Genomic DNA, 72,089 nt, shown 5'->3' on the forward strand with positions numbered 1-72,089 from the left:
AATCAAATCACAAGGAAAAATAAAACAAAAGAACACAACTTCGAAAAACATATTCGAAATACTAGAATCGTAAGCCTCTTGTATTTGGTATTATTTCCATAAATAACTAGCATGATGCGGAAAGAAAAATTACTAGTTATACCTTTTAGAAAGACCTCTTGATCTTCTACCGTATTCCTCTTCTAACCTCGGACGTTGTGTGGGCAACGATCTTCCGAGATGAGAACCACCAAGCACCTTCTTCTTCCTTGCAAGTTTCGGCCACCACAATTCTCCAAGAGAAGTAGAGGTCCGGCCACCACCACCAAGCTCCAAGGGATGCAAGAAACAAAACCACCTTTCTCTCCTTCTTCTCCTAGCTAGAACCGGCCACCATCAAGAGCTCCAAGAGAGGTTGCCACCGGCCATAAGAAGAAGAGAAGAGGAAGAAGCTAGGGCCGGCCACCAAGGAGGAAAAGAGAGGAGAAGAATAATAGAGTTGATCACACGTGAAGGCACCTCTACCCCCTCTTTTATAATCCTTGGTCTTGACAAATAAGGAAATTTTAATAAAAAATTCCTTAATTCTTTTGTCATAAAAAAGAATAATTATTTTAATTAAAAAACAATTTTCTTCTTTTAATAATAATGGCCGGCCACTTTCTCCCCAAAACAAGGAAAATTTAATTCACACAAGAATTAAAACTTCCTAATTTGTTTCTAGAAATTTATAAAAATTTCTCCAATAATTTTATCCCTTCATGATTGGTTAATAAAAGGAAATTTTATAAATTAAAATTCTTCTTCTAAACATGTGGATAATTTCCAAAAAGGAAAGTTATCTCTAAAAATTAAAATCTCTTTTCAATCTACAAATAAGGAAAGATATCAAATCTTTTCTTAATCTTTTGTAGAAACTAATAAAAGAGAATATTTAATTTTTAAACTTCTCTTTAAATTATTATCATGGTTCAAAAGGAAAGTTTTCTTAAAAATAAAATCTCCTTTCAATCTACAAATAAGGAAAGATTTCAAATCTTTTCTTAATCTTTTGTAGAAAGTTTTAAAAGGAAAGATTTAAATTTTAAACTCTCTTTTAAAACTATGATATCCACATAAGAAATAATTTTAATAAAAATCCTTTTAATATGGTCGGCCACCCAAACTTGGGCTCAAGCTTTGGGTCTTGGCCAACCCTAAGCTTGAGCTTCAAGCTTAGCTTGGCCGACCCCTATTGGTTGGGTAAGAAGGTGGGTATGTGGTGGGTATAAATCTCTATATACAAGAGGCTACGATAGGGACCGAGAGGAGGAATTGGTTTTGGTCTCCCGATGAAATTAAGCTTCCCGTGTTCGCCCCGAACACACAACTTAATTCCATCAATAATAATTCATTCCACTAAATAACTATTATTGAACTACCGCACCAATCCCAAATTACATTTTGGGCTCCTTCTTATTATGAGTGTGTTAGTCTCCCTGTGTTTAAGATGTCAAATGTCCACTAATTAAGCGAGTTACTGACAACTCATTTAATTAATATCTTAGTCCAAGAGTAGTACCACTCAACCTTATCGTCATGTCGGACTAAGTCCACCTGCAGGGTTTAACATGACAATCCTTATGAGCTCCTCTTGAGGACATTCTCAACCTAGATCACTAGGACACAGTTTCCTTCTATAATCAACAATACACGCTATAAGTGATATCATTTCCCAACTTATCGGGCTTATTGATTCATCGAACTAAATCTCACCCATTGATAAATTAAAGAAATAAATATCAAATATATGTGCTTGTTATTATATTAGGATTAAGAGCACACACTTCCATAATAACTGAGGTATTTGTTTCTTTATAAAGTCAGTATAAAAGAAACGACCTCTAATGGTCCTACTCAATACACTCTAAGTGTACTAGTGTAATTATATAGTTAAGATAAACTAATATCTAATTACACTACGACCTTCCAATGGTTTGTTCCTTTCCATTATGGTCGTGAGTTACTGTTTATAATTTATAAGGTACTGATAACATGATCCTCTGTGTGTGACACCACACACCATGTTACCTACAATATAAATTAATTGAACAACTACATTTATCATAAATGTAGACATTTGACCAATGTGATTCTTATTTCTAGATAAATGTTTATACCAAAAGCTAGGCTTTTAGTATACACTCTAACAGGTCTTCCCCATACTCAATCTATATCTCTTCAACCTAATTATTCAAGGGATGCATGATACATTTTGAATAATTTGGCTGATCCTAGCATCTCACCCCATTTCTAGCAAACAAAAATATTTTGTTAAACCTTATAGTTTGTGTGAGATGTTCCCAAGTTGCCCAAAATCATTCCCAATTTCTCTTGTCATTTTAATTTTTCCTTATTGATCATGATGAAGTCCTAAGGACCTAAGGAGCCAAACACATTCCCAACTCCCTCCTTAAATGACTAAATTCATTCTCCGGAAGGGGTTTGGTGAAAATATCAGCTATATTTGACTTTGACTCAACATATGTGAGTGCAATGTCTCCCCTAGCTACGTGATCTCTTATGAAGTGATGACGCACTTCAATGTGTTTGGTCCTCGAATGATGGACTGGATTTTTAGTTAGGTTGATCGTGCTAATGTTGTCACATAGCACTTGTACACCCTTATAAGAAAGTCCATAATCCTCTAGGGTGTGTATCATCCACAACAACTGTGATACACTCTCTCCCATGGCAATATATTCAGCCTCGGTCGTGGAGAGAGCAACACAATGTTGCTTCCGACTCGACCAACTAACTAAAGATGAACCTAAAAATTGGCAGCTCCCACTAGTACTTTTCCGATCCAATTTGCACCCAGCATAATCGGAGTCGGTATAACCTATCAAGTCAAAAGACTCAGTACGTGGGTACCAAAGACCTACTCTAATTGTGCCTTTAAGGTATCTCAGAATTCTCTTAACTGCAATCAAGTGAGATTCCTTGGCACAGACTTGATACCTAGCGCACATGCCCACAGCAAAGAGTATGTCCGGTCGACTAGCTGTGAGATATAGAAGACTACCAATCATGCTTCTATATTGCGTTAGATCAATTGGTTTTCCACTCTCATCATTGTCAAGGCGAGTGTTTGTCGCCATTGGAGTGGACACTTCCTTAGAGTCACTCATATTGAATTTTCTAAGCATCTCTTGAGTGTATTTTGTCTGATGGACATAAATTCCATCTCGAGTTTGTTTGATTTCAAGTCCGAGGAAGAATGTCAACTCTCCTACTAGACTCATCTCAAACTCACTTTCCATGTGAGAAATGAATTCATTCAAATAGCCCTTGTTATTTGAGTCACAAATTATGTCATCGACATATACTTGGGCTACAAAAATATTTTCACCATCTCTACGTAGAAATAGTGTTGGGTCTATTTGACCTCTTACAAAGCCCTTTTCTAATAGGTAAGTTGACAACCTTTCGTACCATGCTCGAGGTGCTTGTTTAAGCCCATAAAGAGCTTTCTTGAGCTTGTACACGTGGTTTGGAACTTCGGTATTCACAAACCCCGGTGGTTGTTCAACATAGACCTCTTCTTTGATGAATCCGTTTAAGAAGGCTGATTTAACGTCCATTTGATAGAGCTTGAAACCTCTATGTGCAGCAAAAGCTAGCATCAAACGAATGGACTCTAATCGGGCCACGGGAGCATAAGTCTCATCATAATCGAGACCTTCGACTTGACTATAGCCCTTGGCTACAAGTCTTGCCTTGTTTCTTACAACTTCTCCCTTTTGATTTAACTTATTTTTGAAGACCCATTTAGTTCCAATAATGGTGGTCTTCTTAGGTCTAGGAACTAAGTCCCACACTTGGCTCCTTTCAAATTGACCTAACTCATCTTGTATAGCTAAGATTCAATCAGGATCGTGCAATGCCTCATCAACTATTTTTGGTTCAATCTCTGAAATCAATGCGATTTCATTAGACTCATTTCTAAAGAATGACCTAGTCCTAACCCCTTGTTGGATGTCTCCCACAATTTGGTCTTGGAGATGACTAGTGGCTAACCTAGACTGCCTTGGTGTTGGCGGTGCCTCATGAGTGGTCTCACTCGGCACAGGCAAGGACTCAATATCAGGCAAAGGATCAGATTGAGTTCTTTGTTGCCTTTGCTCATCAACATCAGAGTCAACTTCGACTCGTTCTTCATTTTGATCATTCAAACTTAGATTTCTAAGTTCAAATTGAATTTCTCCTACATCCCTTGGTTGATCATTTAAGTTAGGGATTTCTTCAAAAGCTACATCAGAGGACTCTTCAATCAATTTAGTCCTATTGTTGTAGACTCGATAGGCTTTGCTGGTAAGAGAGTACCCGACCAGTATCCCTTGATCAGCCTTAGCCGTGAACTTCCCAAGATGATCCTTGGTGTTCAAGATAAACACCTTACAACCAAACACCCTAAGATGTTTAATTGTAGGCGGTTTCCCAAACCAAAGTTCATGGGGAGTCTTTCCTAAAAACCTATGTATTAAAACTCGATTTTGCACATAGCAAGCTGTATTCACAGCTTCAGCCCATAAGTAGCTCGGTAGTACTCATTGAGCATGCTTCATGCAACCTCTTGTAGGACTCGGTTCTTTCTCTCCACAACCCCATTTTTTTGTGGGGTCCTTGGAGTAGAGAACTCATGCCTATATCCCTTTTCTTGACAAAACTTTAAAAACCTATGATTTTGAAATTCCCCACCATGATCACTTCTAATGGTTTTAATTGTTGTCGATTTTTCATTTTCAGTTCTTCTACAAAAAGAAATAAAAATATCTATAGTTTGGTCCTTATGTTTCAAGAAGAAAGTCCATGTGTATCTAGTAAAATCATCAACGATTACCAAGCAATATCTACTTCCATTCAATGATATTACACTACTGCAATCAAATAGGTCCATGTGCAATAAATCTAAAGCAGTAGATGTACTTACAGTGCTTTTACCTTTATGAACACCTTTTGTTTGCTTACCCTTTTGACATGCATCACATAGTTTGGTCTTGTGGTACTTGATGCTGGGTAAGTCTCGCACTAATCCTTGGTTGGCCAACTTCCGGATGTTCTTCATGTTTACATGTGCCAACCTTCTATGCCATAGCCAAGACTCTTCTTCTTTCGACATGAAACACTTAATCAAAGCATTAGTAGCGTGTCAAGTGTGTCAATGTGTTTAACCAAACATTGACTTGAATGAAATTCAATTGTGTAACCCGTATCACACAATTGACTGACACTTAGGAGATTAAAAGTCATCCCCTTGACTAGAAGGACATTCTTGATATGGAAACATTCGGATATATGAATGTCTCCAACTCCTACAACCTTAAGGCTACCATTATTACCAAAAGACACATTACCTCTACTTTTGTTTTGAATGGTTGTAAACAGTGATTTGTCCCCGGTCATGTGCTTGGAGCATCCACTATCAACAAACCAAGTTGATAGATGCTCCCCCTCGACCAATGCCTACAAGACACGAAAGATAGAGGTTTTAGGTACCCAAATCTTGGGACCTAATGCTTCTACAACGAAAGACCTAGGAACCCATGCCTTGGTCATACCTTTCCTAGTTCCATGAGCCCTAGAAACATGTGATCTACTATTTTGAGTTCTAGACATTAGAGAAATGAAACTCGACTCCTTGGGTTGATACCCTAGCCCGGCCTTGTTGTAGACTGCCCTTTGGGCATTTAGAATCATGTCTAGAGTCTTAGAGCTAGTTGAGAACTTCTCAAGCATTTTCTTGAGTTTCTCAACCTCACCCTTTAAAGCCTTGTTCTCATCCTCAAGGACTTCTAGATGTAGGTCATCGACCTCATCTTCCCTAAGGGTCCTTAAGGTTTTTACTTCTTCTTTTAACAATTTATTTTCTGTTTTTGACCTTTTAAGCAATGTAGATAAGTGAGTGATAGTCTTATAACACTTTTCTATATGAGAAGAGGTTACCTCTTCATCATCCGACGATGATGAAGCCGCGGTTGAAGCGTCGCTCGAATCTCCCTCACTTCCGGAGTCCGAAACCTCCCTTGCCATGAGTGCTAATTGTCGTGTGCTCTTTTCCATCTTCTCTTCTTCCTCCGATGAGCTTGATGAGGACTCATCCCAAGTGGCCTTGAGAGCCTTCTTCTTCTTGACTCTTTCCTCCTTCTTTTTGGCTCATTCCTCCTTCCTCTTTAATTTCGGACACTCGCTCCGAATGTGTCCTTTCTTGCTACACTCATAACATATAACATTAGATTTATCAAAATTTTGATCATTAGTTTTACCTTTTCCTTTGTATCTTCGGCTTCTTCTCATAATCCTTCTTACGAAATTCGCCATCTCACTTGATGATGATCCACTTTCATCATCGGATTCGGAGGAAGAGGTGGATGAGGAAATCTCCTTTTCCTTCTTCTTTTCCTTCTTCCTTCTTCCTTCTTCCATCCTTGCTCTTTGGTCCTGCAAATAAAGCAATACCCTTCTCTTTTTGACCTTTGTTAGCAAGCTCATGAAGTTCCATCTCACAGAAAAATTCATCTAGTTTAACAATGGAAAGATCCTTGGATACCTTGTAGGCATCTACCATAGATGACCACAAGGCATTCCTAGGAAAAGATTTAAGAGCGTACCTTACTAGATCGCCATTCTCCACTCGTTCGTCCACAGAGTGTAGACCGTTGATGATCTCCTTGAATCTCCCATGAAGTTCACTTACCGTTTCATTGTCCTTCATGGTTAGATTTTGGAGCTGATTCAAGAATAGGTCCCTCTTGGCAATCCGAGAATCTCGAGTTCCCTCTTGGAGCTCGATGAGTTTGTTCCATAGGTCTCTTGCACTCGAGAACGGACCTACCTTGACGAGTTGGTCTTTGGCGATTCCACATTGCAAGGTGACCATAGCCTTGGCATCGGCTTGTGCTTTGCGGAGTTGTTCGGTAGACCACCTTGACGAATCGAGTTCCTTACCTTCTTCATCCTTTGGTGGTGTGAAACCTTCCTTGACTGAGAACCACATGGCAATGTCGGTCTTGAGGTAATACTCCATGCGGCCCTTCCAATATTGAAAATCTGCTCCTTCGAAGTAGGGTGGTCGATTTGTGCTAAAGCCTTCCTTCATAGCCATCCTTGTTTGCTCTTTTGGGTGTTAATCCGAATCAAAGAGCCCCTCGCTCTGATACCACTTGTTGGGATCTTAGATGGCTAGAGGGGGGGTGAATAGCCCTTTAAAAACTTAAACAAAACTTCTACACAGATAATTGTTAGCACAGCGGAATTAGACAACTAAAGGAAAGAAAAACACAAGCACACTAACACTAGGATATACGAGGTTCGGGGATAACTTGCCCCTACTCCTCGGCGTGTCCGTAAGGTGGACGACTCCTTGATCTTCAGTAGATCGCACCCCGGATAACTTCCGGCTACAAATCCTCCTTCTCGGTGGAGTAACCTCCCCACAACGTCTCAAGAAATATCTAAGTTAAAGCACGAGACTTACAGAAGCTCGGTGGCAAAGGAGAATAAAAATGCTTACAACCACGCGAGGATCAGTAGCAGAACAGAGATCGCAGTTCACCCGAGAGCGCAAGACCTTCGCACAACAGCACAGACTTTTCTTTCAAGCTTTCTTGTTATTTTTCTGTTCTCTCCTCTCGCTGTTTTTATTGCTTCTCAAACCTGATCTCTGCTGTCACCGATCTGGTCCAAAACTGCGCAAATCAGCGCTGCAGCCAATCCCTCTTCCTCCTTACCTGGTTCTCTGAACTCACACCAATGATATCACAGTCATCATGGCGTCTTCGAGCTCGAACCAATCCCGTGAGTCAAGCGGATCGCGGCGGATCACAGCAGATCCGTTGATGCGAAATGCACCATGCGCTGAAACCAACAGAAAGACCATTTGTCGCATTCCTCTTATGAACTTAATTTGAAATTAGGCTTGGAATGATACGTTACTGCAAACTCAAAAGCTAACAGACAGAGGATTATATCACATAAATGAATGAGGTATATCAAAAGCGGTGAAGGAATCGTTAATAACAAATAGTGTGTGGATCGGTCACCGGACCGATCACATAGCCCACAGAAATACTCTGTGTTCTGATCGGTCGCATGACCGATCCGATTGAGTGTGGATCGGTCCACCGACCGATCCACCCTTTCTCTCTTCTACAGCTCTCTGATCGGTCTCACGACCGATTACTCGATGTGCTCGAGTGTTTTCGATCGATCCGCGGACCAACCGATTTCACTCGATGTGCTCGAGTGTCATCCGATCGGTCATCGACCGATCCATGGAACTCGATTTCCGGATCGGTCTGCCGACCGATCCACTGATTCATGTGTCATTGGATCGGTCTACCGACCGATCCAATGTGCCATGGAATGTCCACTTAGGACTCTCTCTGACCTAATCCAGAGAACGAGCTACCGTGCCCTCTCCGAGTCCATCAGGTCCAGAGAACGAGCTACCGAGCCCTCTCTGACTTCGCATGCCAAGTTCCCTTCTTGGACTTTTCAACACCAGATGTCCGATTACCCTTGATCCATCTGGATTTTCCCTTGCCTGGCTTCACTCACCAGGACTTGCACCTAGCTTCACTCACTAAGGTTTTCACCTGGCTTCACTCACCAGGATTTCCAATCTGCCTGGCTTCATTCACCAGGACTTTCCAACTGCCTAACATCCCAGTTAGGACTTTTTCAATCAGGTCAACCAAGTCAACCTAGATTAGTAATCAATTTGAGTTAAATATCTGATACAAACTTAAATCAGTGTTAACAGCAAAACAACATCCAAGTCAGACTGTATCAACAGTGATAACTCTAGTTGAGTGTAGTTGTCTAATGGTATTATGTCTACGACGTATATGTCTAGACTTACCATTATACAGATGGCTCTGTGCTCGACCGATTGCTGATTGACTATCGCAATGTATGCAAATTATCGGCACAGGTTTCGACTATCGTGGAATATCTTCTAAGAATTATCATAGTCATTCAGCCTCTTCACCACATTTATCAAGAGCTACAAATTCAGATTCCATCATGGATCTGGTTATTATGGTTTGCTTAAAAGATTTCCAGAAAATGACTGCACCTGGTAGAGTGAAGGCATACCCACTCATAGACTTAGAGTCTTTTATATCAGATATCCAACTTGCATCATTGTATCCTTCGATCACAGCAGAATATCTTGTATAGTGCAGTTCATATTCACAAGTATACCTCAACTACCTCAGTACTCTTGTTATCCCTTTTCATTACTCAACATCGGGATTACTCATGTATCTACTTAGTTTGCTTACTGGGTAGGCCAAGTCTGATCGTGTACAACTCATCAAGTACATCAAACTTCCAATTACTCGAGAGTATTCTATCTGCGAGATACTTTCACCTCGATTTTTCGATAGATGTTGACTCGTATCTATCGGTGTTCGTGACAACGCAGTATCACCCTTTGTGAATTTCTCAAGAATCTTGTCCACGTAATGGGACTGACTTAAAACAAGTCCTTCTGCCGTTCTAAAAATTTTAATTCCTAGAATCACATCAGCTAGGCTCATGTCTTTCAAGTCAAATCTTGAGTTTAACATATCTTTAGTGGATTTGATTATCTTATCATTACTCCCAATGATAAGTATGTCATCTACATAGAGGCACAAGATGACATAGTCACTCTCTGTGGCTCTCATGTAGACACATTTATCACATTCATTAATCTTGAATCCACATTCCTTCATGGCATTATCAAATTTCTCATGTCACTGCTTTGGTACTTGTTTCAAGTTATATAATGACTTCACCAATCTACAGATCTTATTTTTCTATCCTGGCACAGAAAACCCCTCAGGCTGATCCATGTAGATTTCCTCTTCTAAATCCCCGTTTAGAAAGGCTGTCTTTACATTTATTTGATGTATTTCGAGATTCCATAAAGCACCAATCACTAGAAATACTCTAATGGAAGTTATTCTCGACACCAGAGAGTATGTATGGAAGTAATCAAGACATTCTCGTTGTCGGTATCCTTTGATTACCAATCTGGCCTTGTATTTATCGATTGTGTCATCTAATTCCATTTTCTTCTTGAAGATCCACTTGCAACCTAGTGGTTTACTTCCCGGAGGAAGATCCACGAGTTCCCATGTGTGATTTTGCAAGATAGATTCTATCTCAGATGCAATTGCCTCTCTCCAGTGAGGTCCATCAGAGAAGCTTACTGCATCTGAGTAACTCCGAGACTCACTTTCCAGCATCAAAGTGATAAAATCTGATCCGTAGGATTTTTCTACCCGAGCTCTTCTACTTCGTCTAAGCTCAACCTCAACTGGTTCAACATCCTCTTTTTCGCCTTGTGTTTCATATGCCCGTTTTGAGGAGCTAGCATCCTCTCGAGTCTTATACGGAAACACATGCTCGAAGAACGAGGCATTTCTCGATTCGATTATCGAGTTCTTGTGTATCTCCGGTATGTGTGACTCATACACACAAAATCGATAAGCACTGCTGTTATGTGCATATCCGATAAATATGCAATCAACAGTCTTTGGTCCTATCTTAATCCTTTTCGGATCAGGCACCAACACTTTGACAAGACACCCCCACATTCGTAAATATTTGTAGGACGGTTGTCTTCCATTTCACAACTCATAAGGGCTCTTATCTATTTTCTTCCGGGACACCTTATTTAAAAGGTAATTAGCTGTTAACACAGCTTCCCCCACATGGAATCTGGCAATCCAGAGCTCAATAGAAGAGTATTCATTATCTCCTTTAGAGTTCGATTCTTTCGCTCAGCAACTTCATTTTGCTAAGGAGTATAAGGAGCTGTTGTTTCATGTTTGATCCCATGTTCAACACACAACTCAGCGAACAGTGACACATATTCACCACCTCGGTCACTTTGAATCACCTTAATCTTTCTATTAAGCTGGTTTTCAACCTCATTCTTATAGAGAGCAAATTTCATTATAGCTTCATCCTTACTTTTGAGAAGATACACATAATAGTATTCTGTGTTATCATCAACAAAAGTGATGAAGTATTTATTACCACCACGTGTTGGCGTACCTTTTAGGTCGCACACATCAGTGTGGATTAGGTCAAATGGTTCGTTACTTCCTTCAATATGTTGAAAGGATGACCTTGTCATTTTCGCTTGAACACAAATCTCACACTTGTGTTTTGGGTCAAGGTGGAATGTAAGTATGCTTTGCATGTTTATTAATCTACGCAACACATCGTAATTAACATGTCATAGTCTACCATGCCACAAACACGAAGACTCAAGCATATAAGTAGAAGAGCTTTCATTTTTATTTATCTTGGCCCTAATGGCCATTACATTGAGCTTGAATAGCCCATCAGATACATAACTCCTTCCTACAAATATTCCATTCTTTGACAATACAACTCTGTCCAACTCAAAAATAATGCGAAAGTCATGCTTGCTTAACAGTGATCCGGATACTAGATTCTTTCGAATCTCCGGAACATACAGCACATTGTTCAGAGTGAGATCCTTGCCCGAGGTCATCTTCAGCACCACCTTTCCTTGGCCCATGATGTCCGAGGTTGTCGAGTTCCCCATGAACAGTTTGTCTCCAGTGACTTCTTCGAAGTTGTGGAGCAGCTCCTTGTTGCAGCACACATGTCTGGTGGCTCCAGTATCGATCCACCATTGTCGTGAGTTTGAACCGATCAGGTTCAACTCAGATACCACAACACAAAAGTAGTCCATTTCTAGTCCCTTGTTCAGGTTGGCCTCTTGCTTTTTCTACAATTTTCTGCACTCCGAAGATTTGTGCTCCACTTTGTCACAGTTGAAGCACTTCCCAGAGAACTTCCTCTTGTTGATGCCTCCTTTGGGTCCCATCTTGGAAGATTTGGGGTTCTTTCGTTTCTAGCTTTGACCATGCTCGACGACATTGGCTTTCACAGTAGCCTGAGAGAACAGCTTTCTCTCCGAACTCTTGTTGTCTTCCTCGATGTGAAGACGAACAATGAGTTCTTCCACATTCATCTCCTTCCGCTTGTGCTTCAGGTGGTTCTTGAAGTCTTTCCAGCCGGGAGGCAGCTTTTCAATGATAGCAGTCACCTGAAAGGTTTCACTCAGAACCATCCCTTCTGAGTGGATCTCGTACAAGATCACCTAAAGCTCCTGGACTTGACTGATCACCATCTTGGAGTCAACCATCTTGTAGTCCAGGAATCGACCCATGATGAACTTCTTTGCCCCTGCATCCTCCGTCTTGTATTTCTTATCCAGGGACTCTCACAGCTCCTTAACCGTTCTCTTCATGCTATACACAGCGTACAGCGAGTCGGCAAGGCAGCTGAGGATATAGTTTCAGCAAAGAAACTCAGAATGAGTCCATGCCTCCACTGTACTGATGGTTTGCGCATCAGCATCCTCAGCACGCTTGGGAGGGTCCTCGGTCAAGAACCGAGCCAGATTGAGCGTGGTCAGGTAGAAGAGCATCTTCTGCTGTCACCTCTTGAAGTTCAGTCCACTGAACTTCTCGGGCTTTTCCCCATGACTGATTGGCATAGTTCTAATCGGAGCGGAGGGAGTCTGCACGTGTTGAGTCTGTTGCACCTCAACATTTCGTTCCGTGGCCATCTCAACAGAAGCGACTCTGTTTTAAATTCAAATTCAGCTCAACATTTTTTGTTACTATGATAGAAAGGATGGGATAACTTTGAGTCTTTTACAATCACCATTATAAAATATCAAATTCAGCTCGCTATCTATTCACTAAAATCTAAAGAAGTCATAAAGTAATCCTAAGGTTCTATCTGGATCCTCGTGATGTTTCATCCGTTCTATTAATAAAAGTTATATTTTTGTAAGTTCTAAATTATTAGTAATGCTATTATTATGTATTTCAAATACATTTCTTTTAATCTATATTTTAAAGTATCATAACATATATTTAACATTTCACGTAAAACATCGAATTTAAGTCTGGGATTTAAAATAAATATTAGAAATATGATAAAAAAAAAAAAAAAAACCCATTTTTCCTTCATTCCCAACATTGTGGGAAGATAAAAATTCATTTATAATATATTTATTTAAAATTAAAACTATGTTACAAAAATTATTACAGCTAAATGAAAAGTAAGATAATAAACACGATATAATTATTTAGTTGCATCATACATACTTTTAAATTTTCATAAATACTACTACATATAGTCTATTAATATAAAAATAAATATACATTGATAATATTAATATTTTATGTAAAAAAATAAATATAATAACGTTGTATATTGAAATAAATTTTCTAATAATTTATATGTTGAATTTCAGCATATTGGTGAAAATTGTTTATGTCTCCTGTTAATTTTATAAAATTTATCCTATTGTTTCAATATATTAGATGTAATAAAAAAAATTAATTAATTTAATTTGATTTTATAAAAGTTTTAATTCGTATCAATATGACATACAGATCAATAATAAAATATGATGAGAGTGATGAAATATCATTTGTAACTCGATGAGAAATTTGAAATGATAATAATGATGTTGATAGTAATACAACTACTAGTGGAGGTGATGACAATAGCAATACATCTAATGGTTGTAAAACTTATATTTCCTCTACTCTAGCCCAAAATCTTGAACATGCGAGCAAAGTGGCACACATGCAACTCAAGGTGATTATGATGCTTATATTAAGAATTAATATCAAACAAAAGTAACTCATAATTATCGAAATATGTGAAAGAGTTTAGTTAAAAATAATTCTAATCAAAATTTATCATGACCTTCTTATCATAGCTCTGATGTATTATATGATGATTTATCATATTAGATCTTAGGGACATATGTTTATTTATCTTGTGTTTATACCAATTCTAATTCTAATCGTGTTAGTCCAAGTTTAACTCTAGTGGTAAATCCAGATATATTGATGAACATATGAAAAACTCAATATCATATATTTTGGGATATATCTTGGGATAATTATTTAATTTGGATGTTGAAAATTAACTATAGTAGTTGATCTTACAAGGATGTTGTAAGAGTTAATGTTTCCCTCCATAAAGGTGGCATGCAATGTACTAAATTTATAATAATTACTTGTACAAATTTTAATTTAAATAAATGATGTATTAATTTTTTTTTAAAGAGAAATATATTTATTTACATTTATATAACAATCTAAGTTGGAAACTTGTAGATAACCAATATAAAATCAAGTATACTAAAGAAATTATTTTTAAAAAATATATAGAATAAACACATTCATCTAAGAATTTATATATATATACATACATAACATACACATTATATCAATAAGTTAAAACTATCATAATATAATCCTTTACTTATACAAAACTCTACATTCTTTAATTAGATTGGCACTTTCAAATATTTTAAAAAATATAAAAATTATATTAAATTAAAAAAATTTATGGGAATTTAAATTTACTATACATCTATACAAATGTAACATAAATAATATCGATAATTATCAAACAAACATGTGATAGATTAGTTGGATAATCTTGTCAAAGATAGAAGAGTAGTCCGAATTAAAATTATAAATTAAGTCAGACCTATTTATTTAGTTCACCTAAGCATATAATTTTAAGCTGTCAAGTAGGGAAGGAAGAGCAAACTGAGCTACCTTCTATGTCAAAGTCCTCTCGATCGGAGAATCCTAACTTTAGACTCCCGAGTGCAAAAAAGAAAATGCTTAGATCACTTGTTCATATCATCAATACATGTATAATAATAAAAATTAACTATAGTACCTTGAAACTCATACTCAAGGAGTCTCCTTCCCCACCCTTTTTCATTCACATTTCTAATCAGGTTGAAGCAAAGACCAATTTTCATGGCATATAGACACAATAGCTCTATTATAAAACTTATTAAGACTATTTTATTATTTTCAATAACAATAAAAAAATATAATTTTTGAAATTATATTTTTGTTATAGTTGCTATAAAATTGAATAGACATCAAATATGTATTTTACAAGAACGTAACTGAAATATAAAATCAATAATAAACATTTATATCAATTAAACAATAACAAAAATAATTTTTTTAATTAATATACAGTAGATATATTATTTACAAAAAAAATACCCAAATAGTATTGTCCTGGTTCGAAATCAACATTTTTTTTTCTGGTTGCAAAACATGAACTATAACTGTTTAGAAGAACATCTACTTGAATTTTTATTATTTGGGAAGATCATCGACTTCAATTTTGTTATCCAATCCTGCAAGAAAATAACCTTGACTGGGCTTGGTTTTTCTATTTTTTTTTATAATAATCTAGATGTTCAGTTCTGAAAATAGACGGTTTCTTTCTTGATTCAATATCTATAGAATAATTTATTGACACTTGGAGGCCATCTTACTCTGCTCCTATTTTACCCACAATTAGATTTCAAATACATTTTTGTCTTACTTTGCTCTTCCACAACAGGACCCCACTAAAGAGGTCCTTTCTCCACAAGCTTCTCTTCATTCTCATGGAGGTTAGAAAGCTCATCTTTCCCTTGCAATGGAGGCAGCATTTTACAGCTACAACAATGAAGTAGAAGCAAAGCAATCAAGCACATCATCATCATTATCATCGTCATTCTTGTAAGAACCTTCTTGTATATCTACCTCATTCGTGCACTGCCTTTCCTACAACTGTCTTCATTCCTTGGCAGACACAATGGAAGTCCATGGCCATGCATCCTCTCTTCCAAAGGTGCAAGGAGAGGTGGAGACCGTTCGCCCCTTCCGATCAGTTAAGGAGGCCGTTGCCGTCTTCGGCGAACAACAACAACAACACTTTCTCACCGGCAGTGCTTCTTCTCAGAAGGCCAACAACACTAGGCCCAAAGTGAACTCCATTCTCAGGCCAATTCAATCAAAGCCAATCCACTCCAGTGTTTCCTCCTCCCCGAATTCCTGCCCTTCTTCTTCGGAGACGACTGCCTTCGGCTTTCTGCGAAAATTGGAGGCCGAAGTCGAGGAGATAAAGCGGGAGCTGATTCATATGAAGGAGAGGGAGTCTGAAACAAGCAAAGCAATTGCCACTCTCAGTTGCCAACTACAAAACAGAAGCTCCAAATTAGAAGCAACAGAGAGTTCTCTGTCAGTAGACCAGTGGCAAGAGATCAGAGCAGCAAATTTAGAAGAAAGGTTCGAGTATCTACCGAGTTTGCGCGAAGCATTAAGCATCGCCGAGATGGAAGACCAATTTGGCAGGAGGAGACGGATTAAGGTGCAGAAGAAGAAGAAGAAGAAGCCCATTGTGCCACTGGTAAGTGAAATCTTCCACAGGAAGAAAAGAGACGCCAATGGAGATCTCACCAGCTCTTTCTACAGTACTCGTTCCTCCATTTACAGCTTCACTTAGTGTTTGCTCTACATCGATTTTGTTGGTTTATGCAAACTTCTGGTTTGGATCATCTCTTGTTCTTTCTATTTGATGAATAAATTTTTCTTCTTCTTTTTTTTTTTTACAAGATTGGGAAGATACAAATCCCTGTAAAAATACTTTGGACTGTTATATTCAGGTTTGTTTTTGGTGATGTCAATGGGCCTTGTGTAATTCTTAATTAATCAAAAAGTTTAGGGAAAAGATTAATAGTTAATTATATAATTAATCATGGAATTAAGGGACGAAGTAGGAACAACTGAATCTAAATCATTTCATTCTCTTCTTTGAAGTGGAAATTGACCCTCTTATGTAGAGCGGCGCAAAGATGGCATGGACAACAAAGAGATTATTGGTTTCTCATTGTACTTAGTGATAATCAAGATGTTTTGATATTTAATTAACTAGTTTAAAGTAGTAATAATGATTAGGTGAGAATTAAAAGGGTGCCCCTTTATATAAAATCATCAAAGGGGTATACTTCACTCCCAAACCACTTGACGATCGGTTATAAATTGATCACGTGATTTACTTCCCTTCACACAATTTAGGGACGAACTGTGATGGACATAATAAATATAATCATTTTTTACTACAATCAAAAGGTATATATACTTTTCAATGGGACACCCCAAGTAATTTTCTTTCCTTCCCTAAATGCTCTTTTAAACTTGTCCAAAAAATAGTCGACCTAAAGCCAAATCAACTGATCAATTTTGGACCCTAATCACATTTTGAAAATTAATTCCACTTACAGTAATGTATTTCTATTGCCCCGTTAAGATTTTTATTCTTTAAGGGATCATGTATTCTTGACAGGTGTAAATACAGGTTATCTCATGTCTCTTATCTAGGAAGATCACTCGGTTAAAATCGAATAGACTTTTATGATTTATTCCCTTTCAAAATATATGGGGTCGTCTTGGAAGGACCGTTAAATTGACAACATCTCCTATTGCAATAGATTTTGGATCATTTAATATATTTTGTCAAAACTACTACATAGAACAACACTTCTCTTGATTCACAGAGAAGCACTTCTATGCATTTCATATACCCTCTAGATTAATAGCATGCCTTTATGTTCAATACTAGATCACTTCGAGTTCTTCGTAGTTAACTACGAATAATCTGTTTGCTTATAGCAGAAGCATTGCTCTTATACTTTTTCTTTTTAATTCAAGTAGCTAGCTCTTGCAATCCAATTAATCTTAAAGATAGATGACTCGGCCATATAAACTAACTACCAAGTAAATCCGATAAACATAGGTGAGCTGGAGAGAGGGTCTATCGGATAAATCCGAAAGTACAAGTGACTTCTCGCCCAACAGCCAACCTCCTAAATTTTTCATTCCACTAAAGAAAAATATTTTATAATATGCTGTAATTAAGATTTGAATCATAGATGTTTGATTAATCTATTGAACATCTTATCATTGTATTCAATTTTTTAATTGACATCAAATATAATTATACAAAGAGAATGTAATTGAAAAGTAATCTCTTTCAATTTAGGTCATTTATCACAAGTGTTAGACTCATCAAAGTCACATCAAACTTAATTTTCATGCCGTTTCAACGTCTTAGAGAATCCTAATGTTAGAGACCTTGTTTGACTAGTTTTGACTAGTTTTACCAGAAAAGACGTTGCATTCTAGGATTACTAAACAATGGATCGTAATTCCTGTGCATGTAAATGCTGCTTTCAATTAAATATTCCAGTAACATTTTGAAGATAGGTCATCTTTAAAGAAGGAAGCTAAGGCAATTAAGCAACAAAACACACGAGGAAGATGCTATAATTGGGAGGATTATGGTATCCAACATACAAATCATTATACAAGTTCTGTTCCTAAATTACTAACATTATCACTCATAGATGTGTAGAGGAGTTTGATAATTGAAGTAGATATAATTGGGAGGAGACTTTGTTCGACTTGATGACACCTAGGTGGTGTTTGGTTTTCTCCTAAGAATCGGAATGAGAATGAGTATCATAGTATTACAGAATAAGAATAGGTATGAGCTTGTGTATCATTCTTAAAAATAATGTTTGGTTAGTTGAATATTTTCAACCGGAATGAATCTAAATTTTCTTTTTTACCCTTAGAGGAAAATAAGAGAAAAAATTAGATGGAAAAGAAAGTTGAATGTGAGAGAAACATATGATGAGAGAGAATGATGAAAGAGAAAGTGTGATGGGAAAAAATGAAGAGAGGGAAAGTGTGATGAAAGAAAATGAGGAGAGAGTGTGTGATAGGAGAGATTGAGAAGAGAAAAAGGATGATGAGAGAGAAAGTGTGTTGAGAGAGAAAGAGTGATGGGAAAAAATGAAGAGAGAGAAACTATGATGAGAGAAAATAAGAGATTGAGGAGAGAAAGTATGATGAGAAAATGTGATGAGAGAGAAAGTGTGATGGGAAAAAATGAAGAGAGGGAAAGTATGATGAGAGAAAATGAGGAGAGAGAATGTGATGGAAGAGAATGAAGAGAAAGAAAGTGTGATGAGAGAAAATATGTAGAGAGAGTATGGTAAAGAGATTGAGGAGAGAGAAAGTATGATGAAAAAATGAGGAGAGAATGAAGAAAGAGAAAAATAATAAGAGAGAGTGTGTGATGAGAGAGAATACAGAGAGAAAATGGTAGAGAATGTGTGATGAGAGAGTATGATGGAAGAGAATGAAGAGAGAAAGTATGATGAGATAAAATATGGAGAGAGAGAGTATGGTAAGAGAGATTGATTGAGGAGAAAGAAAGAATGATGAGAAAGAAAGTATTATGAAAAAATGAGGAGAGAATAAAGAGAGAAAATAATGAAAGAGAGTGTATGATGAGAGAGAATATAGAGAGAAAATGATAGAAAATGTATGATGAGAGAGAATGAGAAGAGAGAAAGTATGTTGAGAGAGAAAATGCGATGATAAAATGAAGAGAGAGAAAGTATGACGAGAGAGAACAAGGAGAGAGTGAAATGAAAGAAAAATTGAACAAATATAAGGGTATTTTCGTCGAAAACTTAATTCTTATTCTCATTCCATCAAAACTCAAGGGAGAGGGTGAGTTTCATCCATATCCAAGTTTTTGGGTTTTATTCCAAAATCTTGATTCCATTCCCATCAACCAAACACAAGGTTTGGAAATGAATCCATTCCCTCATTCTCAAACCTTTAAACTAAACGCCACCCTAATTTAATGGAGGCAATTGGTGTTATTCTTATAAGAAAACCTAAGCCAGAGGGCCATGATGCAACACAGAAGCCAACACATGTGATACAAGGTTAACAACCAACACTTTTGCTTGTAGAAATCTAGAGATTAACTTTTAGAACTTGACCAATAGTATGATTAAGTATAAGCTTGACTTACGGGTGTCCCTGAGTCATGTTTATGTTGACGGCTAAGGTCCTAAACTTTAGGTCGACTCACGAGGCTCATTAGTTAACTAAGGGGGGCCTTCTAAACATTTTCGTTAACTGGATATGAGTTAGTCACCTGAACAAAGCGAGTTGACTTGTCTAGGCATACAAAGGTTTTGTTCAAGTTCAATTATCCTAGACTGCATGTAGTAAAAAAAAAAAATTGCTCACTCCAACGTCTCTACCAATTCCTAAGACTAACACATAAGAATTTAATCACGAACTACTAATTATTAGTGTAGGTGAACAATACATGAAAAGAAGGTATGCTCCAACATTCTAAATTTCGATTTCAAAATCTCATATAGTAAAATTTCATATCTCAACCACCAACCACCACACTGTCATGAGGAAATCCAATTATCCTAAATTGCATGAGTTAATCAACCTTTGTTCAATCAATTAAATGAAATAATTCAATCAATTGAAAGATCCTATTTTAATCGACTGATCTTAAATCATTGAGCAATGTCCGATTTTTGTACGGTCAATTGATTGAAGCCTACTTTGGTCAACTAAAGATGTCATTTTCTGCGAATGAAGTTCATGTTGGACCATGACATTTAAGCTCCTTTGGGTGGTTCTTGAGTACCAATACACTTGAAAATTTTGGTCCTTTGTGCTCTCATGAGCCCAAATATCTTCAAGAGTTTGGCATCATCAAGGTTTCAGAATCTCTCAAGTTTCCAGGATTTGTAGCAATTCTAGTTTCTCCCTTGTGCCTACCATATCCTTTAGTAAGATGCGTAAATTGTTTTGCCCTCTACTATCGTCGTTCTTATATTTAGAGAGTTTGTTCCTAGGGTTCTGAGAAGGATTTCTTAAATAATAAAGAATCAAATTTGCTCGTCCTCTCTTGAAAAAAATCCCTCACCGCAGTACCAAGAAGCTTAGGTTTGATCACCTTAAAGCTTGCGCTAGCATTATATTTATGCTATCTCACTTAATATATGGGCATAGATACCCAAACTAGTTATTGATCTATTTACCTTCCCCTCTTGCCATTCCAATCCAACATAGGACAAGCAAGGCGCAACATTGGGTTGCCATCCCCATTATTTGAGCTCTTATGCAAGGCAATAGACATACAACATGGGCTCCTATATAATTTGCATACTATACTTCTCAAAAATGCACAATCCCAGCTTCTAAGCCCCCTTGTACAAGTGAATTAAATCAAATATCGAAAGCCAAACACACCAGTTTACCTTCTCGCTTCCCTATTCTTCCATCTGCCTGCCTCCAACCTTTCCAAACAAGTGAAGAGACCTAAAAATGAGCATATAATCGGAAGTAAATTGCAATGTATAAATGAAAGCAACAGATCTGCCAACATGAAAGGGAAAACTCCACAATGATGTTAACCATTGATCCTACGAGTAGCGAAACTCAATTCTTCCAGCTGATGCCTGAAAGCATAAATTGTTCAGCACTTTTGATTTGTTTAAGCAAACCAAAAGAAGGATTGAAGGGAAAATTAATTAGAAGCAAATTTGCTTGTAAAAGAATAAGAGATACACAGAAGCGCTTCAACTGCTGCTTCTATCTTTTTCTTCTTTACTGTTTTTTTCCTCTCTTTTACTGTTCTCAATTAAATGAGGTCATCAATTATGCCTAGCTGTCGACGAACATTTAGAGATAACATTGCCATTTCTTACACTTGGAGCACAGGAATCACCAACAATGTCCCTCAGATTTTCCTACGCCTACACTTTCATCTGCCTTTTTGAGCCTTGGAGTTCACACAATCTTCCTGAGGGAAGGGAGGCCAGTATTTCCTCTCATCCCTGAAGGTCTTGCCACTATCTCTACATCTTGAATTACTAGCAAGTCCAGAAGCATTGCCTTCTTGTGACCAGGGAGCGCACCGCCGAAATTTTTGGTTGTTCCTTCTCTCCGGCTGAAAGAACCTCCTGCCACGGCCATTGTTAGTCCAATTCATTCTTTCCCGTATCTGAGGGTTCCTTGGCCAAGCTTTCGATTTATCTGCTGCCATTCCTGCTGATACAGATTGAACAGGAGCATCTGCTGAATGATAATCCTGGACACCTGGTTTGCATAAGTGTGTTGCACTTGAGGCATGGACTGAGCTGATACACAAAGATCCCGTTCCAAGATTTTGGTGATTTGGTTGTCCTCGAGGATATGAAGGAAGGGGAGGAAATGGGTGGAAAGGAATGCTTGGTGCAATTTTCCAAGGATTGTGGTCCTCAGAGTCTACTTCACAACCAGGAGTTCCCAGTTTCTGAACGAGGGTCACCGGAATTCCATATGACACAGTCATGTGGGAGAGATACCTATCCTGACGATGACCTACAACCACTTCACCTCTAGGATTAATTAGCTCATGAGAAACATGATTCTTCAGTGCTGAACCAAACCCAGGAGGTACCTCATCTGTGCTACGCCGGACCAAAGTTTTCCCACTTGAAGCTCCACAATCCTCCTTAGTCTGGCTCTCATAACTGTGTCTCAGAACTTCAGCTGTAGAACTAAACTCAACATTTGAAAAAGCAGTTTTCTTAAGTTTCAAACATGGTTCTGTTGTTTGCTCTTCTCTTGACCAGATGTTTTGTTGAATTGAAACTTTGTCATCAGATGGCTGATCCCATCTACTCTTCCGTTTGCGAGTCCTTGTCCCAGAATTTGAATTATTATCAGTCAAATTTGCAAATGTTTCCCCATGTTGATCGAGTAAAGTCGGAATAATTGGTTGCTCCATCGGTTCACTAACACACACAATGGCATCACTGTCTCTTGAGCCTAGATCAAGGTGGCATTGAAAGAGTGGTAAATGAGACCGAGCACTGTAGGATCGCTGTGAATCTGGTACCACATCTCGGTCTGATGGTTCAATTCGTTTAATTGTACGAGGAATCCACTTGTCTCTAAAGTTACGAGCAATTTGTTGAACCTACATACAGACATTAGGCTAATCAATAATCAATGGAACAAAAGTCCATAAAGAGAGTACAAAAGTCCATAAACAGGACGTCGATCTTTTCACCCATCTCTTGGGTACAAATATGTCAATGTAAAGCAACAACTAGCAAGCACCAGCATCAAAAATAAAAATGAAATGGCTATCACTTGGAGAACTGTACGGATGGTTATAGAAATTGAATTGAACTCGAAAGAGATCCAACATACACAATCATTAACAATATAATCTGAAAAGGCTACTCATTAACAGTACTATATTTTAACAGAAAAGAAATCAAAAGCATTAAAATTGAAGTGAAATAAATAACAACATAATTTTCATAGAAAATCTCACTATGATCCAACATACACAACATTGTAGAAGGCCATGGAAAGATTATTAGGCTTTATTATTCATTAATATAAAATTACACTTTCAAACGTTGTATTACATGATATATATAATTAGGTTCCTAAGATTTCCACTTAAGTTGGCTCAAGTTACTAAGAAAATTCAATTGGTTTGTTATAGATATATGCAATCTCGAGATCTACTAAGGACTTGGTTAGTAAATTTGCAAATTGATCATTGGAGCTAGCAAAATATGTTAGAGCTTAATAGATTACACCGTCTCACTGGAGAAGTGACCATAAATCTCTATGTATATCTCTCTATAGAACACTAAAGGTGCATTTGGTTGGGGGTTATCCTTGATAACCTTGGTTATCCATCCAAGGTTATCATCGAAAACTCAATTTGGTTTAGGTAATCGATGATTCCCGAGTAATATTTCATGCCCGACACGTCCGCAAAAGGGGCATGCAACCCGGAATCGGAAAACTGAGATTTTTCTTGATTCTGGGGTTAACAAAAAAATTTTACCCAAAATACCCTCGAATAAGAGAAAAATATAAAAAAAAACATTAAAAATTTTAAAAAATAGAAAAAAAATGTAAAAAAATAATAATAAATAAATAAATGGGGAAAAATAAAAAAAAAACATAAAAATAAAAAAACATAAAAAAAATTTTAAAAAACATAAAAAATAATTAAAAACGTAAATATATTAAAAAATAAAAAATAGAAAAAAAAACTTAAAAAACGTATAAAAAAAACTTTAAAAAAATTAAAAAAATTAAAAAACTTTAAAAAAAAATTTAAAAATAAAAAACTGAACAGAAATAAAAAATAAAAAACACAAAAATAAAGAAAAACGTGAAAAAAAAAATAAAAAAATGTATTAAATTAGATTATTCATTAAAACCTTCAAACAAATAAGTTTTTGTTGCATTACCTAGATTGAATCAAACAACATTTGGTTATGTTTTATTCCCCATAACCTTGGTTATGTGATTACTTGGTAATCACATAACCAAGGTTATACATGATAACTTGAACAAAACACACCCAGATGAAATGCATGATAGCTTGGTTCCATAGTACAACTTCATGAATGTTCAAGTCCGAGTTCTGATTCATTCATGGGCTGTTTAACTTAAAATAAGCTGCCACGTAGCTAGTGTTATAGCACTATACTTTGCCTATACACTCAATCTAGTTATGGAAAACTACCTCTTGCTCTTCCAAAAAATCAGATTGTCTACCAGGAGGCACTTATAGCTCGATATAGATCTTCTATTTCACTATCTGGGGACAAACATACACAACCAACATCAGTGGAGCCCATGATTTAAAGAAGATATTCATCTTGAAATAGAAAACCTTTCCTTGGCGCATTTTCAAAGTCTAAAATTTTTGACACCGCCATGCATTTTCCAAATCTATAGAATTGTTGATGCCACTTGCCACCTTCGATGATCATAATATAAAACTTGAAAAAACTAGCTGATCACACTCACTAAAAACAATATCTGATCTTGTAATTATAAAGTAGTTTAGTATCCTAACCAGTATTCTACTTTCTCAAATTTATTAATGGTTCCTCTCCTCCGGTATCAATTCAACATTCGAATCTGCATACGCTTTAATTGGCTACATTCTGAGTGTACTGATTTCCTATAGCATATCAAGCAGATATTTCTATTCAAAGATATACATCTGTCCCCTATGTGAACACCTCTATATTAAATATCTTATTTCACACAAATCTAAAAGTGCGAATAAAGGTTGATGGAGATTAATTTTCAACCCTGTGATCTTTACAGTATTTCATCAATTATGATGATATCTTCCATAGAGATAATAAAGAGAATATATGAAAAATAAAATGTCGAGTGATTTGAGACACTTCTAATGGAAGGAAATGTGAAGGAAGCAAGAACATGAAGGGTATCTCATGCGAGTAGCATAGTGTAGGAAGCAACAGAAAATGTCACACAGATGAAGAATGTTGTTCGTGGAGGATGGGTCTCATAATAGATCTTACATACCACAAGAATGTCACATAAAGATTCCCACATTGTGAAAGGAGCAAGCAGCATCGAATTTTATCTGATTACTTCAGTTTGGTTTGAATCAAATGATTTAGCAACCACGTCATAATTTTTTATACTTTCTCATATCAAATTGTGTATTTCTAACATAAAACTTTATGAATGTTGAATTACTTAAAATACATATCAATGACAAATATTTTCTAATATCCAGAAAAAAAAATTGTGGTTTGGTTTCTTTTATGGTTAATCAAACCAAAATGTTGTCATGTTTTGATTAACCCAAATTAAACGAAGCCAATAGTAAAAAAGAAAAGAATTTTTTTATTCATTTTGGTTTAGGTTTTCAAATTTGAACAAAATAATGGACAGCCTCTAATCTTAATGGATTCCCCTCATTTTAATTTCTCAATCTTAAGTACTCTTAAGTCTGCAACCTGAATTTATTCAACTTACCAAAATATAGAATCTAAGGTCACCATTAATAATACTACCTTATTCTATATTCTCTTTTTTTATGAAGCAGTATTACACTTTTCTACTTCTCTCCTAGTCAAACATCAATCTTAATATTTTATTGCGAATGCATAATTTTTATATGCATTGGTTATTATTTTATTGTGCAACACTCAAAACCCAAAGCTCGGCAGATTGTACAAGGGACCAGAGTCCTTTGAATTTTATTTTTACTAACAAGTACCAGAAGATAACACATGCCTTTAGAAGCTCCTCTCCAATTTTCCACTTAATCTCCATTCATATAAAATTCACCAATATTTTCTGTTGAGTAACCAAACAATAACTCAAGGATTTCCTTTCCATCCATTTTATTATTGCTAAAACTTCTATTTCAACCTAAAACCATTAATTTCTAGAGCTCAACTTGATTGCAAGTTTTAATTTATTTAAAGTACGTTATTAACAATTACCAAAATATAATGACTTGTGGCTGATTAAATACACTATTTAGGTACCAAACCTAATAATTTGTCAAATACAGTTTAAATAAGAAAGAATGATACAAACCTACAACTACAAGAACATATCATTATTTGTGGCAGTTTCAATGGTTATAAGATTAGTACAAACATTAAAGTACACTATCCTATTGATATATGATTGCCAAATACTTCTTATGCTTCCACCACAATTATTTAAAAGCTTTATTATATACTTTTCTGCCCTTTCGCCTAAAGATTTTAGGAAAGACAGTTAGCAAAGATATTTACAAAGCTCCAAATGATGGGACTAACATGGATTCATGATAATGCGATGATGGTTTTGAAATGCAATCAGAAGAAATTAGGATGCAGTTATAGTTCAATAGATGAATGGGGGCAAAAGCAACAAGAACAACTCAACTTTGGTAGACAAATTTGGTCAATGTGATCAGAACAAAACATGATGGTCGAAAGAACAAATCATGAGAAAAAATATTAGTCAATCTAGATCAGAAACACTAGTACGACAGAAAAAATATAATCAATCTAGATCAGAAATACTACAAGGTTTACCTGGTTGTCATTATGCCTGGTTAAACTCAGCATTGATTCTTTGAAGCTGTACAGAGAAATGTCATTAATCCCCTTGATATACAAGGACAATGTTGAAATACAATATGAGGAAAGATTAAATAAAGATTGGATTGGAAATGTTGATCAGCACATCATTAAAAACCTGATACAAATGAGTAACGCAAACTAAGGAAACACATCCAAAATTCATTTACCGAAAATGGTACATATATGAAACCGTAGTGCACAACAATGACAAGTTATTGTTTGGTTGTGTATGTTTGCCTCATCCATCTGTAAGCCGGTCAAAATCTGCCTTGGTAAGAGACAAAGAAATTTACAAAAGAAACTATAAACTTTTAAGTTCTTATCAATGATAAACTTGATTACTTTAATATGGAGCATGCACAATCAAATGTATTGACAAGAAACACATCAGTCATTCTAAAACCAACCAATATCCAAGTCCTATCCACAGACACACAGACACACAAGAGGTTGACAGGATAATAGCAGGCTGTGTAAGTTTAGAACCCAAACAAAAACAATTGGACCAATGAAAAGGCAACTATTATACTCTAATATTCACCATCCTAAGACTAGTTGACGTCCTATACTTATAAAGTGTCACTTGTAAATGGCATATTGAATTATTACCGACTAAATTCAAATCATACTTGAATGGTTTGCTCAGTCCCATTGGATATTTTGGTAATATTTCGTAATATATCAAATATACATAAAATGCAAATCAAACACATGGAAGATTAAAATCAAGGTTAACTAATGTGGTAAAAGGCAATTCGCTAGCCCCCCGCCAACCCATCCATGGTCCAACACGAAGAAAGTAAATCACGGATGGCTACTAGCCATTAGTGCAGATGGCCATGGCATGAGGGAAAGCATGCTCGGACGCACCAAGTTTCACCCCCAAGACCTCATGTGGCAACACCCTATGTCTTAACCACCGCACCACCCCGAGGGGACAAGGTTAACTAAGCATCATATACAAGTTTCATTATTTGAACTAAATAAACACAAATGCAATGCAATTGTATGATGCATACAGCTAATAATACAACAAAAAATATTCTAATAAACTTGCTTCTAACCTCTCCATTCCGCTACATGGAGGACCTTTATTAATGTGCTCTGGGGTAAGAATTTCTTTTAATGCAAGAAACTCCAGCACCTGCATGAATATAGTTATTTAACGAAGGCAACTATATGTTATTTTAGCATAAAATAATAACTCAATTGCACAACAAATATATGTTCCTATATATTAAAGACATCATAAGTTCCACGAGTGAAGGGTGCAAACAAAAGTGTACTACAGATTGGGTTGACTTTAAACCCAGGCAATATCTAAAAAGAACATGATACTAAAATGAATAAATTTGCTAACCTTGAGAAGCTTTCGAATTATAGGAATTCTACTAAATATACTTCGGTTCTGCTTCATTATATTGTGCAACATCTGCAAACCTAAAAAAGAGAAAGCAAAAAGAAGAAAAAAGCTTATTATGTTTCAAACATTAAGTTTCATTTGCACTGTAAAAATGTTAGACGATGCAAAGCATTAGAATATAACATACCATTCTTGTTGGTTATATCCATCAATACTGTCCGAGATTTTGTTTTGAGGAGTGCATCAAGAATCAAGGAAAGGTCCCGTATACTAAATACCATGGAAAGTTAGATACTCACCACATAATAACCAACTGTATAAACAGCATAAAAGCTAACTTTTAAAATTGTTAGATATTTATCCAATAAACAATAGACCAATCACATAAGGGGCATAACAACTACCTTTGAGAAGCGCCTCCAACATTATCTCCTGCTGCTGCAGTCAAAACCAGAAGCTTTAAATAGCCTCTAGTAGCATCCTGTTCACAAATAAAGAAATAAAACATTGAGGATAAAACATGATAATAATGGTCAAATGAAAACGTTAGCATAGATAAGATTGTAATTAAGCAAATAAAATTTAGAAAACAATTCATATAACTTCAAGACATTATAGTGAATGGCAAGATAAAGCAGGTCTAAACAACATATACTCAGGCTAGCAAGTAACCACACAATGCTTATCAACTAGTAGCTTCATGGGGTTTTAGAGTATCCCACAAAACACTACACCATTATTTTGCAAATCATCCACATAAACTGTTTATGTTACTACTGTATTCTGATTTTTTTCTCATTTTCATCTTCTATTTCTTTTTCTCTAATGTTGGGAACCATATAGTAGGGGAAAGAGCCCAATGGCGTAGAAAGATCCACATAGCCAACCCCACCTAGTGGGATAAGGCTTGGTTGTTGTTGTTGTTATTGTAGGGAACCATGTTTAGGGATTGAACCTATGTTGGTTGGATTCATTTGAGCATCACTTTAGGGATTATATTGGGGTCTTGAGTTGGAGTGAAGTTGGAGCTAATTTTATCATGTTAGGGTGTACCTAAAGTTAATGTTGGGATTAAATTGGGTCTCTGATTAGGTGAATTGAGGAGTTAGTGGTAGTGAGATTTGATGAGTGATTTAGCTTGGGCTCGTGATGGGTTTAATTTAAACTTCAAACGCTTGCTTAATGGTTGATCCAAATATTGAAGTGGACCAGTTCTCCAGAGAATTCTAGTTTAGTCATTAGTGGTTTATCTAGGGTTTCTTTCCTAGAATATATTCATTACCCCTACCTCTTTACCTTGCACGTTCCAACTCCCCCCACCCACCACCACTTATCTTGTGTCCCAAAAATCCCTCAGGAGCAAAAACCCCAAACCAAGGTCTATCATGCCTGTCAGTGATGCCAACAAACTCCTATAAGCCCTGTTGTGTTTTCATCTACCGAGAGACAAACGGCCTTGACTCTTTCTTTTGAGTGGTCACGGATAAGCACAGATGGAGTTTTCCCTTCCCTCTCCTCTGTGGTGCTTCAACTAGAGTTAGACAGCATTGATGTTTCCTCGATTGTTTTTTTACAGCTTGAGCAGTCAAAGCCAGTATTGTCCCTCGATCACAAACTGATTGTTGAAGCACCTTCTTTGTTGGTGAGATTTCCCTTCATCTGTGTTTTCTTTTTTGATTTATTGCTGTGACATTTTGATCACTATGAATCGGGTGGCACCTCTTAATCCATCTTTTACCAATTCCTTGTTGAAATATCCATGGTGTTGAAATCTCTATGATCAGCAGTTGGATTAATAGTCAGTACATGCTCCTGCAATTGTGTTCCAATTCAATTCCTTTGGTTATGAGTGAGCATCCTTCTTCCATTTCTGTTCCTTAATCACAGGTTATTAGATGGCATGGTTGTGATTCCAACCTTTGATCTCTTCACCAAGATAATTTCATAGGTTTGTAGCCTCTGACAAGTAAGTGGAGGATTTATTTTTCTTTCTTTTCGTTGGTCAATTTCTTGAGATCTAATGTTCGGATTCTGTGATGGTTTGGAGCTGACCTATGACAAAGTTATCTTTCTTTTGTGAAAAGTGCATTGGTTGTTAAGGAATCCTTTTATCAAGGTTGGATCTCACTGTTAATCCCTTTGGTAAATTTTGAATTATTCATCATAATTATTTTGATTTTAGAGGCAGAAGTTGTGGAAAATTTCTTGTAGCTCACTTCCAGACATGGATACCTTACCCTTGCTTGGTTAGTATCATTATTAGTGTCATTATTCAACTGTGCTGCCCGACACGACACGACACCATATTTTAACCACTTTAGCCGAATATACATCTAGACAAATAAGAAGCATACATTAAGTATTACGTATAAATTTTCTTTTATATGAATTATGTTAATTAACTCTGCCCATGACTAACTACCTCATCATGGCCGGTCCAAAGTCCGGATAAAGGAGGGTTGCGTTAGATTGTCAACCAGCATCAAACTATGGCAAATGTTCAATGAATAGCCCACCCCACTTAGTGGGATAAGACTTTGTTGTTATCGATGAATTATGTTAATTGGTTTAACTTGCATTATACATTACACATTATTATAATTTACATTTTCTTTATTTTATACACCTTTTATTCATATTCACTTGTACAAAATAATAAATTGCTTAGAATAATTAATTTAATTATCAAATGTTAAATGCAAATTTGTTTATCTTGGTTGTTTAGGTTGATTAATTTGTTGTATCATTTAATAGACAACCCAAACTTTTAAGTAATAGATAACTCATATTTTTTAATCATATGAAGCTATACATCATTGTCACAATAATTAATGCTCTTATTTTAAAAAAAAAAATGCCATCCATGCCTTCACATACCACAAATGTGTTATGTGATTACTCAACCCACATTTCCTGCATATGCATTTTAAATATTGTCTTTACTAAGAAATTTATATTAGCCTATACAAAATATTGCTCAGTAACCTACACCAAATGTTTGACCTCATAACTAGTAGAACCACTACCTTACAATGAATCAAGAACAAGATCGAATAGCATCAATATAATCTACCTTCCATTTAAAAAACAGATGATGAGTGAAGCATATCAAAATAGTCCAAAAAGAAAGTAAAACTAATGTTTATCTATGTTACAGAATAACATAATGAATATAATCCTAAAGAAGCACAATATTAAATGGAGTAGAACTAACCTTCCGCTTGCTAATGCCCCCATTTGCATCCAACAACTCATTCAGTTCTTTTTCAACTGCAGAATTAGGGAGGCCAATTAAAATTTTGGTGTTCATGACATAAAACAACCAATACCATGAGTATTAAGGCCGTTACCTCTCTCAAACCCAGCATTGCTAGATTGTACTGATGATCTTTTAGATTTTGGTGGCACTACAGCTTTTACACATGGCTTGATTTTTTTTACCATTTGACTTGACTGAGATGACTTTGGAATGTTAGTTTTTACCATATTTAGTTGCTCATTACTAGTATCAGATGTTGAGGCAATGTTTACAGAATCAGTAATGACGTCAGCAATCAATGGAGAAGCTTTAGAAGGAGAATTAATTTGCTGAACATCTATCAAGGGAGAGCAAAGGATCTCTTCCTTTTGATTATCCAATGTGTTTGATCTGTCTTCAGGTAATTTGACCTCATTCATGCGTCTAGAAACAGAATTCCGGACCTTTAAATTGCCAAGACCAGTGAATACGGTGTCATTATGGCTAGATGCACATAAGGTATCTTTCAATTGTTGACAATTATCTGTCACTGAGACTGGAGAACACTCATCTAATAATTTCTTTTTTTCAATAGAAACGTATGTATCTTTCACAAGGAAATCATGCGCATCAGAGTTTGACATATCAATATATGATGCCTTTGCACTAGCTTTGTGGACCATAATGGGTTCAGGATATTCATCATCAGTATCGTCTTGAACAATTACCTCGGTGCTCAATGGATCAGCACCAATATAACCTCGACAAACAGAAGAACCACAAACACATTTTTTGGCAGCAGCACCAAATATTCGTACATAGTTGTAATCAAAGGTGAGTTCTTCGCCCTGGGAAAGACCATGCATAAACAAGAAATAGCAGAAGAATCCTAGATACTAGATATCATAAGCAAGATATGTCAAAATCTATTCTCAAAAAAAGAGAATGCAAATACAAGTGCAACTAAAGTAGGAAACCATTGATGATATTTAAATGAATTAAATCACTTATTATTATATTAACTAGACTTTCATCATTCTCCCTCTATCCCTTATAGCTTCAATTCTAACAAATTCCTACTTAATCAAGCATTTAAGATTGAAATTCTATAGTTCCATTACAGACACTGAAGGAATTTGAATTGACAAGGAACAAGCATGCATGATCTTGACATTCCAGTAGTTTCACCAATTATTGACGGTTTATACTTCCCAATACTTAGGATCTTCATTATAATCGACATCGCATTGCTACTATAAGTTGTTTCATGGTACTTTAACTTGGTGACCCCATGAATTTGATATTCTAAGGGTGTTAATTTTCATATAACCTTTTTGGCCTGCTTAGGGAATTGTTAGTCAAATTTATTATAAAAGAACCACATACCAATGTTCTGCACCTAAGCAATTTTCTGACACTTTAATGATAAACTGTGCATATGATTGTGAAATTCCCTATTAGAAGAGTTTTAAAGACTTCACGTAGCATTCTGCTCCAAGATGTGCTTTTCTTCCACATGAGCAAAAGTGATATCAAACAGATGTACTACAGTCACTATTCAATCTGCCAACATAACTATGTAGGAAAGCAAAAGGAACTATATAAGACAAGGTTACTTTGTGCTGGTTTTCAACATCTGCTGCTAAGCAAAATTTTAAAAGGACAGATTTTGTAGCACCTTAATGGCTAAAATGAAATTTTGATGGTTAGCATATTTTCCTCAGTGGCATCAAGCACCTAAGTAATACACAGACTTGATGTGTTGAAGCAGTCCAACAATGGTCCATGTAATGAATTTGTTAAGGTTGACTCAGCAGTTATCTCAAAAGCTTGCCTTGACTTGTTAGGCGAGGACCAAGACCACCACACTTGTCCATGCGGAATAATGAACATGGAGCATCCTTTCTTCAACATGCTCCCTCATGCTCATTATGACCTAGAGGTACGAGCCTTTTTTTTATTTTGACATGCACAGGATTCGAACTTTAATGCTCTTATTCCCATGTCATATTGTTAACCACTTATCTCAAACACTTGAGCTGTGACAAGAATAATTTTATATAATTGAACACTAGTCTATGTGGGCAGGGAACATCAACAAGATTGATTGAAGAAACCCACCATATGAATGGTAGAAGAAAAAAGCTTTAGTTCCTGAAGAACTTGGACATTCTCTTTGGTTAGCCAAGAAAGTATGGTGTAACTAAGCTACTGCTCTTCCAGCTATTCCTGGAGAAATCCACATGATCTACTGCTTCAGACTCTGAACTGTGTTATATAAAGTTTTTTCCACGATATTTCTGAAGAAATAAGATGGTTGGAGTCGTCTTGTTAAGCAATAAGTTAGAAGATGAGCCCAGGATCCTGGCTGCTGAATGATCCTTGTCGTTTACCTAATGATGGTTCTGGTCATTGGGAGCTATGATTGACTCAGGAGTGGGTGACTACTCATGATCTCATTAAGGAGTGGCATTGACGGAAGTTAACCCAGCAAAGAACTCCGATTGTCCATCCCATCTCTCTGATTGAAATGGTACTTACTGATTATTTTTAGATGAAGGGTCGATATAGTTCTCTTATGTATCAGAAAGTTTGTCCCTTGTTTGGTAATGTTTGAGGAGACATATATGTGAGGATTCTAAAAAGTGGATTTCTTCATTTGGAAAAAAAGTGGTGGGATGATTGGGTTCATGCTCTTAATGTGTCACTTAAATTCTACTTAAAGTCTGCTCAAACTCCAGAAATTGGCCTTTGTGTGACTGAATTGTTTCTTCAATGTTTAATTTTTATAATCTAAATACAATTCAAATAACAGTGTTGCTTTTTTTTTGTTCCATTCATTCAGTGCAATTCCTCAAAACATAAAAAAGACTGTCTTCTTACATTTTTCCCTTAAAAATGCTTTTCTATGTCAATTATATGTTCACACTAGAGTAATATATATTAGTATTTGCCACACAAAAAATGGGAAATTGCATGCCTATTATGAAAGCTACATCTGTTGCTATTAACAGATAAAAATTTGAAGAATAAGGTAGGCAATCCTAAAACATCAAACATATAACTTCAGTTCAACTGATATAAAGAAAAGAATTTAAAATAAAGAAATGTTACCTTTTTTATATCCCTTATTGCAAATAGTCCAATGCAAACTTCTCCATTTACCATCCACTGCTTGTCAAGAAAATATATAACCAAATTATATAAATATATTAACAAGTTATATACTAAGGAAAATGAAGATAAACAAAGGATATTTGTTTTTAAATTAAAACATATTCAACAATTTATCCAGATAACAAAAGAAATTGGATGTAAAAAGAAATAGAACATGACAGCCAGTGTAGTAACCAAGCAGATCTCTCCTCTATACATGTCCTCTCTCACCCCATACCACACATTCCCAGCCTCTTCTCTTCCTAACTCAAGATATCTTCCCCTCTCCAGTGCTTTCTCTGCCTATCTCTGTCACCACTTTATTTCTCTTCTTACAGGCTTGATTTGCAGAAGTTATCAATGTGAAATTTTCTTTGCTTATTTTACTCTAGTTCACCTCTTTATGTTTGCTTTCATTCTAAAATAATTAAGCTTCACCCATGCCAATCGAAGATTTAAACATCGATACGCATTCATTAATGCAAACACAGGCAGCATGACCTAACAGTATGCTCTTACAAACTGATATCAGTAGAGAGGATCCTACTCTACCTTAAATTATTTTTGATATATTAGTCATATTATTGACGTCCAATATACATTAAACATGAAATAAAATATAAAAATAAAAAATTTGTTTTCTTATAGGTAATTAGAACATATGGGATTAAGCTGAATAGTTTCTCTACTCCCAGATGAAGTCAAGACAGACCAGCCTGCAACAACCATATGGTCGACATAGGTTGGCAACAGCCATATATTGACATTAGACAGCATAGAGAAATTGAAACTAGCAAAGACTGACTGGTGTCAGTAGAGAGTCTCACATTGAATAGGAGGATATATAAAATAAATTGTTGTTGATGTGTTAGTTATATTAATCTGTGTTTCATCGAAGTGTCACATACATTAATAAAAATAATATGTTACAGTAAATAGAGCTTACACAACTCCATAAGACAGTATTGCTTTAAAAAAATAAAACAAGAAGTTAACAATGTGCATCAGCTTATTTTACAGTAAAATTACTTGCAGAATCTTAACTAACAACACAGTTGTTTTCTTGGTTATTATGCTCCTGATAAAAAATAAAAGACACAGCTTCTTTGAACATAAAGTCCCTTCGCAAATCTTAAAATGAAGTGATCCAAGTTAAGCATTACAGTTGAAAATTCCATTTTTAGTTAAAATAGTGAATGCTCTATGAAACAAATTACACCTTCCTGGATAAACACTTGAACACTGAAGGTTCTCCGAAATATGCATTACATGCTTAATAACATGTAGTAAAAGCTGAAATAGAGTAAAAAAAATAACCTTCTCAGTCCGACAATTAGGCTCACAACTATGATTGATAAAACGTCCCAAATTTCCTTTTGCACATGCATCTATTACCTGAATCAAGTAGAAAAAGAAGCCTAGTTATCTGAAGAAAATTAACAAACTAACATGCATAAGATCCACTTGATTGACTATTATGTAGTTAATATTTTCTGTTAATTTTCTCCTACTTGATAGAAGATAGTGATACATCAATAATTGGGAAATGTAAAAAATTTGCAATCATGATTTTGAAAAAGCAATCTGTGAATCTTTCCATTACAGATATTATTTGTCTGTAAACACAAAATATTTAACAAAAAAAACCCCTCAACCATCTAACATTTTCTGTAACATATAACAGTAACAGTGTTGTAAAGACATCCACATTGAAAATTATTGGCAAGCATCAATCGATGCAAGGGTGACAAACCACAACTTGCACTCATGATTTTAGAAAAGAAATCATCAATGATTCCTGCCCCCACTATGACTCAGATCTTTATTCGTCTTTAAGCACGATGTGGAAAAAAAAGAACAACTCAATCATCTAATGTTTTCCGTAAAGTATAGTGAAGAAAATCCAAAAGTCTTTTTTACATATTGCAAGCCAAGATATGTTGCAACTAGCATTGAAATGCTATGACAAACTAAAAGAGCAGTGGTGTTTAAAAGATAGGGTAAGATGAATAGGCCAAACCTCACCACCATTCAAGGTCATGAAGTAGAAATGCCTCTGACCTCGGGAACCGTAATCTCTTTGACGGGCTTCATATGTAGCAAAATCAAGAACCTAGAAAATTAGCTGAGAACTCAGTGAAGTTAATTATTAAAAAGAAAGATCAAGATGATCATTCAACTTTGTCGGTATGTTGAATTGTCATTATTGTCAATTGATGAGGCAGGCAAATAAATTAATGAAAAATTGAAACTTTTGTTAGAAGAACAATAAATCACATTCATGCACCATATACACACATCTATCCCATTGTAAAAAGAATAAGTAAGAAGACCAGAAAAGGAATTTTAATTCTACCTCTCCTACATACTCAATGAGAAACTGTCCACGGGATACATTATGAAGCGACTGGAGCCCGAATCCTTTTTTCCCACAAGGAATAGACTTGAGTCTGGAATATTTGCGTTTCTGGAACTGCTTCCAAAAAATTTACTATGAAACACAGTCCATATGTTCAACCAATAAGTAGTAGATGCAGACCTGTTGATTTGAGCAAAGCTCCCCACATGGGCAGGTTCCTTTGACACACTCTATGTTGAGCATCCGGTTCAAACATTGATCTCTACAACCCAAACTGCCATCTGAAGGAGGCTTACAGTGACAAACCATGATCTGCTTTTTATAAAAACAAACAAAGGGAAAATGTTGATGATGATGAGGACAAAAAACAATGAGAACCTGCATATTCATCTAAAAAAGGAAGAATTAATTGAAAAAACAGTTCTTTTAAAAGAGAAAGCAAGATAAACCTAAGAGGTATGCCACCCACTAAATTAACACACAGGAAGAATAGCTATGCTGATGACTAGCGCTATTTTTCAAAGCATCGAATTTAGATGAAAGTCAAAAGCATTTCTACACACGGACAGTAGTATGGTAACTGGTCAGTGAATGACTTTCAAGCTTGATGGGATAGCATCTCAGAGAGAGACTTCAAGCACAAACAATAATAAAATTACATTGACCCCAATACTCACATATTATAAACAATGAAGGTGCATTTTGCAGACAAAGGCGAATGAGTATTTTGACAATAATGAAATTCAAGGCAATTTGCTGAAGAGGTAAAACCAAATGTTTTGGAAGCTAAAACTAAAGGGTGAATCGTTTGCCCTACTGATTAGGTTTTCCAGTTCACTGAATGTTTTCTATTAGGACAAATTTTGCTTTCCACTCCTGGTTGAACTGATTTAACTGGTCAGTCTGAGTTTCTTAATAAAAATAGAGGCAAAATGAAATACTCTCACTAGTTACAGTTCCTTTGCTCAACACGCTTCTTTGGAAAAAAGGGTGGAAAATCACACAGCAACATACCTGTAGAGCATTCATTAGATTAAATTTAAATCATAATTTGTATGACATTTATCACCAGCATATATATCTTTTTTCCTTTAAGATACCCAACTTTATTAAAGTTTCCTTTGTAATTACCCTGACAATTTGAGTACACTTCCTGCCCATTTTTATCCTAATATTCATGTTGGTCAAATGTCCTATTCGTCTTTCATCTCTCACAGTGTGCTGAACTACTACTTACCTCTATTTACTGTATCTTTCCTAAGTGGAACAAAAGGAAAGAATCAAAACTAGAATTGTTTTAATCTACAAAATCTACTCCAGATCCCAACATCCTTACCCTACATGAAACCAACTTCAGCCTTAATATTGGTTTGTTAGTATAAGCAGCAAAAACATATGTAAGCTACACTTCAGTAGTATTCCCATTTTCTTAATAGATGCATAAAATAAAGATACCATGACAACGGCAATCACATCAATTCTAGGGAAGATACATGGTGGGATAGCTCCCACACAATGCAGGATGAAAAGTAAAGGTAAAGAAATTTTCTCAATTAACTCCAAATCCTTGCCAACATTGACAACTGCTGTACATCTGTTGTTCCACAAAGAAAGTTCACGATAATTACAAAATGAAGATATGCATAAAAGATTTTCTTGATGAAAACAGAATTCACTCTGAAAATCAAAGACTAATTACACTACTGCATAAAAGAGTTTTAAGTGATGACATTGCTCCAAACCTCATCAATTGTCTGACTTTTCCGACTACGATGAAGATACACATTGGATTTGACATGTACCCAAGGAGCTGGCTGGTTAGCTGAAAATGACAGAAAGAATATGGATCAAAAGGATAACTGTTAAAATGCTCAAGTACATGTTAGTTATATGACTGCTATATTTGCTTTATCAAATAGCTCATGATTCTACCAACCTAATTTTGACTTTACAGGTAAAACAAAATTTTTCTTAGGAGCATCTTCATCGCAGGAAGCATCAGTAATCTCCAATTCAGCATTTATCTCTGAATTTGTCTTCTCTTGTGGTATAGAACAATCAGCAAATGCCTTGTCTGTGTTATCCTTGCAAGTCCTGGAAACATTATAACACGTGTAAGTCTAGTGCATAGCTAAAGGGATCTGTAAGACACATATCAGTTCCAAACCAATAAAACATGCCATTACATCACCAAAAAACCTTTTTAAAAAGCATTTCTCACCAAAAAGCAGTCATATAGAGAACACAAAAGACAGTTATCTACTCAAATACATGAAAGAATCTAGTAAATTGATACAAAGGTAGAAAACTAAAACAATTTTTCATCAAACAAATTATTCTGTCTGTTATGGGCAGCGATGTTTTGCTCTTCGCATGTGAACTGGTGCCTAAGCTAAAGTTCATTCTTCTTAAGCTCAAGCATGTACAAAATTACTCAAGGTATAAAGTATCTGAGATTAGGAGGGTAGTAAAAAGCTGAACAACATTAAACAATTGCAGTTAGCAAAAACTACAAAAGGTAAAAAAAAATGTTGTTACAGTGTAGCATTACTTGTAACCCTATCTGTGCATTGTAGTCTAGAAATTTTTGAAAATTTACATTTCAGTCCAGAAATATATTGTTACTGCAGCAACAATAACTGTAAAAAAACAAAAAAAAAAAACTACATCAACAGAAGGGAATACAAGGGTTTTTTGAAAAAGGATATCATCTCATCAATTAGAGCTGACATAAATCTACTAACATCGACAAATCTTGCATTATCTAAGTATTATCGCATTGTCTCTTTGAAAATCCCTTTTCATATTTAATCAGTTTTCCTCAAAATTTGTGTATATCATCAAATATTATTTATATAAAAAACATACAAAACTTATCATATTGTTCTCTATTAAAAAAATACAATCATTGACATTGTTTTACTTGCAGTTAATTTGTTTATTATTATATTTTTTGCACTATGTTTATTGCATTGCTTCATTTTATATTTATCATTATTTGTCAATATTTAGATCGCCACAATGGAATGAGATATCATAACAACCACCAAACATATGCGACATGTAGATTTTTAGAGTGAGAGATATTAGACGCATTATACTCATGCAAGCAAAATGAAAACTAGAACAAAGATACCTCTAAATTCATACAAATTCATAGAGAAAAGAGGTGAGAAAATAGAGAAGAAAATGAAATACAATGCCCGAAATGCATGTCATCATAAATAGCAGAGTATGTGATCATTTCAATTATTGAAATCACCAAAGTATTCTTGTTAGGTTAAAATTGGATCAATCAGAGCAGAAAGAAGGTGCGATGGGATGAGCAAGTCATGTTCTTCTCCAACAGATTGTTGTTATGCAACACAAGCAAGTGGGAAAAAAGCAACAGGAAAATCATCTTAATTAAAATTGGAGAGTTTTCCAAGGTCATATGTATGACCTATTTGCTAATTCCATGGGTCATTGATAGGATATTTTAGATATTATTCTATCAAAGTGCATGTGTATCCTGGTCATTTCACTATGGTTTTATTCAATTGCTGTGGCAAACCTTTTGTATAAACAAGTCAAGCACAGGAATTTTCCAATAAAAGCTAATGGTGATTGGAGATTCAGTATAGAGGCTGTCACTGTGTTATGATGCCCACTTTGGTTCAGAATTTTATTACAAAAAAAAATCTAAAATCTTTTCTCGTTTCTTAGGAAATAGAATAGTAAAGTTGAAAAAAAAAATATTTAGAATTGACTTTTTTACATATTTAAATTCATTAGAGGTGAATGATGTGATAATTCTTTCTTTAATTCTCAATGACTTTATTAGAATTTCGTTTCTTAGAAAATAGTCTTAAAGTTAAAAAAAATAAATAAAATAAATACTTAGAATTGACTTTTTACACATTTAAATTTATTGAGGTGAATGATGTGATAAATATTTTTTCTTTTTATTTTAAATGATTTTATTTTAGTTTCCAAAAAATGCAAACTAAAAATAGAGAAGTTTTAGTTACCAAACAAAACCTTGACACTTCAAAGATGTAACCACTTCAAAATGCCCTAAAGCACCAAGAATTAGTACAATTATATGACAGCCAATCAAAACTCTCTGTGAGAAAAAATACAATGTTAAGTAATTTATGTGGTATACTCTGTCATCAACATAAAATTGACCATAAAAAAGGATGTCTCAAGTTTAGTGTCCTTGTAGTCAAATAATTTAGTGGGTTACTCTCTCACAGCAATCTAACATTTAACATAAAAAAGAACACATCTCGATTTCTAGCACTGCAGCCTGACTGCATTAAAGCTTCTATTTTCTCCCAATCAAATGATCAAAATGCATTGAACTCCCACCAGACAATACTCAGTAATGCAAATCATTTTAGATTTTTTCCACATCAAACATTCAGGTTTTAGTAATATATCTGACAAAAAACAGACTATTGTCCCAGGAATCAAGTCTCACATCATAAATATTCAAGTAAACATTAAATATGGTGATTAGTTCCTAAATGACTAATAAACAATAATAGCCATTTATTTATCCATTCCATAAACCATATAGGATTTAAGCGCAAGTGTTTCTAAAGTAGAATAGAGGAAATCATAAAACATTATATAAGATATATTAGTACAAAATTGCAGTGGCAATTCCATACCAGTTACAGTTAGTTTGCTCAATGGTATCTGCAAGAGCAGTTGGAATGCATCGCCATTTCTGGCAATCATCACAAAGCACCCATGCTTGCCTCTTTCGTAGAGATTGACTATCTAATCCAGTGCTACTGTTCTTCAGTTCCGACTCATTACCTGCAGGTACCAAAATGAGTGCGAGAGAACTATGTCAAAAGTTACATTGCAATAGTAATCATGTCAATTCCTAACATAAGTACCTCATGTCTAGCAGGCTAAGATTTTAAAAGGAAAGGTGATAAAATTTATAAGCTGAGGTAGTTTAGGCTTGATAACAAGCAAAAATTTCCCACTTATCAATTACAATTAACTTACAAGTTAATGTTGGAGACCCTGATGTGCTCCTGCAAACTTCCTGGCCAGCATCTAGTATCTGGTTTTTCTTTTTGTTTCTTGTCTTCTCTAATTTCACTACATCATGTTTCTTTTTGTCAAAAGATTTCAGTCTGTGAGGTCTTGAAGAATCAGTTTTAGTTGCTTTCCCTTTAACCAAACTCATTCTGCCACTTTTTGTTACTTTCTTTCCTTTAATTTTATCAGACATCAACAATTCTCCTTCTGGCTGTATATTCCTGATAGAATTATCAGGCAATGTCCAGGTTTTGCACTCCAGCTCTTGCAAGGGTTCTTCATTGTGGTCCAACTCTGCCTTTCCATGGATACTAGACTCACCAAGAAATGACCTTATGGAAGCTTTCATGTTGGCTTCATTTTTAGACTCTAAGGATACAAGATTTTTTCCCCTATATCCATTGCGTTTCTTCCTAACATATTTTAAAGGCTCTGCAGCTATGTTCTCAGTCTTTAAATTCTGAAATTTATCATTGATCAAAGTATCCTCATATAAGTCATATGCTTTTTGCATGGTCTTTTCAACTTTTTCTACCAAGACTTTCTTATTTCCAGTTTGATGCTGCATATCCAACGGTAAAACTGACTCATGATCTTCTCCAACATCCTGGAGCCTCAAAATATCAGTATCAGTGGGAATGGCACTGGCAATTGGATTATAAATATCAGAGTCAGGTGAAGATTCTTGATCGAGCAACTGTTTTTCAACAACCGTGTGAACCAAGGCTTCCAGGCCCATTTCAGATGAAATACCAGGGCACTCCCCAAGCATGTCATCAACAGATACATCTTGTGTTAGAGTACTTTCAATGTCCTTATCAGCTTGCTGTCCATCTTGTTGAACAAACGATACAACATGAGCAAGCACACCAGCTTCGCCATGTATATTGGGTATGCCCACTTCAGCAGTACTACTTGAGTTTGGTAAAGCAATATCACGGCCTTCTAGAGAACAATGTGAATCAGCAACATTCAGGACATTCAGTTGCCAATTATTTTCATCCTTTAGGTGGGCGGAATCAGTTGAAAAGGATAATTGTGTTTGCAGTGATTTAACAATATTACCCCTGCTACCAGTTTGTATTTCCCCTTTAGCTCTTCGGTACTGAGTTCTTTTAAAGGGTTTATTCTGAATCTGATCCAAAACAAAAGTGGATGTTCCAGACCCATCATTCACTGTGAAAGATGTCATTAAGTTGGAAGATTCACCCCAGAGAGATCTTCGTGCCATTCTATTGAAGCAGCTTCTTTTCCTTGTGGGTTTAATTTGTATTGAAAATGATGAACTGGCATCAGCTACAGTCTTGCACTTCCTTGCTTTATTCCTTTTTCTAGTTAAGTGATTGGGCTTTGAATCCATCTGTTTATTTCTCAAGGACACAGCACGCTTTGGATTGGTTCGCCTAAAGACAATCGTAGGATCAAGTTTTGAATCAACCATCCCCCTTTCACTCACCTTTCCACAGGATTCTTTTACATTGCTACAGCTAGTAGATGGCATGTTAAAATTACCAGTGGCTGTTCTGTCATAATTGGTTCCTGGTGAGGGATCAAAAGAGTGACCCAATGCAGCAGTACAGGCAGTGAATGATTGTTGCAAGGATGATCCCGCTCCTGAGAAGCAAGAAGCAACTTCCTCAAGGGAACCTTCACTTAATCCTCTAGCTATGTTTGAAACGAGATAAACAGCTCCGTCAACAGTCTGCTGAGGTGATACAAATTTCCCCTCAACACAAAAAGCATCTTGTCTCAGCTCTCTCAAGGAACTTGAGCATAACCCCTGGTCATCTAGTGAATCAAATGGCTCATGTTTTTCACCATTGCCACAATCTAATACAGGTAGTTTATCCTTGGGAAGGCTACATTCAAGTCTGTCAGCATCTAAAAAAAGTGTGTCCTCCACTTTACCAACTACAAAAGAACCAACACATGTAGCATCCAAGTTATCAGAAAAAGTAATGCAAGGTTCCACTTGGTGAGGCATTAATCCATCAACGCTGATTGAGGAGCAATCAATTGTTAGTCCAGGATAACCCAGAGGAGGTATTCCACCTCTCTTGCAACCTTTCTCATTGCAGGACAGAGCAATTGAATCTTCAACTTTTAAGGCACCTGCTGCTGCAGAAGTTTCATAAACATCTGTAGATTTTAGTGATGATGACAAGCTTGGAATTCTATGATGCTTTTCTTCATCAATAATCTTTGCACCCTTTAACAACTGTTTGTCCTCTAAGTCGAGGTAATCATTCATTTTGACAGACCAAACAGATCTTTCGTATGTTTCAGTGTTCTCCTTCCTGTTATCAGCACTAGAATGAATACCTCTGCCACCACAATCAAAACAAGTTGTGCTCAAAGACTCTCTAGGTACCACATCTGTAGTTGTATCTGGTGGAATAACACACAGACCTTGGTCCGCAACAAGAAGGCCATTTTTTTCAAAAGATGGCAAATAGTTCTCACAACTTTCGTTAGTCTCCTTCATATCCTCAACACATAATCCAGCTCTATGCATAGATACAACAGAATTACCCGTCCAGTTATCCGATATGGAGGAAGCAAAGCCTTTTGCTGCAACTGTTTTTTGGTTTTCAGCTGAGACTCCCTGTTGTATAATAAGTGTATTTCTTTCTTCCTCAACTCCAATAAAACAACCAGATTTTTCATTTACATCCTTTATCTCCTTGATGGATGCTGCATGCTTGTTTCCAGAATTGAAAATAGAGATTTCTTCTAGATGGGTATATCCATTCACATTATTGAACGCCTTTTCAGTTGTACCAGTATTGTTATCCACCAGCACGGAAAACTCTTCAAAGCTTGGTAATTCCTCCTCGTTTGTTATATAAATAAGCCCATCATTGTTCCCCTCGAGTATTTCATCTCCAAATGCTCCCGGCGGTCCAAACAAAATATCTCGATCGCCAAAGGAACCCCTCATTCCTAAGACAACCTAAATCATACCCAAATTGCTCGACAAATGATCCAGCCACCTGAAATAGAAGAGAGTAAAACAAAAAAAAAACGATCAATTGAATGCCTAAAATAACAGTTTTTATCCCGTTACTGAGCCCACAAAAATCAAGAGCGCAGAAAGAGAGGAACACAGCCGAAGAAAGCCTTCAAATATATGACCATAGAAAACCTACATTGAAAACCCTGGAAAATGTCGACCCGAAAATCCGTCGGAATAAAATCCCCCAAAGGGGAAGCGATAACCCTAATCGTAATCACAGAAACAGCCAATCCAGAGACGAAAACACGCTTTCATCAAAACAATCCAACGACATCGTCCCAAAACAAACCAATAACAAAAATTCAGAAAACAAAAAAAAAAAAACATTACACGCGGAACGCCGAATACCTGACGATCCTGGGGACGATAAAGGAAGGAGACTCAGCGAGAGATCGCCTCCTCGTCGGCGTTCAACCAACCTTTCTCTCTCTCCTCTCTCTCTCTCTCCCTGTCTCGGTTGGTGTTACGGATTTAATAATAATCAAAAAACGAAAATAAATAGGACGGCGGCGCTTTATAGAAATTGTTTTTCTTGCCTTCTACGATTTCGGAGGGGGCAGATACTTCTTCGACTCGCTCACCTATCCACCCGTGCTTATCCTGAGAGCGGTCCCACTTCCGGGCCCAACCTATTTAGCTAATAATATCCTTCCACGTCAGGAAAGTCACTCTTAGGGTGTGGGTTATATATTCTCATGGTCTTTACGCGGAGCGAAGGAGAAAAAAATTCTGTTTATTTCTTAATTTTATTATTAAATGATAATTGTGTGTAAATACAATATATTTTTGGAATTTTGGGTGCCTAAATATAGTAAAATGTACAATTTGAGAGGAGGAATGCAATCCAAGTGTTGCCCTATGCCACAAAGATTTTGGCCGTTTAGGTTTGAAATCTTTTATTTTATCTTTTTAATTTTTCTCTAATCTTAATTAGATTTCAGTTTAATAGATGTTGATGATGGAAGGTTTCAAGTGGTGGAATAGGTGAGGATTTCAAAAAGGAAATTTTGAGCATCTTGGGATTCATCTTTACATTTTGAGTTATTAAGTTCCAACAAAAGAATTGGTGGTATATGTTTTCTTCGGTTGGATAACATAGTTAAACTAAGAATAGTTATTCTGTTAGATTATGAATTTCTATTTTGAGTCATTTGGATGACAACAAAATGCGTCGTTCGCCAAATTTGAAAATACTTTCCTACCGAGACATCAATTTTCTTAAATGTTAAGATCCAATCTCTACTCATCTATAAACTCCCAAAAGCTCTAAACCTTGCTCCTTTCTTATACACTTAATTACTATATATTGCTCCTCTCAAAATCTAGCGTTGTCATCTACTACTCGCTCCTCCCCATACTATTCTTCTTGGAGCCCTAATACATGTTTGTTTAATCGTGCTTCAAGTAATCAGATTCGACAAAAATATTGCGATGTGTTATAAAGGGTTTAAGTTATGCTTATGTATATTACTATTTTTGTGTATGTGTTTGTGAGGACTTTGCAAAGTATACAGAGTTTAATTGTTATTGTAAAGGATGATATAAACCATTCGATAAATCAAAAGTGTTGGAGTTGATGCCTTTTGACATTAAAAGTCCTAAAAGAAAGGTGTTTAGGTAAGAAAGAAAATCGAAGAGGTGTAACAACTTTTGGGCAAGAAGTTGTAAAGATATTAAGTCTTAGACAAGTTAGTGAAAGTTCCAAAAGACCAATGAGTTGTTGTAGTTATATGTGTGATTGTAATCTCAGGGTTCACATGTTTTGGACAATATTATGCCGGATATGATGTCGATAAGCTTTGCATGTAGAGAGCCTACGATCTAGAAAAATGGCTTTTTGGTTATAGTCATGGTAGTTTAATCAAAGAGCTTTGCATATGCCTACAAAGGCCTAAGCTAGTACAGTTGGGATTCTCAAGTGGATTGAGTTGGTTGATGATTGTTCTAGTCGATCTACTATCTCGTGAATCGATTGCTTTCTATTAAGTTTGAGTAGACTAAAACATGAAAATTCAATCAACTAAATAGGATTTGGGTTTACTAAATTATTGATAAGAGGCACACGATGGATGGTTTTTAAAATTCTCTCAAGTGACCTTGAACGTGTTAGTCGATTGAACTAATTTGAAGAGTATTCATAGGCTAGTTGTGGGAGGTCTCTCTATATAAGCAACAAATGAATTTTGTCATAATATATAGTGGATGAAATTTACATTTGATTTCTAGTCTTGTATGACCAAGATAGAAGATTCTTTTACTAGCTTAGTGATATCTTCTAGCTAAACTTCTAGATTATGTAAGAAGATACACAACCTATACAAAATTTCTTTGCCTTATCCAAAGAATGTTTTCATAATGGGATTCAAAGCATGACCCGTCTAATGAATTGATAAGTTGTGGAGAAGGACCGACAGTAAACCGCCAAAAAAAAAAAATCTCATATTAGCATTGCATTCTTTCAATTATTGGTTATTATTTTGTTGTGGTTACTCTAACATATACAAATACAAAGCATCATGTGCACTACTAACAAGCTTTTTGTCTTTGTATAACACTTCAATCTTAATAGTTGGTATCAATGCAAGTTCACTTTTAAAGACTAACCTCCAATAAAGCAATGGTCATAGCAAATTTCATAGTATCGAGGGTGATTTTAGAATGTGGAAGAAAAATTGATATACTTCTAAATTTACATTAACATGACATTAGCAATGAAAGAAGAGTACATACCTCTACTAGATCTTTAAAGATATATAATACCATTAGGGTACCTACCTCTCTCTATATTTTTATAATATTTTATGTTCTTGTGAACCCCATGCAAAATTTCAATTTTCTTGTAAGTTTTCTTTTATGCATTACTTATTTTATATCCTATAAAGAGAAAAACATTTTGTACGAGCCTAACACATGTAAATGAATGAGATATATGTTATCAAGATGATAGAAATACAATTCACACCAAACGTGCATAAGATACTAAGATTAGGTATAAACATTTTGACTTTCTAACCCTTTTTAGTTTTCTACCAAAATACTAAACCAAGATAAATTATCATGAGGAACTCATCCTAGGTCCAAGACACTTAGTTATGTATGCTATAAATTTTCATGAATTTTAAATTTTGTATGATTATTTATGCATTTTGGAATTTAACTACTAAACTTATAGCATTCAATGATTGAAATAGCGATTCAATTAATTGAACCTCGCAGTCCCTTGGATGTTTCATATCATCCTTCTTTGATTTCCAATAGATATTAAACTATTATCAACTTTGGCGACATCAAGTCTTAATGGATATCTTAATTCTACATGATCACTTCATACATATAGCAAATGCAAAAATGATCTACCTAAATTTTTTTGCCTAAATATTAAAACTCATGATCGATCTCAATTACTAAGAGCACAATTGCACCAACAACTAAATCACAAGGTGTCTTATAATGGTTTAGGAGCCTTAAAAATGTCAAAAATGCATTCCTTAAGATTTTAGGAGACCAACAATTTAGGTAAGTCAACATAAGTGGGACTATCCAAGTGCTTAACCTTCTATTAAAAGGTTCATCAACTCAAGCTTTGTAGGTTGACCTAATTTTCATTATATTCAAAGGTTGGTCGACTTAAACTTGGGTTCAACCTACCTTTAATTATATTTGTGTTGGTTCAATCAAGTCCTAGTCATAGTTAACCTAGCTGATCAAGGTTGATTATAATAGGTTTTTGATATTTGAGCAATATTGTTGATTGATATGTTGTGTTTGAAAATTATGTATGTTTAAGCAATAAGTTATCTGACTCAATTGGTAGAATGTAAGGCTTTCAATCATGTAGTTGTAGGTGGTTTTGCATAGTACAAAATGAATATATATATTAAATATATCTTATCAAGTAGGTCAATATTGATTAAATATTTAATATTGATAGGCAGTTCAAGTGAGTCAGTATTGATTGGACACTTGATTGACAAATATAATCTAAATAGGTCAAGGGTGACCAAACATTTGACAAATAACTAGATGTTTTGCAAGTGTTGTTGTCCTATAAGAGTAAACTTTAGCAAACAAAAAGTCATGATAAGTAAAGTTGTAAATGAACTGAATGTTCATAAATAACTTTGATGTTCGTCTTGGTAAAAATTTGTTTATGTTCATTTAATACATATAAATAAATCTGAGCACATATGTGTTTATCTCATTAATGTTCGTGAACAACGTTCGTAAACAATATTCGTGAGCAATATTTATGAACCATGTTTATTAATAAAACTCTTCAACATGCTAAATAAACAAAAAGAAACTTTTAAAATGAACAAACAAATTTAAATTATCAAACTCAATAATCAATCAAACAAGTAAAAGTTTCAAACAATCAAATAAATTTAAATTGAGAGTTCAATAATATCTAAATGAATTAAGCTCAAGCAATCTTGAATTGTGAGATTGATAATATTTAAATGAACCAAACTCAAGCCAAGTTTGAACCAAGTTCAAGTTCATAAAAAATAAACTAAGCGAAGTTTAAATAATCATTTCAAAAGCTTGGTTCATTTTAAATTCGGCTCGACCTAGCTCAGTTACCTTATCAAATAACCTTGAACACCCCAAAACTTAGTTCGACTTAGCTTATTTATAATCCTAATGACGAGGTTGCACGAGAACAAAGTTCTAGTATAGGTGGTCTACATGTATTAGGTAGAATAGGAAGTCCCAAAGGCATGAGATCTCTTGGCACAATATGGATTCACCTCTGGTGTGGCTGAAATCAAAGCATCAATTAACTAATAAATTCAAAATCATAAAGTTGTAGTTTGATCCGATTTGATGGTAATAGTCGACTAATGACCTAGTTAGTAAAAAATTTGATCATAAATTACACGATTAATTGCGTTCAATGTTGGAACGTGAATGGTTAATTAGAGGGGAGGGGTGAATAACCATCATGGTTTTATTCTCATGTTTTGATCTATAAGACAGATTAATGCAGCAAAAATATAATCAAAACACAAAGAATAGGAAAGCAAACCTCAACATGATGATTTAGCATGGTTTAAATGTTAGTATTAGTCTTAAGAGTCAATTATAAGATAATTATATTTATCGGGTTAATGAATCCAATCCAAGTTAGACTCATTGGGTTGGATGAAGTCTAATCTGAGTTAGACTCAATTGAATCGACTCATTAAAGAATAAAAATGATGATTAATTTGGATTAATCATGTATTGAAAGAGAAGACCAAAAGGTAAAAGACCTTTTGTACTCCTTCCATTAAAGAGTTTAATAGATCATTAATCAAAGGAAGACCAAAAGCCAAAAGACCTTTGATATTCTTTGGATGAGTACAAAAGTTTGTTGAATTCATTTTCGCGAATGAGAAAATTCTAGTCTTCCTCCTCTTCTTCTTCTTGGCTGAAACTTCCTTGAGGGTTCCTAGTACAACGGAGGTTGTTTCTTCTCCAAGTTGTGAGTTTGTGAGACGAACAGGAGAACGTGTTCGTGTGGATACTATAGAGGCATGAACACTTGATCGCGTTGAGATCTACATCCAAAAAAATTGTTGTCTGGAGTTCACGTTTACGCAACAAAGATAAAACTCTAAATTCAACTAGTATACGATTTCGCATGGATCTTCTAGAAAGGATCTTGATAATATTCCATCATATTTGTGTTGTTTTGTGCTCAAGATCCTAACATTAAATCCTTAGATTCTTACTCCACGACCTATGATCCATCAAATGGATCAATCCTAGAAAGCCTCTATACATTTTCCTTCTCGATACTCAACCGGAGATAAAGAAATCTCTTACAATTAACAAGGATTACAACCTTTCAAAGGAGAATGAGAATGGGAAATTACAAAGGCTCTAATGATGTTTGACTATTATTGTTTTACTAGCCTTAAAACTTCCTCTTGAGATTCTTTTATAGCCTTGAAGTCCTTAATGTAAGTGATATATGTTACCCATATCTCCTTCAATCTACTAATTCTCACCATCGTTGAGCAACATTGACTCTTTTTTATTTCCACAGATAATTTATCAACTGCAAACTTACCGAAAATCGCTTGATCTCATCCATCAATTGCTCAATCGACTCAACCACGAGCATAATCATTTTTTTGCTTGCTCCGATCTAGTTGACTACCGAGTCGATTGAAATACATATTTTAGTCAATTGCTAACCTTTAAACCACAAATTTGTTTGGGGTATTAGGTTTCTTAGCCACCAAATGATTGGAATCCATTACTAGTAGGCTACTAAATCCCGAGTACGACATCATATAATCAAGTTCACTTAAGTTGAATTCTACCCCTATCCCACATCAACCCTCATAGCTAACCAGATACTTATCCCTTGTAGCTTAACTTTGCATCAAAGCCTTTTTCCTTTAGGGCTCACGCCCTTTAGATGCACCTAAGTCCATGACTCATCTCTGTGTCATTCTTTACGTCTTTTTTCTTTTAAACTTTCCTTCAGGCATCGTTCTCACTACCTTGATACTCCTTGTTTTGTGGTACCTCAATTTGTTTCATACACCTTCTCTGATCTCATGAACCTCAATCCATCAAGCTGCCAACCCGGCTACTCTAAGTCAACACTCCAGAGTTACTTCATGTGTGTTCCAACTATCCTTATACACTTAAACACATACATATTAAATCAATAGACAATGCTTAATTTAAATATTTTTCCCAAACATTAAATCTCAGATCACATCAGACCACTTTGGGACATGATTAAATTGACATTAAACTTAGATTTAGTCAATTGATATTGAATTACTAGTACTTGACTGATGAACTAGTGAACAAATGAATATGTCCAGATCTAGGTGAAAATGGACAATGTGTCAAGGTTCGGTCAACTAATGAACTGAGTGAATGAACAAGTACAGATTAGATGAAATAATGAACTAGTCAACTGATAACTACCAATAACTATATGTTAAAATTAGTCAATTGATTAGCAATTCCTAAACTCAAACATGAGACTTATAAAAGTCAATCTCGTGTAAATTTTGAGGAAAATGTTCATAATTGATACCAAGAGAGAGTATCATTGCATTTCAGAGCCTTCGTGAGCAATTTATAAGGACCAAAATCAAACCAAACTAAACTATGCGATATTTTATTTGTAACTTTATATTCTTATATATTTTTTTGTTATTTAGTTGTTCTTTTATATTTCTGTGTTTGTTGCTCTAAGAATAGAAATTGTAAGAGATTTCTCTACCTCCGAAGATATCTAAAATGGAGAAAATATAATAGTATTCCGGATATAGATCTTAAAGTAAAAAATTGAAGGTTCGGAATCACAAAAATGAGTTAGTGTATTGTTATTGTTTTATGTATATTATATATTTTTTTATGTGCAACTAACAAAATGCAGATGCAATAATGATTGCATAATAAAAATTGATACATATTTATTCATCCCTTCTAATGGGAACAATATGATCCAATAGCATCCCCACGCAACAATATGATCCAATAGATTTCGGGCTACGGTGCAACAGTAAAGCGCTTCCACAATTAATAAGGTATCCCAAGTCAAATTTTTATTGTGATGAGTCATTCGCAGTACTGTCGTATTATCCTAATAGACGATGGAAAATTTTCATGAGTCAAATCGGTCACGTTCATAATTTATCGATTTGAATAGCTAGATACTTGAATTACTTTGAAAAAAAATACAATATGATCTAATAATTCAAAAGTAGGTTCACCAAGATAATTTTTACTCGACCTGATGAATAATAAAACCTTCAGTTTTGAAGGTAAGCCTAGCTAATATTTGGTTAGATCATCCTAGATATCTCTATTGTGACCTAAGATTTTCTTAGGCCAACCCAAATTGAAACATTGGCTTCTAATGATCCTAGAAGTTTGACTTAAGTCAATATACACTTTTCTTAGTTAGACCTAATGATTCCACAAATGGCCATGAATCTAGATTTATTCTAATTAGTAAAGCTCATCTAAATCCCAAGAGTTTGCTCTTGATCAAAGACTTCAATTTCATTTTCAAGCCCTCGATTCCGTAAGTCTACTCTTACTTTGTGATAATATTCATTTTTGGAGATGAGATTATGATCATTTTTTATCTTGTGTTTGTTTCTTTACTTAGAACATGTTGTTGCTTTTAAAGGGGTTCTATAACTGATTATCGTTCTTGGTTGAGGAAATCTAAAGGTTAGTTAGATTTATTTGTTTGTAGAGCTATCTAGCTAGCTTGTGTCCTTAATAGAACAATTTGTAGTTCATTTGCTCTATTGCCCCATAAGGAATGATTAGTGCATTCTCGCATGGGGAATCACATGTTTTTCTACTATTATTTCATCAGTTTGCATATTTGTAAGAATTTTACAATACTATGTTGGTGTGAGAAATATCAGACGACCGAATCTGAATTTTGATTATGCCAAAGGATCTAAAGTTAAGTTATCTTGTGATCAAACAAGATTGATCGAGTTTGCAGGAAGTTCTAAGTTATCTTAGGCAAAAGTCATAGTGGATTCTAGGCAGGTGGAAAACTCTAGGGGGAGGTAACCCTAGGTCCTATGAGGCAGTAACCCTAGATGGTGAAAAATCCTAGCTGCGGTTAGGCAGGTGGAAACCCTAGGGGGAGGTAACCCTAGGTCCTAGGTGGTGGTAACCCTAGGTTATGGAAAACCCTAGGGGGAGGAAACCCTTGGTCGTAGGAGGTGGTAACCCTAAGCGGAAAGTCCAGTCGATCTGGAGGACCAGTCTGACAATAGATAACTTCTCCTGAGAGGAATAGGTGAGAACGCGTTCCCCAGTGAAGGAACAGTAGGCATCGGTTCGAATTAGGATTTTCGGAGAAAATCCGAAGTCAGAACCGGACAGTCCGAAGGCTGTCAAAAGTTGTTTTACTTACTTAATTGTTATTTGTCTAACTCTATTTTACAGGAGTCTAACACTTCGTTGCAGGGTTAGATTCGACCTTTATCAGTCGACTGAACATTTGGATGGGTTGACTAAATCCTAGTACAGTAGGATTAGATTTCCAGAGATCAGACTGAGTTCGACCTCGGGATCGGTCGACCGAACCGAGGATAAGCGATGACATGGTCGAGCCGAATTGATCGAACCAAATGAGCTAGAGATCGGTAGACCAAATGGTGGGATCAACCGACCGAACGAAGAAACTCTATCGGAGTAGCAGATCCGGGATTGGAAGGCTAATCGATTTAGGTGGGATCGATCGACCGAACCTGGGGATCGGTCGACCGATCCAAGTCAAGTCAAGACTTGATCCCGATATCAAGGGATTTGGATTAAGTTTGAGGAGGCTATAAAAAGGGGTCTCGGCCAGCACTTCAAGTCACCCGAAAATCAGATTACTTGCACTCCTATGTGTTGCGACGAAACGCTTCAACAACACTCAACTGCTACGTCGATAATTGACATTCCTTTCCAATATCTTTGTATTGTTGGTAACTTAGTTTTAATATTGCAATTATAATTGATCTTGTAAAGATTTCTCGAGCTTATAGTGATTACCCAACGTAAGTGATCAATGATCATAGGCTTTGGAGTAGAAGTTGTTACAGGCTCCGAACCAAGTAAAAGAAAGCTTGTTAGTGTTGCTTGTCTTTTCCTTCTTTATTCCACTACGTATTCTGTGTGTTTTATGAAACGAACGAATTAGTCACGAGTACTATTTACCCTCCTAGCACGTCATCGATCTTACACACTAGTTATTCATTCTTCGATCCCTCTAGTTAGTTCCATACAATCTTAATTATAAAGTAAATGTCCTCATGGCGTAGTACAGTTGGGGACGCATGGTCTTGTGGTCGAGAGATCTAGGGTTTAATGCTCGGGTATCCTTTAATTACATGTCCCATTTAAAGAAAAAATTTATGAATTAATTATAACTGGAAATCAAATTATGAATACCTAAATAATAATCTGAATATTCTACTGTTGCACCCGGGTGCTAGTTAGATTCTTTAGAAACTTCAAAGAAGTGTTATACTTTTTTAGTTTTAAAAATTAGCAATTAAGAGGATTTTCTAAAAACAGAAGCTCTTTAATAACCAATTTGACCTTAGTCTCATCTGAATTGACATAGTTGAACTTTTAGGAATATTAACTAAGAGCTACGACATTACTATTTAAGGAGATCTTTTAATCTATTTAATGATCATTTTGTAATGGTTTTGAATTGGAATAGAGGCATAGTAGGCTCATGTCTTTTTTTTTTTGGAAATCATCTGTCTAAAAGAGAGTTCATTAGTAGCTGAAATTTTATTGTAAAAAGATTACTATAAATAAGAGGACAGTGGCAAAAGCAAATGTTTAGGGTTTACATTAGTTTTACTAATATTTAGCCTTCAACTCGAGAACATAGTGTTTCCATCAATTGAGACTGGGTCACAATTAAATGATAGTAGTATATTCGATCGAGCTTAAGGAAGAGTAGTTTTAGAACTCTCATGAAAAAAAAGGGTTCTTAAGCATCTTTTTAATAATAAGTAGATGATTTTCTACTTGCTTCACCCACCGACTAACAAATTTATATATGCATATTTATTTTCTTGCCTGACTACGACTATAGTTTCTTTTATAAAGAAATTGTATTTTTTTTTTTTAGACTTCTGCTTTTTCGAAATTGCAATAGAGTAAAAACTACATAATACATGCTTAATTAGTAAAACATTGTATTTCATGTCAAAACAACCAGTGAGGGACCTTGTGCTTCTCCAAGCTCATCTCCAAAATGGTGTCTAGACTTGGCCTCCACCTTCGTCTCCAATATTGTTGCCTTATCAGAACCTCCGGCCTCTCCGACCACGATTCAACTTTTGCCGCCCCTTCACCACCGTACTCCGCCATCGATGCTTGCTGTGGAATCCGTTCCACAGCCTTGCTCTTCACTTCGGTCAGTAGTACCCCAATTGCCTTGGATGCTCCCCCGAGCACTCCCAAGAAGCCCCTCGTGCTTGGTCCCATCGTTTGCTTAGCCATTGCCAAGGCCCGACGAGACTCAACCATCGACAAGCCAGCCGAACCCATCGTTCGGGCCATGGGGAGCATCACGTACACCTTGCTCGTCTCGAGCAGGTCGTCGGCGGACAACGGTATTACCTTGGTGTAATTGGCAGCCGCTAACAAGCACAAGTCGACCACGAATTCATGAGGGTGCTCCACCATCAGCTCGGCTGCCGGTGTCGGCCCATAGAGCTCGCGGACCGTGCCGTCGGAGAGCACAACTTTGCCGGCGCCGGGAACTCCGCATGAAAGAAGATTCCCCATAGCACAAACACAGGCCTGCAAATCTGAACGCGTGCCAATTCTTGCGAGGCCTTATAATTAGAAGATTGTTTCCACCTCAAATGGGGGCAGTTGACAAGTAGTAAAGCATCAGTGACACTCCAATCACCATCCGCTTAACTTTCTGCGCATATCGTGCCAAGTGAAATAGTCGAAACGTATTATTCGAATAATATATGATTAAAACTCAATAGCATTCGGTAGAAATGATATCTCTCTTTTACTTTGTCTTCTTCCATTTTGATTGAGTTTTTAGGAGATGAAGAAGAGATCAAAGGGGAGTCAGTCAGTGTTTGTTGAATGGCTGACCCGTGATTGACGGGCAGGTTTAGACTTTCAGAGTGTTGATTGAGCAAGTGGGTCTCTGGAAGAAGACTGGACTGACCGCGGATGTTGATGGTCGACTTCGTGGTCTCGTGAGTTGGATTTTGTGATCTAATAGACCATCAATCAAGGTATATACCTCTTCTTTAAGCATTATCATTTGTGTCCCGTGCATGGTGCGGAAGTAACGGTAAGACGTACGGTATAGCTATGTTTGATTTTTTCACAAGTTTATATTTGCAAAGTAAAATTTAAACAAAATTAGTGTTTAAAAAGCTTTCATGCTAGTATGGATAAAGAGATATACAACGAAAATAAATATATATAAATATGAATATGAATTTACAATAAATAACATTAACAAAGATATTAAGGTGTCATTTGGTTCTTTCCTATAAATTGAATAATATTATAGAATAGGAATGAGTATGAGTATCACTCTTAAAATTAATATTCGGTTAGTTGAATATTTTTTATTAGAATGAATCTAAATTTTCTTTTTTACCCTTAGAGAAAAATAGGAGAAAAAAAATTAAATGTGAGAAAAAGTTAAATGTGAGAGAAATATGATGAGAGATAATGATAAAAGAGAAAGTGTGATGAGAAAGAAAATGTGATTGGAAAAAATAAAGAGAGGGAAAATGTGATGAGAGAAAATGAGGAAAGAAAGTGTGATGTAAGAGAACATGATGAGATGAGGATGAGAAGAGAGAAAATATAATGAGAGAAAAAGTGTCATCGGAGAAAATGAAAAGATAGAAAGTGTGGTGAGAGAAAATGAGGAGAGAGTGTGTGATGGGAGAAATTAAGTAGAGAGAACGTATAATGATGAGAGAGAAAATGTGATGAGAAAAAAAGATTAAAGAGAATGTGATGGAAGAAAGCATGATGAGAGAGATTGAAGAGAGAGAAAATATTATGAGAGAGAGTCTGATGGGAGAGATTGAGGAGAGAGAACGTATGATGAGAGATAAAGCGTTATAAGAAAAAATGATGAAAGAGAGTGTGATGGGAGAGAAAGAGCATGACTAGAGAGGATGGGGAGAGAGAAAGTATAATGAAAGAGAAAATATGATGAAAAAGAATGAAAAAAGAGAAAGTGTGATGAGAAAAAAATAAGAAAGATAATGTATTATAGGAAAGATTGAGAAGAGAGTGTGTGATAATAGAATGAGGAAAGAGAAAATATGATAAGAAAGAATAAGGAGAGAGAAAGCTAAGTGATATGAAAAAAATTTTAAACAAATATATTAAGGATATTTTTATTCAAAATTTAACTCTCGTTCTCATTCCAATCAAAACCCAAAGGAAAAGATGAGTTTCATTAAAATCTAAATTTTTAAATTTAATTTCAAAATTTTAATTTTATTCTAATCAACTAAATATAAAATTTAAAAATAAATTTATTCTCTTGTTCCTAAACCCCTAAATCAAACTAACACCTAAATGTAGTTCAAACACCCTTTATTAATTCACGCCTTGGTGTGTCTCAGCTGAGTTACTCACTCTTAAGTAATTCCGTAAAAATTAATTTATAACGACACTAATTACAAATAATTAATTTAAAAATGAATATCAAATTAACCATATGTTTTATAAATATCATTGTACGTATAAATTAATAAATGTATTAATCAAAATTGTTTAATTTTTTAAACCTAAAGTTTACCACGTAACTTTCCCTCGTCTCCCCTTTACCCTCTGTTTGGATAGGGTAAGGTAAGGTTCATTAATGGAAGGAGATGGAAGGGGAAGGGAGGGAAAGTAATATATTTATCTTGCCCTTGTTTGGAAGGGAGGGAAAGTTCAAAGGGATGGAAATGAAGGTTAAATATACAAATTTACAAAAATATCCTCTTATTTTTTTAATAAATCTGCATGTGAAAATATAAATAAGGATAAAATTGGGATAATTTTCCTTACCCTTCCTTACACCCCAATTTGGGGTGTAAGGAATTTCGTTGATTCCCGAGCATGCAAGGGGAAGCTTTACCCTTCTCTCCCCTTCCCCTTCATGACTCACTCTCTCCTAAACAAGTGTTTTACCCATGTTTCCCTTTCCCACCCCTTTACTCACCTCCTCCCAAACAGAGGGTTAGGATAATAATGAGTCCAATTTAAGATGAGTTTTGTGCGTTTGGTTCGGGGTTATTCTTGATAACCTTGGTTATCCATCCAAAGTTATCAACAAAAACCTTGTTTGATTTAGGTATTCGATGATTCTCAAGTAATGTTCCATGCCCGACACGTCGGCAAAAGGGTCATGCAGTCCGGAATCGGAAAATCGCAGAAAACTAAGGTTTTTGTTGATTCCGGGTTAACGATTTTTTTTTATCAAAAATACCCTCCGATAAGAAAAAATATGGAAAAAAGAGAAAAAATGTAAAAAAATATTTAAAAATGTTTTAAAAAATTTAAAAATCTAATTTTTTAAAAAATAAATAATTTTAAAAAAAAAATAAAAAATAAAAAATAAATTTTTTAAAAATGTTAAAAAAATTTTAAAAAAATTAAAAAAAAATTATAAAAATTTTAAAAAATTTTAAATTTTTTTAAAAAAATTTAAAAAATTATAAATAAAATAAATAAATAAAATTTAAAATTTAAAAAATGTAAAAAAATAAAAAAATATAAATATAAATAATATAAAAAATAAAAAATAAAAAAACAAATAAAAAAGTAAAAAAATATACAGGAAAAAGAAAAGTAAAAAAACATTAAAAATAAATAAATAAATAAATAAAAATAATAATAATATTATGTATAGTTGGTTTTGTAATTGATGGTAATACGGTAAAATATTAAACTAGGGTATTTATTAAAACCTTCAAACAAACAAGTTTTTGTTGCATTACCTAAGTTGAACCAAACAACATTTGGTTATGTTTTATTTCCTATAACCTTAGTTATGTGATTACCTAGTAATCACATAACCAAGGTTATACATGATGACTTGAACCAAACACAGTGTTTTACCAAATCCAGGACCCACCCTGTTTTCATTTAGATCCGTCCTGCCCGGCTCCACCCGGTAAATTCGACGGGACGAATCCAGATTAGACTCGCTAGATTTCTCATATTTTACTTTTTTAAAATATAAAATAAAAAATTTTAAAAATTAATTAAACATTAACTTTATATTCTAACATTTATATTATTAATATTTGATCCGGTATTAAGAATAGGGGACCCCGTCCTGTGGAGTCAACGCCACGTGGAAGTCAAAGTGGCAGTTGTCCATCCGGGGAGGGCCGGGTCCGACCGACCGGCCGATCGACCGGTGGAATCGACCGGCCGACCGCCTGGTGTTCGGCTGATGGTTAAAGGCGCCCTGTCAAAATCAGGGTTCCGACGCTTAGTGGAGAAGGTCGCAGGGTCGAGCGGACTGCACGCTCGGCCAAAGCCATAAGGTAACGTACTGCTAATAGTCTCCACAAAGCACGTGATGGAGAATCTCCCCAAGTAAACCATCGCATATGTCCGACCGGATGTTGAGGGAACTGTCCGGCCGGACGCCAGATATGGAGTAACAGGGAGAAAAGGACAAGGAACATCTCCTGACAGCTGTCATGCTCTAGGACTAGGTCGTACTCCAAACCTTATGACAGGGGGTTCCGCTGTCCCATCGAAGACGTGCTTGGACTGTAGTAGTATGGGGTCAGGTCTTTACTGGGGTATGGGCTGAGGACATTTGTACACCTTGGTATGTGTGCACCCGTTTCTCCACATCCCTATATAAAGCCTCTCATCCTTCGCCGGAGGTACGCTTTCTACGAGTTTTGGAGCCACTTTTTCTCTCTTGAGCTTCGCCTGACTTGAGCGTCGGAGGGTCGTGGTTCGCTGGAGCTTCGTGCCACCAGTCGAAGATCCACGTCAACAGTCGAAAAGCGCCCCGTGCCCAGCGTCCGTTGATTCGGTATTCGGACAGGATCAATATTTTTTAATAAAAATATTATCACAAATTAAAATTTTAATTAAATTAAAAATTAATTATTAATTTTTATTTAATTAATAATTAATAAAAAATATTATACAAGATACGTCAAAGCTGTCCGATTAAACTTAGGACTCACCTCAGATCTATTTTAAGTTCCGTTTAGGGGTCTAAATCCACCCCGCTGGATTAAATTTATTACGGATCGAGATTGCAACCCGTCCTATAATCACCCTTACTCCTTCCCCTCCGTAGCAAAAAAGAAACCTTACTAGGTAACTGTAAAATTTTTATCTACTTCTGTCGCCGACTAGGAGCAGCTAGGGCCGGTTGCTCGCAAGGTAACGACGAGATAATGAGTGGAGGCGGCACGTGAGGCGGATGCTACCTCGCCAGGCAACGATCGGCCGCTTCGCATGCTGGTTGAGGAAAGCATGTGCTTATTTCATCTTTCACCCTCCTCTCTTCTCTGTTCTCTTTATGCTTTGAATTTATGATTTATAAACAAACTCACTAAAAAATTAAACTACTTAATAACCTTTATGCTTCTGATTTCCTTTAGGATTTGTGGACTAGTAAGGTAATTGACATCAAGCTTGAATTTTGAGGTATGTGTCAGTTGGCAGTGGCTTCACATTCATCTTCTCTAATTCTCTTCTTCTTCCCTTAAAATGCACAATTTTCTCGTGGATCCCTATCTGTTATAATTCTTACTTTATTGGGTCATTAGATTATTGAGTGTGACTTTTGTTAATTTCATTGTAAATTTCCTTATTTTGAATGTCTTTTGATGTTGTGATGAGGAGGGGCCCCATCCTGAGAAGATTGCTATCACGGTGAAGATCAAAGTCAAGGTGATCAACGTTTAGATATCATTGGCTGATCAGGCAATCATGCCCTGACCGGAGGGAGAATGTTCGATCCGCCGTCGCCTTCGACATGGGTAGGAGTCAAACGACCGACGCTCAATGGAGGAGACGATGTGCAAAAATCGAGCTGAGCGGTTACCTCGCTCAGTGAGGTAGCAAGACTTGCCATTGGTAGAGCGAAACTTCTGCAAAGCGGCTACCCCGCTCGGCGAGACAGCAAGACTTGCCATTAACAGAGCAGAACTTCTATTGAGTGGCTACCCCACTCGTCCCGGTAGCAGGACGCGACAAATATAGTGAAATACGGCCGAGTGGACGTGGCACGAGCACGGTTGGGTTCCGACCGAGCGGACGAGATACAGGAACAGCGAAGTGTCGGCCGAGCGGCCAGCCCGCTCGGCTTAGCAGCATACTCTCTCTGGTATCCATCGACATCCCTTTGGGAGTTAGTACCGTCGACACCGGACATGGACAGCTAGAAGATCGTACGGCGGAAGCTTTCACTATCACTTCAGAGATATACTCGGCTTGTTAAGGTACTGTGTCAGGGACACTTTACTGACAAGTCTTTTAAAGAAAACTTTGGGAAGCGTGATCACCTTGGGGAGCGTGCACACGCGCTATAGGAGTTCTATATAAAGGAGAGGGGGTCCAAATATCGGCGGGGATATACGATATTTACTATTTGCGCTACAGTCTTCTTGTTGCTCCACCTTATACTTTGTCATCGGTGGCTGATTTGAGCGTTAGTGGGCGAACACCGGGGATCCCTTCCCTGGCTCAGCACTGACGTCATCTGTGTTATAGGTTAGAGTAGAGTTTATAGGCGGTCAATGGGAGCGTCATATCCCTGGCTTTCCATCTCTTCGACGTTCGGACATGATCATATTTGACGCTATCTGTGGGAATTTAACCTATATCCGAGCTGAGAAGATGGAGGACGCTGGATGACCCACCATCGTGACGCTCACCCAGGAAGAGCTCGACATGCTCGTTCAAACCCGAGCGGAAAGATGATTGAGCAGCAGCAATAACAGGCGTTAGCCAATCGGCAAGCGCCACAACCTGCGACATCGGCGGCCGGGAGACGAGCGGGGCAAGAAGGTCGAGTGGAGCAAATCTCCATATGGAAGCAGAATAGAAGGCCAACCGGCATACAAAAGGAAGCGTCGCTCGCGCCGATCCCCTTTCATCGCGCCTTGTTCAAAACCTCCTCAGAAATAGCCCAGGCGAATCAAGAATGGGGATCGTCTTCGGATGATGTTACCGTTCGGGATGCACGAAAAGACAAGGCGCCCCGAAGCAACGCGTCGCCCGAACAGATCAATCGGCAGTTCTCCGAGGAGATCTTACAAGACCCTTTACCCAGACATTATACCCCGCTGGCGATCGGGGCATACAATGGATCGACCGATCCGGATGATCATCTGGATATGTTCGATAATGAAGCCACGTTGCACCAGTATACAGATGGGGTAAAGTGTCAAGTCTTTCTTACTACCCTCTCTGGATCGGTGCAGCGTTGGTTTAGAAGATTACCGGACGGATCTATACGCAGCTTCAAGGACTTCCGAGCTACATTCGTACATCATTTCGTCAGCAACCGACGCTATCAAAAGACGAACGTCAGCCTCTTCTCCCTGAAGCAAGGATCGAAAGAAACGCTCCGGGCCTACATATAACGTTTCAATCAAGTAGTCATGGACATCCTCTCGGTCTCATCCGAGACAATAATGAACGTCTTCACTCAGGGGCTCATCGAGGGAGATTTTTTCCGATCGCTCATCAGAAATTCACCCAAGGACTTCAACCACATGCTCAAGAGGGCCAACGAATATATAAATGTGGAAGAAGCTCAAGCAGCAAGAAGAAAAGATGCGCCGATCAAACCCTCGACGACGATCGATCGCCGACCGTCGAGTAGCCATCAGCCGCCTAAAGGGCCGAGAGCCGAAGGAGCGTGGCCACACATGGAGACCAGGACACATGCCGTGCAGCATGTGGGTTCCGGTTGGCAGAAGGCAATAAAAAGAAAGGTGTGGACGCCGATGTTATGCTCTTTCCACCAGTCGACGACCCACAAGACGCGTGATTGTCGCGGTCGAACACCAATCATCAGTCGACCGACTCCAAAAGGATACTGCCGTCGATCCCCTTCTCCCGATCGACGACAAAGGCATCGATCTACTGGGTGGTGAGAAGACAAAAGAAGGGCGCTCGAGCGGCGACCTTAAACCCTGGTCTACGACAATGGTTGAGTGGCGACCTTAAACCCTGGTTTATGACAACGATCGAGCGACGACCTTAAACTCTGGTCTACGACAACGGTCGAGCGGTGACCTTAAATTCTAGTCTACGTCAACGGTCGAGCGACGACCTTAAACCCTTGTCTTCATCAACGGTCGAGCAATAACTTTAAACCCCAGTCTTCCCCTAGTCCACGTCAATGATCAAGCGGCGACCTTAAACCCGGGTCTACATCAACGGTCGAGCGGCAACCTTAAACCCCAGTGTTCGCTTAAATCTTCCTCAACGGTCAAGCGGCGACCTTAAACCCTTGGCTCAGTGAGCGAGCAACCGTCGATGAATAGCCGACCGTGAACCCGGGCTACTCAAAAGCTCAAAGTCTTCAAAATGCAGTGACCATTCAGGATTATTGTTCAAAATACTGCCAAGGCCAATCGAAAGGTTGCAGAATCATAATGAACTCTGAAGACAAAAAGGATCGATCGACTGGATAGACTAATCGTGGACGATCAGAGGAGTCACGAGACCACGGGTTCTTGCAATGCTCAAAAGACGAGTTGAAAAAACAAATACAAGGAGATAAAGCTTGGCTGGATGGACAAGCATTCATTAAAACTTCAAAAATTTTACAGGGAGTAACTCTCAACCTTACTCAAGGTAATCTAAGGCGTTATTAGGCAGCGACGTGGTAAGTTTATCCAGGCTAATGATGTTACTGGTCAGAACTGCCGACAGGTAGCCTCCCTCTCTGAGTTAGTCGATCGTCCCGTCAATCGCTAGGTTAAATAGGCAAAGTGCCCGGTTGATAACTTTGTCATTGAAAGCGCTCGAGCGGATGTAGTTCTTCTTCATAATCTCGAACCGACCAGCCTCGGCATCTTGGTAAGTCTTCAAAGCCACTCGGGAGGCCTCCAGCTCGTCCTTCACAGTGGCTAGCACATCATCTTTGGCGGAGAGTTGGCTGCGAAGGGCAGCTTCTTCGGCCGACCAACTTTTCCGCTCGGCGACTAGAAAATCCTCAGTTTCCTTGAGTTTCTTGGTGAGGGTTCGAGCCTACTTATTCTTCAGATCGAGGTCTTCGATGGCCCGAAGCTTCCTCGCATTGGCTGACTCAATCTTGGCGTTGAAGGTGCTAATCTACTTGTTGAGCCAAGCTAGCAGAGTGACCTGCTATGCTCTTTTTCCCCGCTCGGCTTCTAGCAGCTGGTTGCTCTTCTCCAGGTCGGCCCTCAACTTAGCCACTGCAGCATTCGTCTGCTGAGAGGAGGATGACTGGCCGCTCGACGCTTTCAGTTTCTTCACTACCTCCTCCAAAAATATGAGTCTTTGGCACATGGTCAGTCTCTCCACCCAGTACTTCAAACAACAAAGAGAATATAAGTGCCGATCAGAAAAAAACTATGAGAATGCAACTTACCCCAGTAGACATCTGGGTGTGGCTGTTCGCGAGGGCCCCCGGAGGCATCATCACTGCACGGGCCCGGACATCAACCCATATTTGAGTGAGCGACCCTTGGATTATTATTTGGTGCTCAGGAGCTTGAGATTCAGCGCTAGATTCATGACACTCCTCAGTCGGCAGATGCAGTACCGCTGTTATATGGCGCTGGTCGCTCGGGGTTGATTGTGCAGAGGTTGCTCGCCCGAACGACCAAGACGAGGACGTTGGATGGATAGAAGATTTTTTGGCCTTCGATTTTGGCGGTATGAAGGCCATCGGCGGTGCACAGACTGTTCCTTGGAGTAGACCGGAGAGGGAGAGAGTCCGATCAGATGACATAGGAGCCGCTGTCTCTTTAACTGGAGCGAGGGTCGAAGTCTCAACCCGCTCGGCAGACCACATCGCTGAGGAAGCGGAGCGCGACGATGTCTCCACCCAGCGCCTCTTACGCCTGATTAGTGGCTCTCCTAAGGACGCCGAACCTGACGCCCCCTCATCCTGGACGACCGGTTGCTGTTTGGAGGGAGGGTGTGATCCACTAGCCGCTCCACCACTCGCCAAGACTGGAGACGTCTCGCTCTCATCTTGGGGGTCTTCTTGAGAGCCAACCGGCTGAAGGCCCGACTCTCCAATTCTTCCACAACAGCCGCATTGATGGTGGTCGCCAGCTTAGCCTTGCTAGCCAGACGTGCAAGTAACATGGATTTGGCTGCAAAAGAGGAAGAAAAATCAGTTAAAATCAAAGAAAGGAGTGAAGAAGTTACATACCTAGGCTGGACGAAAGCCGGGTGTAGATCGGACTCAAGCCGAAGATGTAGAGGACACCCTCCAGTAGCAACTTATGGATGTCATATTTCTTTCCGGTCAACATCAAAGCTGCGTTGAGGTAGTCCGATTGGCTCTTGTACTATTTCAAAGGAGGTTGGGCTGCCACTTTGAGCTGCCAGTGGTTCGGGAAGTCTGGTCGCTTAGGAAGGCGTACAAAAAAAAATATTCTATCTAATGCTTATTAGACGTCGATATTTTGTTGAAGAAAACTAAGCTCACTCGGGCTTGGAAAAGAAAAGTCTCCGATTCAGACAATTTCAGATAATAAAAGTAATGAAAAATCCGGGGAGTGAGAGGAATGTCGTGCAGATGGAATAGGATCACTACCTTGCACAACAGCCGAAAGAAGTTCGACACTAATTGATGAAGGGAGATACGGAAGTACTTACATACGACGGGAAAGAAAGGGTAAATAGGAAACCACATATTGGCGGTAAACTGATCCCTAAAGAAACAAATGCAACTGGGCGGCGGAGAATTTGGTCGATCGGAAGGAGAAGGGAGGACGACTTTGTAGCCAGGAGGAAACTCAAACGTAGCTGTCAAACTCTTAGCATCGCCGGCGTTAAACCTAAACTTAGTAGAGGTATACCAGAGCCCAGGGATGCCAACAGGCGGCTGTGAAGAGCTTGCCATCAAAATTAAAGCTCAACAGAAAACAGGGAAGAAAGGCGACTCAGAAAAAAGGACTTTACAAGCAACGAACAACTTCAATTGAAGGAAGAGGAGGGCTTATGAGATATCGAAAAGATTGCTAGAGAAAGGGCGGTGGAGCAAGGCGCGGCAAAGATGGCGACGACGAGAGGCTTGCAGACGAAGACGACGACGCAGAGTGAAGAAGACGTAGGCAGGAGATGCTTATAAACCCCGGGGTCGGCCGACCGGAGCTGTCCGATTTAGGTCGCAGAAATCTAGGTAGAGATCATACTGTTGAATTTAAATCACCAAACGCCACATCAATATCCTGTCACGTCAGGCATGTAGCGATAGCGGGCATGACACGTGGTGCTTTGCCATAGGCCAACATTTAAAGAGGACAATTAAAAGGTATGGGGGCGCACTCAGCCTTAATGTGAAGAGATTTGCATAATTTCTCAAAAATTTGGGTAACGTAAGTGAGGATCGTGCTCACCCAGAGAAGCCCAAGAAAAGATCTCACAAGTGTAAATGTTCGTTGTGCTAATCGGCTTAAGGGGCAGACCTATGACCGAATGACAAGATTCAACAGGCCGACCGACAGAAAACGATCACATAGCCGATCGTTGTGCCACATTATCCCGATCAGAAACCAAGAAGTGTCGAAGCTGATCGGGTGGTGAGCTTCACAGACAATTTTGTCCAATCAATCGAACTTGCAGCCTCCTTCGACTAGACTTGAGGGGGAGATATGTGATGCGGTGATGAGGAGGGGCCCCACCCCGAGGAAGATAGCTGCCATGATGGAGGTCAAAGTCAAGGCGGTCAATGCTCAGATATCGTCGTCCGGTCGAGCGACCATGCCCCGACTGGAGGGAGAAGGTCCTGATCCGCCGCCGCCTTTGACACGGGTAGGAGGCAAACGACCGATGCTCAATGGAGGAGACGATGTGTAGAAGCTGTTGGAATGTATACTAAAAGCCTAGCTTTTTGTATAAACATTTACTTAGAAATAAGAATCATATTGGTCAAATATCTATATTTATAAGTTAAGTGTAGTTGTTCGATTAATTTATATTGTAGATAACATAGTATGTGGTGTCACACACAGAAGATCATGTTATCAATTCCTTATAAATTATAAACAGTAGCTCACGATTGAGATGGAAAGGAACACACCATTGGAATAGTCGCAGTGTAATTAGGTATTAGTTTATTTTAACTGATAAATTACACTAGTACACTCTGAGTGTATTGAGCATGACTATTTAAGGTAAGTTCTTTTTATACTGACTTAATAAAAGAACTAGACCTGAGTTATTATGGAAGTGTGTGCTCTTAATCCTAATATAATAACAAGCACATATATTTAGTATTTATTTCTTTGACTTATCAAAAGGTGAGATTTAGCTCGATAAATCAATAGGTCCGATAAGTTGAGAAATGATAGTACTTATAGTGTATGTTATTGATTAAGAAAACTGTGTCCTAGTAGTCTAGGTTGATAATGTCCCCAAGAGGAACTCATAAGGGTTGTCATGTTAAACCCTACAGGTGGACTTAGTCCGACATGACGATAAGGTTGAGTGGTACTACTCTTGGACTAAGATATTAATTAAAGAGAGTTGTTAGTAACTCATTTAATTAATGAACATTCAACATCCTAAACACAGGGAGACTAACACACTCATGATAAGAAGGAGCCCAAAATGTAATTTGAGATTGGTGCGGTAGTTCAATAATAATTTTTTAGTGGAATGAATTATTATTGATGAAATTAAGTTGGGTGTTCGGGGCGAACACGGGAAGCTTAATTTCATCGAGAGACCAAAACCAATTCCTCATCTTGGTCCCTATCGTAGCCTCTTATTAATAAAGTATTATACCCACCTATACCCACCTTTATACCCATCCTAAGGTGACCGACCAAGCAAGCTTGGAACCCAAGCTTGGGCCAGCCAAGCAAATAAGATGAGCCAAGTTGTGTGGCCGGCCCTAGCTTGAATCCAAGCTTGGTGTGGCCGGCCACATTAAATTAAAAAGAATTTTATTTTTTAAATCTTTCTTATGTGGATACCATGGTTTTAAAAGAAAGTTTAAAATTTAAATCTTTCCTTTTATAGATTTCTACAAAAGCTTAAGTGAAAGGTTTGATATCTTTCCTTATTTGTAGTTAAAAAGAAGATTTTAATTTTTGATAAAACTTTCCTTTTTTAAAACCATCCTCATGATTTTAAAAGAGAGTTTTAAAATTAAATCTTTCCTTTTATAGTTTCTACAAAAGATTAAGAAAAGATTTGATATCTTTCCATATTTATATATTGAAAGGAAGATTTTAATTTTTGATAAAACTTTCCTTTAATGAAACCATGTTCATGATTTTAAAAGAGAGTTTTAAAATTAAAATTTTCCTATTATAGTTTCTACAAAAGATTAAGAAAGATTTGATAAATTGAGAGGAAGATTTTAATTTTAAAGATAACTTTCCTTTTTGGAAATCATCCACATATTTTAATAGAGAGATTTTAATTTATAAAATTTCCTTTTATAACCAACCATGAAGGGAAAAATCAATAGAGAAATTTTTATTTTAAAAATTTCTGGAAACAAATAAGGAAGTTTTAATTTTGTGTTTAAAACTTGTCTAATTTGGAGCTCTTAAGGTGGCCATTGAATGGGTTAAAAGGAATTTTTTATTAAATTTTCCTTATTAACCAATGGCAAGGAAAATAAGGGATTTTAATTATAATTAAATTTCCTTATTTGTCATGACCAAGAATTATAAAAGAGAGGGAGGAGGTGCCTTTCTGAAACTAATCTCTCTTCTATCATTCCTCTCTTTTCTCCTTAGTGGTGGCTGACCCTCTTATTCTCTTTTCTCCTTTTTCTTTCTTCTCCTTGGCCGAACCTCATCATCTCTTGGAGCTTGGAAGGTGGTCGGATCTTGCCTGGAGAAGAAGGAGAAAAAGGAGTCTTTGTTTCTAGCATCCCTTGGAGCTTGGTGGAGGTGGCCAAGACTTGCTTTCTCTTGGAGAAATTAGCTTGGCCAAAACTTGGAAGAAGGTAGAAGGAGGCTTGGTGGATTCTCATCTCGGTAGATCGTTGCCCACACAATGTCCGAGATAAGAAGAGGAATACAGTAGAAGATCGAGAGGTTGTTGTTTACAAAGAAAGGTATAATTAGTAATTCTTTTCCGCATCATACTAGTTTTTCTTTGTATGAATTCCAAACACAAGAGGCTAGAGATTCTTGATTTTCAGATTTGTAATTCGAAGTTGTGTTTCTTTTATTTTATTTGTCGATCTTGTGATTCGATTGTTCCTTTTGGTTAAACCTAAGGTTTTATAAGAAAATTAAATATTGAATTTCGTTAAGAGGCTTTGTTGAGGCAGTGGTGGATGTTCCCATACCCAAGAAGCTCAAGTGTCTCGCCATGTTTGACCTGAGAGTCGATTTCTGAAATAAATATTTAATTAAATTTGTAACCTAGGTATATTTGGATCTATAATGTTAAGTATCGTTTGCGATCTAAGTCTAAAATGTTGGTGCAACCTTAGGTCAAGGTTGACCCGACTCGAGTTGACTTGACTCGAGTTGTATTTTGATGTTTGACTTGGGAAGATTGTTGATGCAACTTTAGGTCAAGGTTGACCTAGTTGAGTTGCATGTTGATGTTTGACACTCGTGAGAGAGTTCTATTCTTGATGTGAGACAAGAATAGATGTTTGGGGGATTGTAGGTGCAACCGTAGGTCAAGGTTGACCTGGTTGACCTGATTCGGAAAAAGTCCAAGTATGGAGACTTGGCAACGGAAAAGTCCAAGTATGGAGACTTGGCACTGGAAAAGTCCAAGTATGGAGACTTGGCACTGGAAAAGTCCAAGCAGGGAGCTTGGCACGTGGGAAAGTCCTAACTGGGATGTTAGGCGGTGTGGAAAGTCCTGAGTGGAGGCAGGCGGTGGGAAAGTCCTAAGCGGGATGTTGGCGGTGTGGAAAGTCCCGTGAGTGGAGCCAGCGGTGGGAAAGTCCTAACTGGGATGTTAGGCGGTGTGGAAAGTCCTGGTGAGTCAGGCGGTGGGAAAGTCCTAACTGGGATGTTAGGCGGTTGGAAAGTCGTGAGTGAAACCAGGCAAGGAAAATCCAGATGGATCGGGGATGATCGGACTTCCGTGTTGGAAAATCCGGATGGATCGGGGATGATCGACTGGTGTTGAAAAGTCCAAGTAGGTCAAGGGAGTGATCGGATACTTGGCACGAAGAAGAAAATCCAGATGGATCGGGGATGATCGGACATCTGGTGTGGAAAAGTCCAAGTAGGTCAAAGGGATTGACCGGACACTTGGTGGAGAGTCTTAGCGGTCAAGGGAGTGACCGGATGCTAAGCATGATATACCAACAGGTAAGGTTGACCGGATGTTGGCTTGGAGACTTGGGACTTGGTTTGGGCAAAACCAAGCTCGGATCGATCTGCAGACCGATCGATGTCTGATGGGTATCGATCGGTCGGTGCCGATCGGATAACCAACGAAGCGATCATGGTTACGTGGGCTTACCGATCGGTGCGGGACCGATCGGCATGGAGCTGATCGGTCCCGTGACCGATCGACGCAGGTGGGATCGGTCCGAGGACCGATCAGATTCCACGAGAGTTGGGCAACTCTGTGAAGCCTTCTGATCGGGACCGATCAGCATAGGCCCTGATCGGTCCCCACGACCGATCAAAGCACGATAGCGGAGTTCGGGAGAAAGCGCGGTGATCGTGGACCGATCAGGCACTCTGATCGGTCCGCAGGCCGTCGGTGACGATCCACTTCCTCCGATCGGTCTGCGGACCGATCGGGTTCTAGCCGCGTCGCGGCTAGTTTTCTTGTCTTCTTCGCAGTATAAAAGGATCGAGGGCATCTTCGTGGGATAACTCTTCTTCCTCCTTGCTTTGTTCTTCGCTGTTGTGCTTGAGTTTTGTTGAGCTCGTCCAAAGCTTCGCGTGAGCTTCCCGACAGTTTTCTAGACTGTTCATCCGGACTCCAGTCGACGAGAAAGCAAGATTGGTAGAGTGCTTGTGTATTCTTATTGTATTTCTTGCTTACTCTTTGTTCTTGTACTCTTTGTTTGCTGTTGCAAACGTTTGTGGCGAGGTTTCTCCACCCACAAGGAGTATATTGTATTAGCCGGTTCTCCGGGGACTCATCCACCGACGGATTGACTGGACTCGTCCACCTTACGGACACGCCGAGGAGTAGGAGCCCTAATCTCCGAACCTCGTTACATCCTCGTGTTAAGGTTTGGTTTTCTTCTCTTTCGTTTCTTTGTATTTTCCGCTGCGCTAACGAATTGTAGGAAGAAACGCGAGAGATTTGGGGTCGGCTATTCACACCCCCTCTCTAGCCGTACGAAGGATCCCAACAAGTGGTATCAGAGCGAAGGTTCGCTCTTCATCGGATCAACACCCGTGGGAGCAAAGCTAGAGAATGGATCTCTATGGAGAAGATGTCACCATTCCACCCTTCTACGAATGCGGCGACTTCGCGTATTGGAAGGTAAGGATGAAGTATTTTCTTATGACTAACATAATGAATTGGTTTTGTGTACAAGAAGGATTTACTCCTCCGGTGGATAAGGAAGGAAAACCA

At 37.2% G+C, this 72,089-nt stretch overlaps 3 protein-coding genes across 3 annotated transcripts; 1 reads left to right on the forward strand and 2 right to left on the reverse strand.

The window, feature by feature from the left end:
• The first annotated feature begins 15,688 nt into the window (after positions 1–15,688).
• LOC122017657 (WEB family protein At1g75720-like) lies at positions 15,689–16,497 on the forward strand. Its single transcript, XM_042575323.1, has one exon. It carries the CDS (start codon positions 15,697–15,699, stop codon positions 16,384–16,386), a length of 690 nt encoding a protein of 229 aa, XP_042431257.1. The 5' UTR covers positions 15,689–15,696; the 3' UTR covers positions 16,387–16,497.
• Positions 16,498–21,285: 4,788 nt separating this feature from the next.
• Positions 21,286–45,384, reverse strand: LOC122014588. The gene is made up of 18 exons (XM_042570871.1): positions 45,225–45,384; positions 41,825–44,853; positions 41,476–41,626; positions 38,754–38,911; positions 38,560–38,639; positions 36,998–37,129; positions 36,815–36,931; positions 36,479–36,571; positions 35,776–35,853; positions 34,417–34,473; positions 31,415–32,150; positions 31,279–31,334; positions 28,469–28,545; positions 28,252–28,334; positions 28,062–28,141; positions 27,766–27,845; positions 26,654–26,699; positions 21,286–22,737 (listed from the first exon to the last, which is right to left on the reverse strand). Exons 2-18 carry the CDS (start codon positions 44,799–44,801, stop codon positions 21,538–21,540), a joined length of 6,201 nt encoding a protein of 2,066 aa, XP_042426805.1. The 5' UTR covers positions 44,802–44,853; positions 45,225–45,384; the 3' UTR covers positions 21,286–21,537.
• A 10,140-nt stretch (positions 45,385–55,524) lies between these two features.
• Positions 55,525–56,300, reverse strand: LOC122016870. Its single transcript, XM_042574299.1, has one exon. It carries the CDS (start codon positions 56,160–56,162, stop codon positions 55,578–55,580), a length of 585 nt encoding a protein of 194 aa, XP_042430233.1. The 5' UTR covers positions 56,163–56,300; the 3' UTR covers positions 55,525–55,577.
• Between the last annotated feature and the right edge of the window lie 15,789 nt (positions 56,301–72,089).

The sequence above is a fragment of the Zingiber officinale genome, chromosome 8B (genome assembly GCF_018446385.1).
Source record: "Zingiber officinale cultivar Zhangliang chromosome 8B, Zo_v1.1, whole genome shotgun sequence".
Taxonomy (NCBI): Eukaryota; Viridiplantae; Streptophyta; class Magnoliopsida; order Zingiberales; family Zingiberaceae; genus Zingiber; species Zingiber officinale.

What these genes read in the sequence shown, in the direction of transcription:
- LOC122017657 (XM_042575323.1), top strand. Translation starts at nt 15,697, where the DNA reads ATGGAAGTCCATGGCCATGCATCCTCTCTTCCAAAGGTGCAAGGAGAG.
- LOC122014588 (XM_042570871.1), bottom strand. Translation starts at nt 44,801, where the DNA reads ATGAGGGGTTCCTTTGGCGATCGAGATATTTTGTTTGGACCGCCGGGA. An exon ending in CTAATTGTCGGACTGAGAAG is followed by an intron (nt 34,474 to 35,775) that starts GTTATTTTTTTT and finishes CTTGACAAGCAG; the next exon opens with TGGATGGTAAATGGAGAAGT. An exon ending in CCATGTAGCGGAATGGAGAG is followed by an intron (nt 26,700 to 27,765) that starts GTTAGAAGCAAG and finishes TTCTCTGTACAG; the next exon opens with CTTCAAAGAATCAATGCTGA.
- LOC122016870 (XM_042574299.1), bottom strand. Translation starts at nt 56,162, where the DNA reads ATGGGGAATCTTCTTTCATGCGGAGTTCCCGGCGCCGGCAAAGTTGTG.